Source organism: Sceloporus occidentalis, unplaced genomic scaffold (genome assembly GCF_023333645.1).
Source record: "Sceloporus occidentalis isolate IW3139 unplaced genomic scaffold, rSceOcc1.0.p SCAF_243, whole genome shotgun sequence".
NCBI lineage: Eukaryota > Metazoa > Chordata > Lepidosauria > Squamata > Phrynosomatidae > Sceloporus > Sceloporus occidentalis.
Genome location: NW_028317223.1, coordinates 1,003,149 through 1,061,176, shown reverse-complemented (window position 1 = coordinate 1,061,176; position 58,028 = coordinate 1,003,149). Strand labels below are relative to the sequence as shown.

The 58,028-nt window shown below is 43.3% G+C and overlaps 4 protein-coding genes across 6 annotated transcripts in view; 2 read left to right on the top strand and 2 right to left on the bottom strand.

Moving 5' to 3' along the window:
- Window positions 1-7,633: 7,633 nt before the first annotated feature.
- LOC149276277 (transcription factor PU.1-like) lies at window positions 7,634-12,758 on the bottom strand. Its single transcript, XM_089503830.1, has 5 exons — window positions 12,753-12,758; window positions 9,229-9,319; window positions 8,760-8,953; window positions 8,137-8,293; window positions 7,634-7,950 (listed from the first exon to the last, which is right to left on the bottom strand). Exons 1-5 carry the CDS (start codon window positions 12,756-12,758, stop codon window positions 7,634-7,636), a joined length of 765 nt encoding a protein of 254 aa, XP_089359956.1.
- A 17,229-nt stretch (window positions 12,759-29,987) lies between these two features.
- On the top strand, window positions 29,988-34,192 carry LOC149276276 (zinc transporter ZIP13-like). The gene is made up of 9 exons (XM_089503829.1): window positions 29,988-30,207; window positions 30,840-30,953; window positions 31,456-31,589; window positions 32,466-32,558; window positions 32,715-32,804; window positions 32,884-32,934; window positions 33,022-33,154; window positions 33,754-33,853; window positions 34,117-34,192. Exons 1-9 carry the CDS (start codon window positions 29,988-29,990, stop codon window positions 34,190-34,192), a joined length of 1,011 nt encoding a protein of 336 aa, XP_089359955.1.
- An 11,738-nt stretch (window positions 34,193-45,930) lies between these two features.
- On the top strand, window positions 45,931-54,665 carry LOC149276275 (transmembrane protein 178B-like). Its single transcript, XM_089503828.1, has 4 exons — window positions 45,931-46,363; window positions 52,622-52,735; window positions 52,991-53,128; window positions 54,427-54,665. Exons 1-4 carry the CDS (start codon window positions 45,931-45,933, stop codon window positions 54,663-54,665), a joined length of 924 nt encoding a protein of 307 aa, XP_089359954.1.
- A 3,090-nt stretch (window positions 54,666-57,755) lies between these two features.
- LOC149276274 (26S proteasome regulatory subunit 6A) overlaps window positions 57,756-58,028 on the bottom strand; it is an 11,976-nt gene continuing 11,703 nt past the window's right edge. For all 3 annotated transcript variants that reach the window (XM_089503790.1, XM_089503788.1, XM_089503789.1), the window contains one exon: window positions 57,756-57,929. In XM_089503790.1, coding sequence (XP_089359916.1) covers window positions 57,819-57,929 — 111 coding nt within the window. In that variant the 3' untranslated portion in view covers window positions 57,756-57,818. The remainder of the gene's footprint in view (window positions 57,930-58,028) is intronic.

The following is a 58,028-nucleotide window of genomic DNA, read 5'->3' as shown; positions in this document are numbered from 1 at the left end:
CTTTACTAGAAGAAGAGTTAGGTTTCTATAAACTATTATATTACAATATTTTACACGCACTAACTAGCTTTTAATAATTCTGAGCGCTAGCGATGGCTGAAACATAATCACCCACGAGCCGTTTATCCCTGGAATTTATTGTTATTACATTTTTAATGTTGGCATGTGCTTAAATCCTTAGGCATCCAGAAGATGTGTGCGAGAGAGGGTTGGGTATCAAGGGGACGATTCAAACACCTCCTGGCCATTATTTGGGATATTTTTAATTATAAAGACATATGTTGCAGAGCTAAACATGCTTGGGTTTAAGGTTCTTGGTGTAGGATGTGTGACGGGCGTCTAATGGACTCACCTACATTGGGATAATTGAAGCTGTCGCAGGACGGACCTTTGGACTTTTGATGTCTCCTAAACTCTTGAGTTCCGTCACCTTTATTATGATGTGTCTTGATAACCATTTCATTGTTTATCGGGTGTTAAGGGGGATCTCATGTTCCGTGCAGGACAGGTGAGTTTTGGAAGCAGGTGATCTGTAACTTTGACTTGGATGTGATACTTTGTATATTATTTAGATAGAATTTATTGTACTCAGCTGTTGCTGTAGATGGTGGATGAAGTTGGAAAGCAAGACATAGAATAGGACTTCACCTCAGACCTTAGAACATTTGCTTCTGGTTCTTAAGAGGACAACGTTCTCTCGCACGTAATCATTGGCACTTTTAAGGCAAGATTGTCCAGATGGTGGCCCATGAGTTAGTTGTCCACCTTGAACACGAATATTTTATAGAATTAACTATATGAGGTCATTTTGAGAAAACAGTTTGGTGCCCACTCCATATGTAATTTGGACAGCCACGCTCTAGAAGAAGATCAGGAAAGACGTATATAATAGATACTTTCAAATTCCAAGAAACCAAGAATAGAATGAGGAGTAATTTCAAGAGGGAGTCTGAAACCCTAGAACTCGAGGCAATAAAGTAAGTCTGAAGAAGTTAACTAAAATGTAACTTGGTGATACCGCTATTTATAACCGATGCGTTGAAGTATGGAGAAGACCCCTACATTGGTGATCATGGACTAAATAAAATATTTATTATGCAGTAATTTAATGATGTCCTGGTCCATCAGGCACTTGAACATTCTATGGATATATACCGTCTTTGTTTACCAACCCAGCATGTCTATAGTGCCCGCACCTGTTGACTGAGAAGACGTGTATGTCACAAGGACGGCAGAACTCGGAGATAATAATAGAGCAGATTTATTCTACTCATTGCTATAATTAATAACCCGCAGAATTTCTCGGCTCTTGTGTTCTCTATCTGTGCCCTCGATAGTATGCACGGCCTCCGAAAAAGTTGGCTACATTTAAAAAAAAAATACTTTTTACATTTTTTTTTAATCATTTCGATAATCCGCGGATACTTTGTCGCCGGTCCAATCGCATCTCGGTGCAGAAGACCAGACGCGGCAAAAATATTCCGTCCTCGCTCGCTGGGCTGTGATTGGCAGCAGAGAATGGGTTCTGTCACTTTAATCCTGACAGCAAGACACGTGCCAAGGGGATATTAACCATCGCTTGTCTGGGATGGAGTTTAGACCTGCTGAAAAATTTTTGAATACCGTGGAAACGGCATTAACCTCAGCCATCGGCTGAATAAGGAATCCAACCCAATTTGGCAACATTTTTAAATTCACCCTCATTATGGCTGTAAAGTAATAAATCTTTCAGTTCTTCATCTAAAGGTGTAATAAGTACAAAATTTTTTTTAAAAGGAGACCATTTTAAAAATTAAATACTGCAGCCTCAGGGGCAGCTCTGGGGTTTTTAAATGCCCCATGCTAAAAAAAAATGCTTATTCATATTAATTAATAAAATTAATTAAATTAGGAGATAAATGTATATACAGTATATTACCTTAAAAACAGACAATTACAAATAGAAATATTATATATATATATATATATATAAAATTATATAACATAATAAAATATTATAAAGTTGATATTCAAAGGATAATGAAAGTTGTTGACGAGTGTGATTTATTTTGTTGATTTTAATTTAATTGTTGGTATTTTTAATATATATATATATATTTATATAATTAATATATAATATATACCGGTATATATAATATATTATATATACGGTATATGTATAGAATTGGACCAAGGCTCCCAAGTGTTTACATGATTTACAGTACAGCTGACATTGTTAATTGTTGTATATTGCTCGTTTCCTAACCTTAATGTCCTAACCTAGAACCATTGTTAACCTCCTGAGGGTTGTCACTTTCTCTTCGTGATTCTCATTTTTGTAACTACTAGGTGCGACGCTCTGAATGTTTACGTGGCATAAAGCCCTTTCGTCGAGGCTGGCAAGACATCGGATGCCCGTTGGGCAGATACTCTGGGGACTGGATATGGATTTCAAGTCATTCTTCTCGAAGCGGAAGTAAGAGTTGGAATCCCTCCATGTTGGGATACTTGGAGATGCCAAGATCAGCCTGTAGTTAATGAGTTATGCCTTGGGATTAATCTGCTCTAAGGAGAGAGTCGGAGAACATCTGATCCAAGCATCTGTGCTACGAGTTGCCATCTTTCAGTGGCTGAACACAACTCCCTTAGGATTGAGTTATGGCCTCTATATTTAGACCCGAGCTTCGCAGTCCTAACAGCGCTCTGAAATATTTAGAGACTGCCAAAAACAGAGCGTGCATTCCACCATGCCCTTCCAAAGTTGACAAGATACAGAGGAACAGTGGCTACTTCTGGGCTTTGGTCCCGGCTTCCATCAAATAGATGGAGTTATACATGACGAGGCTCCCGTGTTCTACCTAGAGGTAGTTCTAGAGGTTAGAACTTTCATGACCTCCAAGGTCAGGTAACGACCAATCAGAATAGAAATCTAGTTGCCGACACAGCAGCCTTTACTTGCCACCATACCTGGGAACATCCAGGCTTTGGCTACCTGGTGTCCTTCGTTTTCAGAATGCAGGTAAGCGGTCGCGCTGACGTCGGTAGGCGGGCCCGTTGACCTTGGTGGGCGGTCTGCTGGTGTCGGTGGGTGGCGTCAGTGGGCGGTCTCACTGAAAGCTCCCCATTTTTGGAAGGGAAGTGGGCGGAGATTGAGGCGCCCCCACAACCCGGAGGTGCAGGAAGAGTCTGAATTGTTAAGCACAACAATGCATGTCAATATGTATAATCTGTACTTCTCAAGTGTCCTTCTTCCAGAGAATCAGTCCCTCTTTGTGACCTGAACCACTCTGTCTCTCTTTCCTCCCCTGATGTCCCTCTTCTCTAGGAGCATTCTAATGGAAATGTCATAGCCCAACATTTAATAAATCTCCAAGACTTTTTACACAAATGTAAACTATTGAATTGGTACATTTATCACGCAAGCAGGATCCCAAGTGCAAGACTAAATAACAAATCCTATAGGTTTTCCTAAGACGCGGCTCCTGTCTTCCTGTTATTTTAGAACAGTTTCTTTTGCCGTCAGAATTTCACAGTCGATCATCTAGAAAAAAAAGAGCTAAAAACAAAAAAAATAAAAATATATATAATAAAAATACTGTTTCTTTTTTTCTGATAGACCATCTGCGCTGGAAAGAGGTAAGTTTGATGCAGATCAGACCCATTCGGCTCATCCAGTCCGCCCGCTTTTCCTGCTGTAAAGACTCAAACCTTCATCAGTCGTTGGCCTCGTCTTAGATTGAAACTTGAAATCCCTCAATGTATTGACCTCTGCCACTTCTGCTGAGATGCCCTTCCACTTATCTACCACACTTTCAGCAAAATAAAACTTCCTTACAGTTCTTGAACAGACCCCCCCTTGGATGAAGTGTCCCTTTAACTGAACAAGAAATTTAAAAGAAGAAGAATAATGTAATTTTTTTAAGTAATTTAATATAATTTATATTTTTACTGTTTATCTACATATTATTGTGACTTTTAGGACCGCAGGAGACCTAGCGGTGCAGGAGGTAATAGCCTTGGACAAAATAAGGAGCAGCATTTCTTCACTGAAATTAGGCATGAGCAGGCCTGGACTGGACATTGGCAGGTGGGCCGGGCCGCGGCAGGGCCGGATTGACTTAGGGGCTGATGGAGCTGCAGCTCCAGGCCCCTACCTTAAAATAGGCCCAGTCAGGACCGAACTGACTGGGCTTATGCGGCCTCTACGGACGCATTAACGCAGAGCGTAAGGGGCACCTGCCCCCTTAAGCCCACCCATGTTAAATAAAGTTTTTGTTAACGTTATTTAACATGGAGGATGTTAAATAAAGTTAACCCCCCCCCGATGTTTTAATGTAAGCCCTGTGCGGCCGCAGACCCCTAAGGCCGGCCCTGGTGGGGGCTTCCCGGCCCCTTAGAGTGGCGGGCCCGGCCACAGTTGCTGCTTGCTCCGGCAACAAGGTAAGTAGGGTGAGGGAGGGGGGTGCAGTGAGAAGGGGCAGAGGGGGGTTAGATAGTGAGAAATGGGGAGAGGGGATAGATAGTGAGAGGGGGTACATAGTGAAAAGGGGGAACATAGTGAGAAGGGGCAGAAACGATGGGGAGAGGGGGTAGTGTGAATGCGTATGAGAATGAATGAATGAATAAATGTGTGGATGAATTGTGTGAATGCGTATGACAATTAATGAATTCATGTGTGGATGAATTGCTTGAATGATTTGTGAGACTGCATTAATGAATGTGTTAATGATTTGTGTCAATGAGTAAATGCAAAGATGGTACATGAAGGGTGGGCTTTAACAATAAATAAATAAAAATGGGCTGCTCAGGCTTAAATGCCCGGGCCTATTTTTTGTCCCAGTCCGGGCCTGGGCATGAGTGTCATGTCCAGCAAACATCCTGAGCCCCGAGAAAAAAGGGGCATCCGGGGAGGAAAAAATTACCACAGGGATTGGGGTTTCAAACAGCAGGGGCACTTAAAGAGGTTATACTGTCCCTTTAAGGGGGATAATTTAACGCAGGATAATGGTGAATCACGTTCACAATACCCAGGGCAACACTGGCTGCTGCAAGAGAGAGAAAAATAGCATGTGGGCAGCGGTGAAAATTGCTAAACAAGCAGATGTCTCAAGAAAGATTGTGAAAGATCCTTTACAAGCAAAGCTCCCCGCATGATCCCAACCCCCATCTGCAGCACAGATACGCGCCCCATCAGAGACGTATTAAGAAGTTTTCTTCCAGGTGGGGCAGAGACAAAATCAGCATTAAAAGTATAGACTGGAATTAAATCCTTGGTGTCCAGGAGTGCAAAACTAGCCCCGTACAGACTGTGAATGCCCGGCGTAGCATCGCCACCTATGGGTGCCTGGAGGAACTGAAATACCATTACAGGAGTTATGGTGGGTAAAGGTGATGGAAAACCCTTCCACTTAAAATTAAGGGGGTAGTAGAAGCATTATTAAACACTCATCTACAGACACCAGACAAGCCAGAAGACTTGTTTTTCCCTCAGAAATCTCATGGTGCTGCCACAACCACAAGGCATTCTGGGTAGGCACATGCAAATAAGGTCAACAATAATGGATGAACTGAAACATTGTGTACGATTCCAAAAGTAAGGAAAAGCATACTCAGAAAGATGTAATCCCTAATACAAGTCTAGGCTTTCCCTGCCATTATTCTAATCTCTGATATATAAGGGTTAGGATTGGACGTTTGTTATATAGACCTATAGTCGACCTAGTACTGCAGGACATATACTGCAAAAATAAAACAAAACAGCAACTCAAAAGGAAACCTTTCTAAATTAAAAAAACTTGTTTTAAGAACATAATAATGGCTGTAGAATGCCGGCACGCAATCCTAATCAGCAAAGATTCTGAGCCAGAAAAAAAGGGACATCGAGGAGGAAAGATGTGTGTCCCGTTGAGGGACTCCCCCCCATTAAGAAGAACACTTGGTGATTGTGGAAAGAACGGAAGCGCCTTGCTACAAGTTGAAGAACCTAAAAAAAACATACGGTGAGAATGTTTTATTGCAATTTCCTCATTCAGGATGTCACGCTTATTTCGAGACGGTCTCAAAGTTGCAGCTCTAAGCCGAGCACCAAGCGAAGTATACGATAAAACGGCTGCAGCTGGGCCAGATGTCTCGAGAGCCCCAAAACAATCCCGAGAATGTATCTATTTCAAGTATTCCTTTGAAATAAAAATAGACATAACTGCAATTTTATTTTATTTTTACAATGTGTCGTTTTCAAGGCAAAAAGAATACATCTGTAACTATACTGTAACTGCGCGTAAACCATAATTCTCACGGTCTTTGTTCATCCTACGGAGGACAAACGTCTCGGTAATCGTTGTAATGATCCACTTAAATATATGGCAAAGTATAAATACTTTGAATTCCAAAGGTTGTAGAGAATGACTGAATAGTGAATACCATTTCTATTTTTAAACAGCTTTAGCATTAAATGCCATTTTATTTATTCACTAATATAGGCCGCACTTTTTCCCCCCGCTTTAAGTCTTTAAGTAGACATGCAGTTCCGGGCGCCGGGCGGGTGTTAATCTTTCTCATTTAGCCCGACTGGGGGGTAGCAGCAGGGTTTGGATCCAGATACCCCGCAGCGCTGCAGGGACGTGCGGGCGTCTATGCCATGCGCTTAGACAACCTCCAGTGCTGGCACTTCCGCTAGGGCTTCTATGGTGGAGCACATAGCGTGACATAACTTTCCGGTGCTCCACCATAGAAGCCCCGGCGGGAGTGCCGGCACCGGAGGTTGTCTGCGTGCATCGCACAGACGTCCACCGGCAGGCCCCTCTGTGGGAGTCTGGGGGTGCATTGGTAAATTGGGGGGAATGGCACTTCTAGGAAGCAGAGTGGCATATCAGGGGCAGAGTGGCACTTCTAGGGGGCATAATGCATATCTGGGGGGGCAGGTGTGTGTTACTCGGGGGCATAATGCATATCAGGGGTTATAAAGCATATCTGGGGGGCAGAGTGGCATATCACAGGGGGCAGAGAGGCATATCTATAAGTAAGGTGCATTATGAATTAAGGGGGGGACCTTAAAATGGCTATTGGTTTTCTGTTTGTATATAACATATGCTGACTAACTGTATAATAGATACGAAAAATGTCAAAATACATGTATGCCTGTTCATGAGGTAAAATACTGTTTTACCATTCACTAATGTGTATTTTTTTCTTTAAAAATAATTTTTTCTTTAAAATAGCACCAAACTCTAAGGGTGCGGCCTATATTCGGGTGCAGCCTATATTCGAGCCAATACGGTATATTATAGTTGAAATAATTTTGCTGTGTGTACATTGACGTAAGCATTTTCGCCCTGTTCTTGCCAGAATTTACAAACCCGTTTAACTACCCCTTCCCAAATAAAAATAATTACCATAATATTAATTGTATTTACAACATGACTTTTTCATGTCTTCTTAAGCCACCAACGGAGTCTTTCGTACCTGAGTGTTTTAAGAACTGAAAAGGCGATGGGCGCGCAACTTGCAGAAGTTGCAAACAGTCTTTTTTTTTTAAAAGTTCTTTTAGGAGAACTTACTTATTCCACTGTTTAGTTTTTACTTCAAAGACCTAACTGAAAGGAACCCACGTTAAGCTCTTGATGGTCTTCTGGGATTCTGGGCTCAATTGTCAAACTCAATGATGGAAGAGTTTCCGCCCAGCGTAGGCTTTCACCAACACCTCTCCGCTGAACTGGTAGGTCAACTTCTTCTTCACTTTACGCACTTCACCGGTCTTCCCGTAGTTACGCAGCGCCCTGGCCATCTTCTGATAGGTCATCTTCTTGCGATTGCCCTTTTGGATACCCCAGCGATGGGCCAGCGCCTCTTTGTGCTTGGAAGAGAACTGGAATGTGCCTTTGTCTTTATCTACCCACCAAATGCTGTCCTTCATGTCTCCGCTCTGAAGGAGCTCCAGAAGAAACTGGTAAAGACGAATTTTCTTCTTGCTGCCTGTAATGTAGAAGAAAATAAGAATTCTCAGCAGGTGTTCCTTATGAAAAAGCCCTCTACAGGTAACCTTGAAGCTTTATCTCTTATACTACAGACACCATAGATGTTTTATCATAATAATTCCTTCACGGGATTTATTTTCAATGTGGCCTTTTCCATGACAATCTGATCAAGTGCTTTTTATACCTGGTTCTCCTTGTAATATCCCATAGTTTGGCTCTCGTGAATCCATCTCCCCGTCGGAAACTTCCAATGGGGGGCTACGTCTCCCGTGGTCCTCTTCATCAGAGCTGGGTTGGGTGGTGGCTGGGAATTGCAGACACATCCGGGGCAGATATGATACCTTCAGGTGGGCATAAACAGACACACACTCAAGATGATTTACATGACTTTGTATGCAAGATGTAATAAGTACACAATCTTATGAATGGAAGGGTCGTTCCAGGTTCAATTGGTGTATAGAAAAAGATTGCATCATAATCTTCGTGATGAATAAATATAAATGATGAGTCTAGCTCTAGGGTTTGAGCCGTATAGCCCTGTAAAGGGGTACGTTTGAGGTGCCTGTTGATCTTTTATGAGTCTATGAGAGGTTCTCAGCAGCATTACGTGTGTTAAAGAAGCACATGGATGCTCTGCTAGTGGAGTATAGGAGGAAGGTGGTAGGTTACTATATGCTGTTTAGGATCATTTTAAGCATTATTAAGGGTTCTGTTGGTTTTGTATAGACGTAGATCGCCCATCAGTTTGTACTATTATGTGGAGCTGTGCAATACGTCGTCGCTGAATATATAAAGGATTCTAATAACCTGAGGTCCCAGGGGAAGGTGTGAATGAGGTCCTGGCAGCCCTGGTTCCAGGACATGCAGGTGGTCCAGTTCCATGTGTCGGTACAGCTGCTGTAGCTGTGGACCCTGCACATTCTGCAGTTCCGTGAGCTGAGAATCCGGGAAGCCATCCAGATCTCCGTGCAGGTGAGGGGCCGGGTATTCCCAGTAATGCTCTAACAAGGAAGCTTAAATATTATTAGGCAACATGTTTCCGCAGCATCCAAAATACCTTTTATTTCCTTAACTCCATCTCTAAATCAACCCACAAATGAATCTGGCCATGGCCCCACCTTGCATCTTCATTGCTACATTCTTTTCTACTACAGCATAGTATTCTATTTACTCATATCATTATTATTACTTTTTCTTAATATTCCGCCATTGATAAGAAGATTTTTTATAAATGACCCTCACAATTATATTACGGCTAAAATCCCCATATAGTTACCATGGCTTTCAGTGTCACTGAGATAAGGATAGTATTCTTGGGGTTGGCGATATATCTCAGTCTCGTATGGAACCAGTTCCTCGGGGTGTGCCTAAGACAAGAAGAAACAAAATAATAACAATGGGACTCATTTATTTGAAGGAGTTGAAATCACTGCCACTTATTGAAAGAGTGCCTAATGCAGTGTTGGATAATGTCTATAAAGAAAGTATATTGGATAACTTTGGTGTAACTCAGGGGTGGGCAGCCCAACTCGCTTAACCATTGGGAAACTCATTGTGTATCTCGTTAAATAAACATAACTCAGCGGTGGGCTGTCCAACTCACTAAATCATTGGGAAACTGAACGGTGGGCTGTTCAACTAACTAGATCATTGTGAAACTAAGCGGTGGGCTGTCCAACACACTAAATTATTGTGCAACTCAGCGGTGGGCTGTCCAACTCACTAAATCATTGTGCAACTCAGCGGTGGGCTGTCCAACTAACTAAATAATTGTGAAACTAAGCGATGGGCTGTTCAACTAACTAGATCATTGTGAAACTAAGCGGTGGGCTGTCCAACTCACTAAATCATTGTGCAACTCAGCGGTGGGCTGCTCAACTCACTTAATATTGGATTAACTAAGTGGTGGGCTCTTCAACTAACTAGATCATTGTGAAACTACGCGGTGGGCTGTCCAACTCCCATACCATTGTGAAACTCAGTGGGGGGCTGTCCGACTCACAAAACCAGTATCAAACTCCCCTGTGGACGGATGCTGTATGCAGTAGTATTATGCTCATTGGGTTAAGGTGTGACACACTGGGTCTATAAGACCAATTGCGGAGAAACCAATGGAGAATCCCTGCTGATCGCTCCACATTAACCGTTTGTTCTTTCTACATACGGCCTATGGTATTCTAGCATCTGCTGCTTGCCTTCTGATTCCTGGGGCAGCACATTTTTATTACCTAAAATATCACCAAATTAGCTACTCACGGAAAGGTCCACGTTGAAGAATGGAGAAGCACACAAGAGGCTTCAGCTGCTAATCTGCAGCAGCAAGATGAAGGCATGTATTGAACTAAGCCAAAAATATCATTATATCATTCGAAACCTAAATTTCTGATTCACCGTAATTTCTTTATCTTTAAAATCGCCGCTGATCAGAAGGTTTATAAAGCGTTTGGAGGGATGAATTAACTTATTTTATGTGTATTTACTGCAGAAACAAATTCCCCTAAAGATACAAAGACAATTATTGATAGAAATCCAGGCTGAGCCATACAGACAGAAACCACAAGGTCCGCCATGTGCAGATGATGTATACACATTTCCCCAACATGAGTTAACACGATCGCTGGTCAATGATTCATTCCCTGTCTGTTTCATTCTGTATTCATCTCTTTGCAATTTTAATTTAATCTATCACAGCAGCGAGCTTCTTGAAAATCAAGTCAATGGTATTAGCGCTACCAATGAATTTTATTTTATTTTTATTAATTTTTTTACCTGTTGCGTGACCAGCTTTGACGGTTACCGCTTTCTAAGGTCACAGAATAAGTCCAAGAACATAGGAAAATGCCAGATATTCCCTTAATTCTAGCGATATTTCCCCATTTCATAGAGCATCGTTCTCTTCTATGTATTCAAGTTCAAATTACTTTTATCGGCTTCAAATTATTGACTTAAAAATACAAAAATAAACAACTCGTTCTTATGGAATAAAACATAGGTGTTAAACAGAATTTTTAGGGTTTCTTTAATTGCCATGTAGCAAATCAGTTAGGTGGCAGAATGCGCAAAGAAGTCCCAAACGTTGTACATAATGGAAAGTTAATTGAGAAGCAGAAATTACATTTTGATATTATCTGCATAAAGCTTATTGTTTATAAGAGGAAGTATATAAATGAACTCAAATTATTTAAACAAAAATGAAATAGAACAAAAACTATTTAGTATTTTCCAGAGTGGAGTTGAGTTACCGGATTTCAGAATAGCTTGGCGGTATATATATTAATATGCAATAATAGTTTTAACCAAAGGTTTGGAGTCTTCTTATCAATCGACCTTGCCATTTCTGTCCCTTAAAAATTGTTTTGTGATGCATTCCACTGAAGCATTAGTTTATCATTAGCACGGGTACTATAAGACCAAGGACTAATCAAGGTCGGACTCTTTAAAGCAAGAAACAGTCAGACTAGACGGGGGCCGAATGGCTCTGACCTACTGTCGAATTCTATGTCTCTATGTCAGATCTCTCATCTATATCAGTTTCCCCCACTGGTCCATGGAAGAGGACAACAAGGAGATAAATTACCTATATGCTATCACGGCTTTTTGTACACCGCTAAGGTAGAAAAGCCAAATTTACCATTTCTTCTTCAAAGAAAGTACAATATATCTAAGTATATGCTAGAATTAATTAAGCATACCCGCAGAATATGTCAGCTCTTCATAATCAAATTAATAAGAAAGAAAGTATTGGATCTAAGGTTTTATCTGACATGCAAAAGGTGATATAGTTACCCAAATACCTATTAATTTCGAGTCAATTAAATTTTTTAACCAATATGTATGGTCACAGTTATAGGAAAATATCTTACAATGCCTTGTGAAATGTCTTGGTAGTATTCCGCTACTGATCTGTTTAATTGTGTCTTAACTGTTTAAATCTTTTAGATCACATCCAAACACTTTTCCTTGGTTTAGGGATGAGGAGTTTATATTTTATTAAAAAAAGACACAGAACATTTATGTCGCCTCCCAATTACTTGCAAACATTTTGTTCAGGCATTTGGTATTTTTCATAAAAACAATTATACCATTTTTTCAAAGAATAATATCCATAGGAGAGGATTTTAAATAGAAACGAGTGCAAGAAATACAGTCTATTGATGCATGAACTTAAAATTAAACAAATTATTATTCTATCAATGATCGCCAAACTGAGCCAAGAAGTACACTTTTCAAGTTTCGCTGTACTTTTCTTGGCTTCTTATTTTTTAAACGCCCCGTCCAAGCAGCTTGGAGTGATCTGGTCTTCTGCCGTCAGCAGCTAACTTTAGACCTTAAAGGATACGGGGAACGTTAACTAAATCCCCCCCTACTGTTTGAGGACCCAAAAAAGAACATTTCTCAGAACAACGTCCAATCAGCCCCACGCTTTGGCTGATTGGCTGAGACATGTGCTGACATCATCAGTGCTCCCCCGCAGCCCACCAGCCGCCAACTGGACAGCTACAAAAAATTAGATGTGCCTCAGTAGATACATGATGTTTTCAGAAGATTCCATCAGGGAATATATATAATATTATTAAAGATAAGTACTTCGATAAGGATTTAATATATTGCTGTTAATATATTCAATGTATGAAATAAATACCAGTATAATAACTTGTATGCAACAGGACATCTGCGGGACAGGTGAGACCTTCTTAGTACCTTGTATGGTCTTCATCCTGCCTAAAAGTCTCCCTAAATTATATTCTATGACACCATAAATTAATGGGATCAGTAAAGCAGTGCTATGTCACTGGCTACCGCCATATTTTTCCAGGTTTATATCATATTTAGCTCTGAGTGCTTGTTTTGCCCCAAAGTCATAGACACTAATGAACTACTGAATGTGATGATGGAGCAGCACGTGGTGGGACTCTTCTTCTTTGAGCGGCTGCCACTCATGGACCCCCAGCTCCAAACGTACACGTACCAGACGCACGGTTTGTATTTTAAACATAGAGAAATACACAGGGAAGCGAGCATTGATTTCATACCCTAAAGGACACTGCCCGCAAGGGTCTCTTCTCACTCTCTTACTAAACCTGGTGTTGTAGATGTTTACTTAAAGAGGTCCTTCTTTTAATAATAATTCCGTTGGTCTTAGTATGCTGGGTTCTAGTTTTGTCAGACCCTTTGAATGTACGGACTGTAAGAAGACCTGCGGAATATGTTGGCGCTATATATAAAAAAAAATAATAATAATTTATCACCTTCATTATAGTAACCCAATCACAAACCCATCAGCCATATCCAGATATTTAATAATATGTTCTCTTTGGGGTTAATGCAGTCATGCCCACTAGTTACTGTTGCACAAATAGGTTATTGCCGAGTTCTTGAGTATTTACATGTTCTGTAAAAATATAGATTATCGGGCAGATAAAAATCAGTTGGGCCACACAGTCTGTTTATAAGCATTTCCCTGTCTACCTAAATACATATATTTGTATTGATGACATCACTGCGTATGATCGAAACGCCATTCGGACACCTTAATCATGTTTGTTATTCTAGATGCCATTTTCTTTTCGAGTGATATTTCTTACTCAGTGTGTCCGTGTTCGGGGTAACCTGACTAAGCTTAAAAAAAATAAGGAGATATCTAAAAACATTTAACGTGTCATTTTTTTCTGACATACTGTATCAATAATATATTACTTACGAACAATATTTCTTAAAATGTTTGGGCTGATGTGAATTATAATGTCAAAATCAGGTATTTTAAGCAAATCATAATGCATTTTAAAAAATCAACTTTGCCTTTACGTTTAGAGAGAGAAATTATTTCAGATGTTTCAATGCAGAGACAGAAAAACATATTTTCTCTCTTACTCCAAGCAAAAAGATCCCAATTTCTTTGGAAGACGAACACAATGGTTACATTTACATATTTCGGGAAAATTCCCATAGTAAAATTTACATATTACGGGGAACACCCCAATCCCCGTGACTTGTTTCTAGTGAATTGGTTGTGCGCACATATGTCTAGCGTGCTTGGGCATTGCGTACGTGACTATTGTGACCTAAAAGTGGGAGACTGGAGGTTGGTACACCCACATTTCCCTCCTCATCCTTTGCTCTAATGTGTGTGACCTCAATCCTCTTTCAAACGACATAAATCAATCTGTTTTTCTAGGGTAGGAAATTGTGGTTGATCTTACCAGGGGTAGATGTTATGCGCACACACACACACCATATTCCAAATCCCCCGGGGGCTTCCATACAGAAGAAAACTTGGGGCTTCTTCCACATTGTCCCTTTCTAACAAACATCTCTGACCCACATCTCCTTGCCTGTGTACATATAGCATGTTTGGAACACGAGAACGTCTACGTCCAGGTCTAAATTGTCAGTAGACATAGACAATGCATGTGCAACTCATGTATAAAAAGAACATGACAACGTGACCGTCACATACAATCAATTCATTCTGTCACATCACAGTGGTGGATCTTGCCATGTTGGTCCCAGAGAAGATAGTCCAAATGACTTTTTGTGGATCGACTTTCAAAGGATGAGACGTATCTAAAAAAGGGACCTATGAGGACCTGAGGTCATTGTTCAAGACCCCTATCAGCTCTGAGTTTCAGGTCATCCACAAACAGCCATTGGGTATAATAATCTCTAGAATTTTGCCGTGTCCCGTTGTGATCACTAAGAGGAGATCTGAGAAATCCTGCACCGTTGGGTGTGTCAGATCTACAAAGGACCTCCATAATGACCGTGTCATCAACGACAAGCAAAGACATATATTTTATACATAGCACCAAAGCTTATAGTCGGATTCTATACATTAATAACCTAAACAGTTGGCTTATCTTCCCAAAGTAGAACTTGAAGCAGAATAATAATTCACATTAAATACGGTTTACTTGAGAATCGAACCGATCCCCCTTATGTGCTTATTGGAAAGTTAAATGAGGATTATGAGCTAAAAATAAAAAATTAATTATAAATCGCACTTTTTTAGTGGGTTCTGCTATTGGGTTGCTGGCTTGTTAGCGAAAGGTATCGGTTCTTTTAGGAATATTTCCATTCAGTGTCTCAAACACTAGCGAGGTAAGACAGGGATAATTATTTTCATTTAGTACCTCTTTCTTTTCCAGAAGTTGCCACATAAATAAAACAGGAACCTTGTAACCCCTTGTATGCTAGCAGGGCGCAGCATTCTGGAGGTCAAAAGGTTAAAGGAACATAACCCTTCCTAAATGATCACAAAGCTATTTTTTTTTCAAATTTGTCGCAATATAGTGTTATATTTCATTCTCATACCCGGGGTGACTTACCCAAATACTGGTATCTAATGTACCACTCCATGAATGCCACCCAGTACTCCATTTTCCTATAGAAAACCCCATTGCCATCATGTTCTTCATCTGGTCGTTGGGTATTGACCCACCATGCTTGGTGGAAAACCCAGTCTCAATTATTACTCACCGAGGCGATAAGAGTAAATCCATCCATTCTGCCAACTGGTAACATTCACAGTCCTACCGGGCTGGTCCTCTTTGTGACTTCACCGTACCGTTTACTGGACCCCCAACTCCTCACGGAGTAGAAGGGTGGGCAAAGTTGGAGAAAATCGAGTTGTCCGGTGGCCCTTGTCTGTGATTGACCGTGGGGGGGGGGATGGTGCTTACAGCCTGTCACTACTTCTGGCACTGAAATATTTTCCTCTTTCTTAAGTTCCTGATTTTCTAAAACTGTTTGTTGAGCTGAACATTTAGTAGCAACGTGACATCACGCACCCCCCCCTTGCATAAATCTCTCCCGTTGGCCCTTCACAGGAAGCCTGTCCCTTCAACTAAAGAGTTGTGGGCAACATATTCCACTTTCCCCCTCCCCTCTAGACAATGGGCAAATTGCATCAAGACCCTTTAAGTCAATCTCTTCGCTATCTTTTAACCTTTTTTGAACCCAAAATGTTACTATTAATTTTTAGCAAGTGGACTACTAGATATTGAAATATATTTCACACCAACAACAAGGGGTTATTATTAGTAGAACCTCCAATGGCACGATCACCACATTGAAAATGGATAGCGGTTGGGTACGAGGTAAGAAACAAATTACAAAAACCATCTAAAGTCAAGGAAAATACAAAATGTACTACTCACATAGACAATCAAAAGTCATATTAAGTTGTCAATATTTAGATATCAATCATAAACATTGGGACCCCAATACATGGCCTGGGTGCTACTGATACCCTATATAATATATTATAGGTTTTTGGGGCGACTACATTGGCTTTTTTTCCCAGGAGGAAACATGCCAATTGCTCCCCCAGAGGTAGTAGAGTCACTGTCACCAGGGATGTTGCGGAGTGTACATCGTCCCGTAATGTCTCATGACCCCGTGCAAGCACAGGTGTCCCAACCAAAATGGGGCTCTGCATGGGCTGGTGCCTTTCTGTCATACATCCTACAAACAGAAATGTATATGTGTCCTGGAAATGATGACTAATGTGGCCAAAACACTTGTCACGTGTGTAACATATCATTCCGTGTATAGATTTCCCCACTAAATGTACCACAAAGCGCCCAAGTCTCTCTAGAATGCTTGTGGGTCATGGCTTTTCTTTATAAAGACCTACGATGTTCATAGTTATAATGTACACCAGATAGATGCCTTGCGTCCCTAGTTATTTCTTACTCTTTAAGTCTTGGCATATGCCTGATACCTAGAGACATACAATGGTGCTCCTTACTCATTATCTCCAGTAATGGTGCTCCTTACTCATTATCTCCAGTAATGGTGCTCCTTACTCATTATCTCCAGTAATGGTGCTCCTTACTCATTATCTCCAGTAATGGTGCTCCTTACTCCTTATATCCACAGTAATATGATGTTACCCCATCTCTGTATGAGAACCCCCCAAAATGCATGGATCATTTCCTATGTGTGACATCTGTTGCTATCTGAATGCAGAGCTACACAATACAATGGTGGATATCAACTTGTCTTCAGTTCCTCCTTTTTAGCTCAGTACAATGGCCACAACTTCTCATATTTCCCACTCTCACCTTTTGGGGAATCAGAACAAGGAACACAGGTAACGCCCCAAACTTTCAAATCACTTCCCCTTTGACAGAAAACAAGAGCAGTTTTGGGAACAGATCTTGAGTGTATGGAACCACAGTCTCCTCCAAATGTTAACCCTTGATTGTTATTGATATGTGATAATGCAGATTGACAGTATATGTTGATGAACGAAATTGTTGAACATTGATGTAATGATAATAATAGCTGGAATGAATGTAAATGAATGGAATGACTTTTTTTAAAGGTCATTAAATTAAATTAAATCTACGCGTATATACATTAAAAACCCACATTTTTCTTATCATACAATTTCAGACTTGGCTTTACCTTCTTAATACCTTTGTGTAGGTCAAATGCATCAAAAACGCATACAAACACTAACATTTTGGAAAGGCGGAGGACAGGGGGCATTAAATGGGCAAAAATGTCATGTGGGGAGAGTATGACATGTCATCACACCACCACCCACTTGCATAGGACATATTTCTATATAGGCATTGTGGACAGCATGGGGATCTAGACAAAAAAATCTTCCAAATGTCTTCTCTTTAAAGCCCCCTTTTGTTTACCAGACCTCCTTGGCTGCAGAGAGGGTGACGTTTCTGAGCAAATGTACCATATTTAAATCATGGTAATACGTTAACAGCCTCTTAAGGGAAATAGCCTTACCTGATTAGACACCATACTCCATTTGCCAGGCAGCCATAGGCCACCCTCCATAGGTGACTCTTCTAGTAGCGTCAGATGCCTCTTTACCTCCAGAAGGACAAGGGGTCCAACTCGACTCCCCAGTGCCCATGCTGGGGATACACTAATACATTTTGTGTTTGAATTAGAACAGGGAAGTGAGCTGACTTCCCTAACTGTGCTACAAAGTAACTTCTACCTTACATTAACTTCTCCATAATCATGCATCTCCATACAGCTAAATGATTTGTCCCAGTGATTTTATATCTGACAGTTAAGTGGAAAGGACAGAAGTGCGCACAAGAAAAATAGACAATTATTGAGGTACAAGACATCACAGTAATGGCCTGAAAAAAAAGATACAAAATATAAAGCAATCTCTACATACATGTATTAAAAACGCTATTATTTTAATTGACAAAAATTCTCCACTAGTCCAGAGTTGCAACCATGACACAGTTACAGGTATTCAGGGCCATCATTGGGGGGGGGGGGGGTTACAACTATTTCAGTTGTATGGGGCCCAGCTGTCCTAGGGGACATGAGTATCCTGAGGGCCCACTCACGGAGGCCATGTTTCCCTACGTTTTTTATAAAAGAAAAAAAAAAGCTTGGCGGCAGCCTTGATGAGGTCAGTGCGCTGGGACTTGAAGTGATCCCAGAACGGCAGATGGTCAGCGCCACGTTATTCCCCAAACAGCTTATCTGTGCCATCTTTGCCTCCAAACAGCTTTTCTGTGCCATCTTTGTTACTAAACAGCTTGTCTGTACCATTTGTGTCCTCAAGTGGCTTGTAAGTGCACCCAAGCAGCTTGTCTGTGCCATCTTTATCGTGAAACAGCTTGTCAGTACCCCCAAACACCCTGTATATGCCATATTTTTCCCCAAACAGCTTGTGTGTGCCATCTTTGTCCTCAAACAGGTTATCAGTGCCCCCAGATTGTCTGTATCCACCTTTAGCATGAAACAATTTGTCAGTACCGCCAAACAGCCTGCCTGTGCCATATTTATCTCCAAACAGCTTGTCTGTGCCACCTTTTTCTCCAAACAGCTTGTGTTTGTCCCCAGAGTGTATGTGCCATCTTTGCCACAAAACAGCATGTCAGTACCTCAAACAGCCTGCCTGTGCCAAATTTATCTCCAAACAGCTTGTCTGTGCCACCTTTTTCTCCAAACAGCTTGTGTTTGTCCCCAGATTGTATGTGCCATCTTTGCCACAAAACAGCATGTCAGTACCTCAAACAGCCTGCCTGTGCCAAATTTGCTGCCTGATAGCCTGTCCGTGCAATCTTTGCCACCAAAAAAGAGTAGGAGGGAAAACCCTGGTGCTGTGTGTGGGGGTCATCTGTGGAGGGGGCCCAGACTATTTGTTCTGATGGTGGCCATGTAGGTATTCATCAGGGAATGGCTAACAAAGAAAAACAACCATGTCATCATGATAATTCTTAGACTGTTTTTGCAAATATCATTATTGCTTGCTGATATATACCTCTAGGCAGCACAAAATCCTAGACACATAGTGTGACAGTAATTGTGATACAGACAGTGCGTGACAAATTATCCTCTCCAGATATCACATATCATGATACTGTATCCTGTATTCATTGTGCTGTGATAGGTAATTTCCAGCCTCTGTGGTTCTGATGGTTTCTTTACACAGACACAGAAGTTGGAGCAGATCCCTGAAAGTTTTATCTCACTCAGGCAGCTTCCTTCCGTGACCACAGGAACCACCATTACAAACATATGTGACACCTTGGGGCAGCAACAGAATGTTAGCACAGGGACAGGACTGGGCAGGGCAGATTGGAGATGGGACCAGTATAACAGAATGCAAGGAGAAGCACAAAGATGGCAATATACACAGAAAGGGGCATAGGGAAATCAAAACCCACAGAAAAAGGGCACAAGGGAACAAAACCCACAGAGTAGTGATACAGAGGGGTCCAAGGTCACAGGACATGGGCAAAGGGGCATTAAAAACCTACAGAACAAGTTCACAGAGGGAGTCACATAATGAAACCCAGTGGGTTTTAAACACAGAAACAAGGCAACGGGAGATACAGAGTAAAATAGAAGAGCCTTGGATGATTGAGATACACAGCAAGGGGGCAGCTGAGATAGAAAGCACACAGGACCTATTGTAAATATACGCTGCATGACAAAAAGTGGACACCTGACCATCACACCCATATGAGCTTGGACATCCCATTCTAAAACCACGGGAAGGCTTTCCACAAGATTTCGGAGTGTGTCTATGGGAATTTGTGCCCATTCAGCCAAAAGAGCATTTGTGAGGTCAGCCATTTATGTTGGACGAGAAGACCTGGCTGGTCATCAGTGGTCCAATTCATCCAGAAGGTGTTCAATTTTTGGTCATAAAATCTATATACCAAAACTTGGCTTATGGGGGGAACTTACAGAATCTGTCTGATGTCCTTAGAAGCCAGTGTACACAGGGTTCCAGATTACTCATGAGAGACAGTAGGTGACCACCTAAATCCAAAGGCTTTTGGGATATTTGTTAAATGTCTAGTGCCGGGTTGTAGAATTGCCAGATTAAATATTATGCAGATAAACCCTTCTTGACGAGATGAAACACATTTTAGATTTATTTTATTGAGCTGCATAAGCAATGAGCACTCATATCTACCAATGCTTAAAGTTCAACAAAGGAAGACATTTATGAGGTCATCCTCACCTCTTAATTCATCTCAATGCCCATTGTATTACTATTATTTTATTCATATAGTATGCAGAAGAGTTGAGTTTCGGCTTCTATATATTGTGAAGGTTCACACCAAATAAGCTTCTGCTGCAGGAAGAGCTTGGTTGGACCTGGACGTATAATTCAATCAGTTCTTCAAAGTCTTATCCCCCATTGCATTATGCATTGTACAGAGCCAGCTTTGTCATTCTATCTGGAGAAATCTGACAATGTTGGCCCTTCATAATGAATAGTGAAGTCAAGCTAAAACCACAACCTTCCTGAAAAGTCTCTCTTTGAGTGAATAGACCCCACGGAGTTACGCAGAGCAGAACAAACTGATAGAGACGCATAGCATAGAGGAGTAATGAAGAAGAGACATTTTCTCCCCTAGCCAGTGATCCAGCCTGCCTTTTAAGTGTCCAAGAGCTTCATTGCAGAGTTGCCCTAGGTAAGGCGGTAAGGAAAGGGGTGTATGTTGTAGACAGGGCAATAAAACTCATACATAAGAGTTCATCCATTATAGATGCAACACTCAACCTGCCTGGCATGGAGCCCAGGTGGATAAAGTGCATACATATTTAGATATTTTCTTCTTGTCTCCTGAGCTAATTATGAAACAAATTACTTGCCACAGTAATATTTAAAATGTTTTAAAAACTGGATGAAAAAAAAGATCCACAATAAGCAATAGATTCATTAGAATTGTTACGACGGATGTTGAGAATGAACTAATATAATAAAGAGTAATTTTTTCAAAAGTTGTGCAACTGTTGTCACATCATTGACAAATTAGTCTGGCCTTCAACATTTCCTCAACACCCACATGTACACCCAGCACAACCTGATGTTGCAAACCACATATCTTGGTAAATGCACCACTCGCTGCTCCGGAATAAGCCTAATTCATATGAGACACCAGTGGTAACCATTAGAGTGTGACTGTGTATAGTACTTTTATACAACCGTTCATGTACAATTTGACAGCAGATCCAACCCATTGGCCCATTTTCCTTCTACAAAGACTCAGTAATCAGTCGTTGGTCTTGTGTTAGATTCAGCAGCCAAATGCCTATCCCATGTATGTTTAAACCCCATCACTGTATTACTGTCCTTTCTTAAATCCCTTTATGTATTTAAATGTTTCTATCGCATCCCCTCTTCCTTCCTCCAAGCCATACATATGTGTTTTTGTCGATTACCATATCTACCGGCAATGCTAAGGAATAGCAATTTTAATGTGACTTAAAATATGTTATGCACGAATCAAACTAATTATTAAATATTCAGTTTCATACCTGAAAAGTGTCACTGGTTAGAAGGCATAGTACCGTACTGGGATCCAAATCCCTCTGACCCTACCCCGGTGTCTCTCTTCTCTAGGAGTCACAATAATGTGTATATAAACAGTAGAAAATATGTTTAAACTGTACAAATGAAACACAATATTCTTCCTTTAAATACATTACAGGGAGACAAGGGTAACAAGTCTCACATAAATTTGGTAAAGCCCCACCCCTAAACACACCCCCTTAAACATGCCCAAATTACCAAAAGTGCCCACATTTGGTCATTCGAAAAGTCAGGAGATTTTTATTTTTTTTATTTCTTTACATAAGAAACGTGATGGATACGTTGTTTAGTTTTTGTTTTGTTTTCATTTAAATTAAATGTTTATTATTATTTAGTTGTCTTTAATGGCAATGAGAAAATCATATAAAAATGTCTAATTATTTGGTTCCAATATACAGTCAGTGAACTGACAGCCCCTTTAACAGTAAGAATGTGATTCATATAACCAAAAGAAAACAATATGTATATAAATATGTGATGACTAAGAGTAAAATTCCATGTTTAAATCCTTCCAGCCGCTTTGTGCTATGACCGGACACCACTTCTCCTTTTTCTCCCTGTTGTTGCATAACAAGGTATCAAGATTAGTCAGAAAGTCCCATCCCGCCACCCCCTCTGACAGCTCCACCAATTCAAAGAATTCTTTTTTTGGATACACAGTTAAAGAGAAAGAGAGAGATGGAGAAATATAGTGGGTTCGGTATAAAACATACACACAAAATCACACAGCTCTAACTCTACTTTTACAGCTCTTTCCCATACAGAGCTCTCATCCAAATCATTATATCCCTTCCTCGCAGACCAAGCCAGCTCTCTACATGTCTTCCCCACAGCTCTCTATATCCTTTATGCAGGCAGTGCTCCATCCCAGCTCTCTATGTCTCTTACTCACGCAGTGCTCCAACCCAGCTCTCTATATCTCTTCCCCATGCAGTGCTCTAACCCAGCTCTCTATATCTCTTCCCCATGCAGTGCTCTAACCCAGCTCTCTATATCTCTTCCTCGCAGACCAACCCAGCTCTCTATATCTCTTCCTCGCAGACCAACCCAGCTCTCTATATCTCTTCCCCATGCAGTGCTCCAACCCAGCTCTCTATGTCTCTTCCTCACACAGTGCTCTAACCCAGCTCTCTATGTCTCTTCCTCACACAGTGCTCTAACCCAGCTCTCTATGTCTCTTCCTCACACAGTGCTCTAACCCAGCTCTCTATATCTCTTCCTCGCAGACCAACCCAGCTCTCTATATCTCTTCCCCATGCAGTGCTCCAACCCAGCTCTCTATGTCTCTTCCTCACACAGTGCTCTAACCCAGCTCTCTATATCTCTTCCCCATGCAGTGCTCCAACCCAGCTCTCTATGTCTCTTCCTCACACAGTGCTCTAACCCAGCTCTCTATATCTCTTCCTCACGCAGTGCTCCAACCCAGCTCTCTATATCTCTTCCTCACGCAGTGCTCCAACCCAGCTCTCTATATCTCTTCCTCACGCAGTGCTCCAACCCAGCTCTCTATATCTCTTCCTCACGCAGTGCTCTAACCCAGCTCTCTATGTCTCTTCCTCGCAGACCAACCCAGCTCTCTATATCTCTTCCTCACGCAGCACTCTGATTTGCATTATTAGATATATTGTTTCTAAAACTACTGAATTATTACAGTGCTGAGGAGGTGGATCAAAGGAAGACGTTGGTCACCGTGACATTTAGGGACATTGTCCAAGATATATAAGCGATAACATGGGAACAATGCGTTGTTCCAGATGACACAACCCATTTGGTACCCGTGCTAAAGCACCGCTGTAATATCCAGTGCCCCATCTGTTTTTAGAAGAAAAAAATAGAAAGGGGCATTTAGTACTCTTGGTTTATAATATACTTTTAACAGAAGACATATACATGTTAATTCTCTGTTCACAGAATTCTATGTTTATTATGAAGTATACAGGATTTTTTACAAGATTGTATACTTATAGAAAACCTTTTTTAAAAAAACAATATTGGAAATTAACAAAGAGGTCATTTTAATTTTTTTTTAGGGAAAAGATGTGGATCCGCTTTAACAAAAAAACAACATATTTGTTAGAAGGAGGCAATGAACCCGCAGGCTTCTTTTCGCTACCGTTACATTCTGTTTCCAAATATAAATACTCTGAAAGTTTGAGTTGAGTGTTAGGTAAGAGCCAACCAAGCATCGGCTTACTGACAAAGCTTAATAAATGGAGACTGTTTCAAAAACAGATCATGACTTCGGCTTCGGCTCCTCTCGTGTGTTGAGAACAGGCCGTTAAGTAATTGCCAAACAGGAAGCAGATTTTCGTCGTGAGTCCGTTTCACAAGCTGGCTTTTGCTCAAGCAGTGGGTTAGATTGCAAAGCGAGCAGATCTCCGAGCTGACGCTCTCAGGAAAAGATGCTGACCTAAGATCGCGACCATCCAGGGGTGAAAAGACGGGAGGCTAAGAGATTCACCCCTATTTATTAACCATTCCATTCCAATCACAAAATCAATTTGTGGGTTCACGGGGAGCTCTATTACAAAAAAAACAAGCATTGCTTTGCTGTGAGAATTTGGAACAGTGTGTGACATGTAATAATATGTCCACGTTTGTAATTATTAATATTAACTCTTTCCATACTTGTGAAAAATGCACTTTACAGGAAAATGGCCGGCTATCGCAGAGGAGTCCTTGAGTCACTAGTACGCGTCAAATACATTATTTGAAAAATATAATTAATCTCTATAACACCAGTTTTTTTTATCAAAATGATTGATGGCTGAAATTATCTATTAATTAGAATTATACCTGGGAACACCAAGGGAGTGGCTTTGTGAAGGGGCAGGGCTGGCATGCATGGGGTGTGGCTAGCCATATATTAGGGCAGGGCTATCTCCAGGAAACCTTTAATGAGAGGGGAACCGGGCAGCGAGTAGGAGTGAAGTGGGCAGAGCCAAGTGGCTCCTGTGCCTGAAGAAAGAAGAAACTGACCCAGACAACCAGGGAAGTGGGCTTCCCCCTGAGGCTCCAGGTCAAATCTGGAGAGTTGTCAGCTATGATTATAAATGGCTAATGATTGTAAGGTTGGTGACCCGTTCTCTGGATAAAGCCACGTGTGTTTTCACTATGACTCAAATGTTTAGCTCCTGCTAAGATTACAGTAACAGCCAGCTGTGATAAATGGCTGGATGGACAAACTAAGGGTTAAGTACAAAAAGTAATTCCATGGCGAAGTTTGAAAGGTGGTGTTATTGCCAATGCAACCAACAAAATCGGCCAATCAGCGGGGACTTTCAAGTGGCCATTTTTGATTTAAAAAAACCTCTCATTGCCTTTGCACTGGGACATTGCCGTCAAACTGGTAAACCGCAGCTCGGCAGACACTTGGTGTATTCACTGAACAGGGAGTTTGCACATGGCCTGAATATTTCAAGCTCACCAATGACAATGGGTAAAAAACGCACGTTTTTACAGCAAGAACAACTGTGTTTGTCCCATTATCCCTGGGCAATCCCTGCAATGTTTCACCGTGAGAAATAATTCAGTTACCTACCCGGCACCTTCCTAGTGCCAAGCTTCTGGAATTAAATGTTACTGTTCCTTTAACCTTCAAAATCTGAACCACTCTTTACAGGAAACATAAAACTGTCGTGAGCTCACAACCCTTTACACATATGTAAGACTTACACGTGGGAATTTGTCCAAAAACTCTGACAGTATCACAAAATGTAACAATCTTGGATTAAGAAGTAATACATTGCGGGGAATTTTCAACAAAAAGAGTGTTTAGTGGTCAGCTCATTTGTGAAATCTACCATGGGATACTTATATTCAATTGAGCACTGAGGAACAGAAACTAAACCATTATGTTAAAAACATATCATCTAAAAGGAAGTGTAAATGTAAGTTTGAAAATGAAAAAGTAGAGGTACTTTTTTTAGTGCTTTAAATACCACCTCTGGTGTCTTCTAAACTGCAATGTGGAGCACAGAACATTTTGGGGGATGAGAGCTGGTTTTAGGAATTCATATCTATTTACAGCTGTAGAAGGAAAGAAAATTATTTAGCTGTTGGGAGCCTCCTAGTGGATATGTGTGGTTACTACCAAACTTGGTCGCTGCCTAGGAATGAGATTATTATATATATATATATTTATCGCAACCCTTCTTACAGTCCATACATTCAAAGGGTCTGACAAAACTAGGACCGACAGACTAAGACGAACCCATACATTAGGTAGGAGTGACCCTGTTCCCAAGTTTACACTAACCCTATAAAACCCTATTGAAACGCTTAGGAATATAGTTTACACTGGCTGTTGATTATATGCCGCCCCCCAAGAAACAAAAAGAAGACCAGTGAGCCTAAAACCTGAAGGGATCAACGTGCGCCACTTCCTATCCTCATAGAGGAAGAGCGATGTGCCATGGTTTCTAAATAGCGTGCCCAATATTGACATCAATATCTCCCTATAGGAAGATCAATAAAAAAGAGGATGAATCGCAAGAGCAAACATTGCACCAAACGCATGTTTCACCGTCCCAAGCATTGGCTTCGTCAGGGGTGATGCCCAGGTTGGTGAAATGCGCGTCGGGTGCGATTCCACCGCTTTTTTTTAAATAGATCTTGCCATAGGGAGATATTAATGTCCGTTTTGGGGAGTGCTTGTTCCTCTATGAGGATAAGAAGGGGTACACATTGGTCCCTTTAGATTTTAGGCTGATTGGCCCTTGATTTTCTCTTCGTTCAGACTCTTATGAATATAGCATATTACAGGGTTACCACCAGATCCCATACTCCATTTCCTCTGTCGCTAGTTATTTATTCAGTTTTATTGAATAGGTGATAATGTCATTTATTTGATGCCTGTCATTGAGTGATTGTGTTTATATTGGATCGGCATAGAAGCCTTTTAATTAATTGATTTATTAAAAGTTAAGTTTTATCATCACTGTTTATCTTTAAAAATCACTCCTGTTGTTTCCGAAACCTGAAAAACTGGACACCATTCCGCCTTCGGTAATCTGTAACATTTCTAAAGTTAGTTTAGTGTGGTGCCCAGGCCCGGACTGGCCATCGGGCAAACCGGGCCACGGCAGGGCCGGATTGACTTAGGGGCTGATGGAGCTGCAGCTCCAGGCCCCTACCTTAAATAGGCCCAGTCAGGACCGAACTTTACGGCCGCATTAACGCAGGGCATAAGCCGTAGACGGGATATAGACGGGAAGCCCCACCAGGGCCGGCTTTACGGGTGTGCGGCCACACAGGGTTTAAATTAAAACATCGGGGGGGGGGTTAACTTTATTCAACATCCTCCATGTTAAATAAAGTTTTTGTTAACTTTATTTAACATTGAGGATGTTAAATAAAGTTAAAAAAAACCCCCGATGTTTTAATGTAAGCCCTGTGCGGCCGCAGACCCCTAAGGCCGGCCCTGGTGGGGGCTTCCCGGCCCCTTAGAGTGGCGGACCCGGTCGCAGTTGCGGCGGGCTTAAGGGGCAGATGCCCCTTATGCCCTGCGTTAATGCGGCCGTAGAGGCCGCATAGGCCCAGTCAGTCCGGTCCTGCCGCGGGCCCGGCCGCAGTTGCTGCTTGCTCCGGCAACAAGGTAAGTAGGGTGAGGGAGGGGGGTGCAGTGAGAAGGGGCAGAGGGGGGTTAGATAGTGAGAAATGGGGAGAGGGGATAGATAGTGAGAGGGGGTACATAGTGAAAAGGGGGAACATAGTGAGAAGGGGCAGATAAGATGGGGAGAGGGGGTAGTGTGAATGCGTATGAGAATGAATAGATGTGTGGATGAATTGTGTGAATGCGTATGACAATTAAGGAATTCATGTGTGGATGAATTGTTTGAATGATTTGCGAGACTGCATTAATGAATGTGTTAATGATTTGTGTGAATGAGTAAATGCAAAGATGGTACATGAAGGGTGGGCTTTAACAATAAGTAAATAAAAATGGGCTGCTCAGGCTTAAATGCCCGGGCCTATTTTTTGTCCCAGTCCGGGCCTGGTCGTGCCCTTAAACCACACATTGATAGTTATGTATACGTTGATTTTCTGTTCTTACACATTTTTGTGGCTTTTAGGGCTGTAGAAGCCTGTGATACCCAGGAAACATTGTGTGCTCCTAAAAAGAGGGACACGGGAATTTGTGGCTTAAACAGGGATACTTGGAAGGTATACAAATGTATTTACCCATAGAACAAGTAAAATAGCTTATGCACTTTTGGTAACGTTAGTTTAAGCTCCCGGAAGTGTTTCCTGTCATTTACAATCCCCCATGGCTGTGTAGCCGGAAATGTCCCCATGAAGCCGTCCCTTGGACGCAGCGGTCTTGATGTATTGGTTCCGGGGAAGGGTGACACGTGGCTATTGGAGCTGGGCGGGGACAGGGGTGGAGGCACCCGATGATGGCAGGGACCGAGAGGAGAACTGACAGCGGTAAGGCAGTCCGGGATTGCCGGTAATTAGTACTGAGGGGGGAGCTTGGCATGCACTGGCACCGGGAGGTGGCAAATTGACGTGGGTATCGAGGGCTGTGTGTGAAACGGTGGGGGGGAGGGCATGGTAAAGCGAGCATGCAGGTGTCAGGGGCAATGTGGAGGGGTATGTTTTTTTAGGTGAGTGTGAGTGACTGGTAGAAGCTGTGGCGTGGAGCGGACACGGTGGACAGGAGATAACAGTGAGTGTTAATCGTGTTAGTTGATGCTTTATTGCTCGAGAGAAAAGACACACTGAGTTGGAATGTGAGCTGAAAGTTTTTGAGTGGGCAGGAGATAATCATGAGTGGGGAAGGGTAAACTGGTTCTTTATTAGTGGGTATGGGGTGGTCCCACGATGGGTGGGCTGGGAACATTCCATCCCTGAGTGGTGTTAACTTGGGGGGGTTATTTATATAAAAAAATGGGATTCTGGTGGAAAGTTTGAAAAGTGGTCTTATCACCATAGCAACCAGTAGAGCATTGCTGATGATTTGGCAATTCCCTTAGTTGTTGTGGTGATAAGACTGCTTTTGCAGCACAGTTGTGGAGGGTGGGAGCGCGTAGTAGCACTGGGGAGGTGTGAAGGGATAGGATGGTGTGAGATGCGGGGAGTGGATGTGTAGAGGAGCTGGGATAGGTTTAGGGATTTAGTAGATAGATTAAGATAAAGGTTTTTAAGTGAATAAGATTAAAGGGGTCGTGGAGAACACAGGCCACATGATTTGTCCCTTTAAACCCTTGATAACCCTTTTACGTTACTGAGAGGGTGGTGGATAAGGGAATCAGCCTCACAGCAGGAGTGGTAGAGATTAATACAGTGATGGTATTTAAACATGCATGGGATAGGTATGTGGCGTCTGATTGTAAGGAGGCCAACGATTCTTTATTTCAGGAAAATGGTTTTTTTTATCAATTTCTATGTTTCTAAAGTGTCATTTAGTGCCTAGTGTTATTCTGTGTTATACTAAAGCGTCCGAAAGGGACATTGGGGGGCAGATGAGGTCAGAGGGGGAGGTATTGGAGGTTGGGCTGAGTAGTATCGGGTGTTGGTGGAGGATTGGGTTAGTCGTGGGCTGCCAAGCTGGCATCAATCGTTACGCTGCTGGTTGTAAAACCCGTGTGTAACAGGTGGCACGAGCGGTTGGGGCAGGATCTTGTAAGTGGGCGTTGGGGGGGTGCAGGAAAGTGAGAACATTAAAAAAAGGCAAATCTGAGAATGAATCTTAACGTTCTGGGATTTGCGATCCCTCCACTTACAACTGTAGCCAAGAAAGAGAATTCCAAGGAAAGCGTGGATGTGGCTGGCTGAGAGTCATGGGACCCGCTTCTTTTAGTGTTTACTGTAACAAGTGGGGGAAAGGGGTCATTTTTCAGTTCCGTCTGCTAATGTGTATTGTGGTGATGTTGTGGGGTGTCACTGTGACATAAGTAGTGGAACTACCGGTACAGAGGTATTTGTTTTGTGTGGAATTGTTATTGTTACAGACAGAAGAAAAAACAACACAATACTGCAGCTTTTACCCCCAGAACTGTGACGCTCCTTAATATTTAGGAATTTAGCTGCATTCCATGCATGTTTGATTTCACGTTTCTAACACAGGTTAGACCTCGCGCGTACAACCAAGCAAAGAGGTAAAAAGGCACTAGTGGGGGGCAGTTATCCCGCGTGTGACTTAATTCCCCCGCAGCTTTGCAGTCGGGGTAATCGGACCGTTTGCTGTCTCTCTGCGCAGGATGATGTGGGGCAGAATCGTTCCTTGGCTGTGGTCGGTGAGTCTGAGCCTCGGGCTCAGTGAGGCTTGTACCCCTGGCAGCCGCGCATGTGAACATGCCAGCCTTTCCTCCGTCGACGCGTGGATCTGCTCCATGATTGGCTCTTTGCTTGTGGGTTTCAGCGGCGTCTTCCCGCTCCTGGTCGTTCCTATCGAGGCCGGTGCAGCTCTCAAGTCTGACGGTAAGTGAACCCACGTGCGCAAAGCATCCTCGAGCGTGCTCATCGAATAAATCTTAGCAGATCTGTCATGTTTTTCTTTCATCTGAAGGTTTAAACAAACTTTTGGAAGGCGCTTTTTAAGAGTATGTGGCAACAGCCTATCAGTGCTTGCTTTGGTGTCACATGTCAGTTATGAATGAGGCAAACTTTTGGGCTTTATCAGTACCAGCAATGATGCTTCTAAGGCTGCGTGTAGCTGTAGGGTTGTAAGTGGAACAGCAGCTTTAAAGGACCCGGTCATTCTGAGTATATAGGTTCCTTTTGATCAATGCCTGGTTATAGCCGATATTCACACCCCATGCAGTGAGCTTCTGTAATTCTCAAGGTGCTAAACGACCCGCTGCCCTGACAAACCAACCCCAATGGGTTAATTAACCCACCACAGCTTAATAACCGCAGGGTTAGGGGCAGTTCTCAAGCTAGCGGGGCTGTCTCCCAGCAAGTATTGCTTTCGGAGGAGGACAGTTTTGGGCATGTATGCAGCGCAAGCTCAATGTACACATCCAAACGTATAGCTTTATTTGGTGCGTAGGTATATACTCCAGGTGTGATTCCATTAACACCCCCCCCCCCCACCTTTATTTCTCTTTCAGGGGGATCCAAAAGACTTAATCAGCTGTTGAGCTTTGCCATCGGTGGATTGCTGGGGGACGTGTTTGTGCACCTTCTCCCGGAGGCCTGGGCTTATACCTGCAGCGCTACCACAGGTGATCATATACTCGCTAGCTCCAGACCGCCGCGTTAGAATTACACGTTGCCAAAATCCCACAATGCCCTCTTGTTGCCATAGGGATAAGCAACATCATTTTGGTAATTAAAGGGCAAAGTTATTATTATTGTTGTTATTATTTAATAATAATGCTACTAATAATCAACATCTGGGTGCTAGTTTCATAGTTTGACCAAAGTATTCATCCATTAACACTTTAGATGCCAGGAGCCGGCTTATTCCTTGGTATGTACATTGTAAGCCATTGTTGCGTACCCTGCGGTTACTTGCCGCACCCTGCACACGTCTCTAAATTTATTTGCTCGCTTCTTATTCATTTCATTGGGCACTCGGTAGAGTCTGGACGTGCACATACGTGTCTGTGAATCATGTCAGAATGCGCACACCCGCGCGTTATGTGTGCCGGTGCACATCGTTCAGTAGTGCCTCCGGGGCATGTGTTCTGCGCACAGCTGAGCGAACGTATCCCTTCCCTGCAGGGAGCTCCCAGTCGCTGCAGCAGCAGAGGCTTCTAGGACTCTGGGTCATCATCGGCTTCTTCACCTTCCTGATCCTGGAGAAAACCTTTTCCGATGAAACCAAGGAGGAGCGAGCGGATGCCGATCCCGCACCGGTGAGTGAACGCTCCAGATTCACGCCTATGTTATTACACACGCTCGCTCTAGGCCAGTCTGTGACAGGTGCTGCCCGGCAGCGGGCAAAATCCATACAGTGAATTAATGTCATCGCACCGCGAAAGACCGGCGTGCAGCATGTAGAATAAATATGGCCGGTTCGGAAGGGGCGGTCGGCCAACCTGATGAAGTACAGAGGATGTTGGTATAAAGCAAAGTGCTTACGCAGGGAAGAATGTCCTCGCATAACGCAGGGCTCTGTGTGGCTGCGCATGGTCTGTTTGTACAGAGGGCCCTACCTCCTCTTTCACTAACCCCTTCAGACTGAGTTTTAACAGGCCCTGTCTGTCTCGCCTCCCCCGACTCGGGTCCTGCGTTACTCAAGGAAAAACTGAATCATTTTGGCTGCTCGCGTGAATCCGTCGGCTCTCTGCGGCACTGGCAAGTTAACCCTTTGACTGCCAGCTCACTGCTATAAGGGCATCTTTACAAATAGATTAACCTTATGGCTGCCAGTACTGGCACGCCGGTGTACATGTATTAATAGGTGGCTTTGTTGGCGCTGTCCCTTTATATTAACCCTCTAACTGCCACGTTTCGAAACCATCCAGCTTACTGCATTTTGAGGGCTGGCGAAAAAGGGAATCAAGCCCTCTGCGGTAACCATTATTTAACCCTCTAACCGCCAAATCACATTTGTAAGCATTGTCTGTTAATGGAGTATTAACCCCATGGCTGCCAAATCACTGCTTCATGAGTATGTTCACCGGTGTATTGCTGGTTTGACCTACTGTTGCACTAGCCGGGGAGATGGGTGTAAAGGCCGTCAGTAGCTCGATGGATTAATTTAAAGCAAACAAAAAAAACATTTGCAGAGCAAGTCTCCGGTCAGTCTGTCGAATGGAAATCACGGCCCGGTAAAGAAACGGGAAGACTCGAAAGAGAAAGCACAAGGCAGCCACATCAAAGTAAGTGTGTTCTGCTTTAATGAGGAGTTTGCCTGTTGGTCCAGGTTCTGCTAATTGAGTGGGGGTTATAAGGACACTACAGGACCTTGTATAAAGTATATCTGGAGAATGGAATGACATACTTGGAAAATGAAATATAAATATATGTTGTTGCAGGTCAGTGGGTATCTCAACCTATTGGCTAACACCATTGATAACTTCACCCATGGCATGGCCGTGGCAGGCAGTTTCCTGGTCAGTAAAAAGGTAAGCGAGACACAACGTTTAAAGCGTCGCTCCCTAATTGTGTGATGCTCACCTGCTAATGTTTGCCCCGCTTCTGCAGGTTGGAATCCTCACTACGGTGGCCATCCTGTTACACGAGATTCCTCACGAGGTGAGTGTGAGTCTCTAACCTGCGTTCAGCGCTGATACTCATAGTGTAGTCGCTTGGTACATGCTGTCCGGTCTGCCTTTGTTTCAGGTTGGGGATTTTGCCATCCTGCTCCGGGCTGGGTTTGACCGCTGGAGCGCTGCCAAGATGCAGTTAACAACGGCGATGGGAGGTATCCTTGGAGCTGGGTTCGCCGTCTGCACTCAGTCACCCAAGGGAGCAGGTAAAACGTGTGATATTAACCAGGAGGTGTGCACTGAGCAAGAAATAGAGAGGAGATATATATTGCTAAATAAAATCACGTTGGCCCATCTGACAAATTTTATTGATCTACCTTGCGGTCTTGGATAACCTTCTAGGTTGAGCCCAACCTGAGCTTTAAAGGTTAATCTGTGACCTCGGCCACAATTGCCATCATAGTGAGCACTTCAATGACTCCAGTTCCCTTACCTTTCAACTTATAGCCGTTCTCCAGTTATAGGGGGTTCAATATGGACTCCGATTTTTAGCTATTGCGTTAGAAAGCAAACGTAGAAGCTGACTTTGGGTAATAAGGCTCAGCAGATTCAAAGGCCCTGTCAATACTTCTTTGGGGTTGTAGGAACTCAAGAGCAAACTCAAGTGGCTTCTGATTCCTTATTTAACCTGGCAGACATAGAACGACTCCGAGCTCAAACCCTGGCTTTGTCATGGAGACCTCTTGATCTGTGTTGAATCCATGATATACTTCTAGGATTGACTGATACTCCTCTGCACTCAAGGTGCACATAATAAGGTTATCTTTTATTTTCACTATTAACCATTTGTTGCTTATTCTCACAGGCGAAGCAGTGGCCTGGATTCTTCCGTTTACATCTGGTGGATTCCTGTACATCGCATTGGTTACTGTCCTTCCGGATCTATTGGAGGAGAAGAATGTACGGTAAGCGTCACTACCGCACGTGTCCTACTCTTCTCCGTACAACACAATAATATGCAACTGCTCTCGGAAAACACGCAAACTTCCGTCTATAGGTTGTGCTGCTAACTTTGGTTTATGGTTGGGCTTTCGTGAATGGAGGCGATTGTGGTCATACGCGCCAAACTCCGTCCGGTATTCTCATTAGGAGTAGGAAAGTATTTGCAGGTATATATAGAGTTCCTATCCATAATGTACACCAACCTTCTCTCTTTGCTCTCTTCCAGGAACTCTGTGGTCCAAGTGATCCTGATAAGCTGCGGCATTGCTGTAATGACCATCTTGTCATTAATTGTGGAATGACAGGAAGATCCAAACCGCCCGCTACAGGCTGAAACTCCCCGAGAACGTTCACATGGAGTCGGATAACGTTATAACGGGCGGTAACACTCAGGCGGTGTCAATTCTTCCCATACATTTTTGGTGCACTGTCCCTCATGGTGCGGCCGGTTTTAAACAGGGACTTTATATTACACACTCCGGGAACCGTCACATGGGGCAGGGAAGGAAGGAAACCTTTATGGTTATACTCACTCCTCTTCTCCAGCACTGTCGTGTCGATGTGTCCATTCCTCCTGTGTTCTACCCAGAAGCAAACGTTGTAGAGGAATTTGATTTACCCTGACTTTGCTCTCTAAAAAATGGTACTTCTTTCTGTCTGCAACTTTGTAGAACTGTATTCTTTTTTTTTTAATGTGTCTACCTCGTGTTTGTGTCTCCGTCTCTCTTCTCCATTGTCTCTGTCCACGCGCGGTTCGTCTGTCCCCTGGCCATGGACATACATTTATTTAAAAATAAGCGCACAAACGACTTGTTTGCCAAGTAGAGAGAGGAGCGTGAGTGCAAACGTTTAAAGGGGAAGAAATCTTTCTTTTATCTGATATTTATTTTAATACTAAAGCCCCAAACATCGCACAAACTTGGCTAACCGCGTTAATGTTAACGTGTTTGATCCTACACATTTCAGAACCACTGTTCTTTTTATAAAGTGGAGTTCACTGAAGGGAACGTGAACACCCAGTACGATCTCCCCACCTGCCATACATATACCAGTATACTCTAATATACCTGTAACTATGCCGAGCGCTGAAAGAAAGCCCTGGAGGGGGCTATTTTTGTTTCTTCTGGCCACCTGTCTGGTGCTACAACCATGGTTTATTTTAAATTAGAAATACATCAGTGTTAAATCTTTTACAAGTTAGTTTTTTTTTTAACTGTAGGTCAGAAAATGGTTATATTTTTCTTAAAGAGCAATAAGAACTGAGGTTATCTGCACGCGGGGAGCCTTCTTCCTATATCCAAGCTGGCAGATCACTGAAAGACACTACATTGCATCTGATCTGTTTTATTCCCACACTGACCATTTGGGTACAATGCTAGAACCTTTAATCCCCACGCAAAGCATCGATTCCCTTTGGCTGCCAAAGCTTGGTGTAATAGAAGGGTGGTCTCCCCCCGCAGCAGATAACGAGGGTCTGCACGGCTCTCTTTGCATTGGATACTAATACGGATGCGGTTTATAGAACAGAATAGATGTTATTTTGCATACCTCTTTATGAACACTATGTTGAGAGAGAGATTTTATTATATTCTTTATCTTTTGCATGAAGTCTAAATAAACATTTCTATTTATTTCATAAAAAAAATGTCTTGCGTGTCCTTTTTACGATACAATGAACCCTCACAAAAGTGTAGATGTAGTTCGGAATAGAAACTCGTCCTCGGTGCCTGCGTCCGGTCCTAGGAACGCCTAGAGCATCGATACAGCAAATACAGAAATAATAAACGTCTCAAATATATAGAGTTATTACTTGTGCATGATACAGGGCCAGTTCTGCCCTTCTTGTAGCCGAAGCTCATTTAGGTTTTGCCCCCCTTCATAATATATAGTAATACCACTGAGCCGAAATGTTCAACTCATCTGCGAACTCCATCTTTAGTAAATAGACCCTAATACGGGACTAAATCAGCCTGGAAAAGAAAGGCACAGTTTAGAATGATATCCATTTCTACCTCTAGGGGGCGCAATACATCTAATAGACCAGGGGTGGGCAATTAATTTTCCCATGGGGCCACATGAGAAATTGGAATGGTTTTAGAGGGCCAGACCTCTACAAACTACAAACTCCGAAGCCTTGTCCATTTTGTTAACTTATGTGCTGTTTAATAAAGTTATTCAAGCCTACGTCATTGGTAGAGGTGCTTGAATAAGTAAGGCCTGAATAACTATTAGCACAGCACAGAAGTGAACAAAATGAACAAGGCTTCGGAGTGCATACCGTATTTTTCGCTCTATAAGACGCACCTGCTGATAAGACGCACCTAGATTTTAGAGGAGAAAAAAAAGGAAAAAATATTTTGAGCTAAAAAATGGGCTAAAATATTTATTACAATAACTGAATAAGCTATGAACACAGTAAGACACACACAGACACAGTAAGACACACACAGACACAGTAAGACACACACAGACACAGTAAGACACACACAGACACAGTGAGACACACACAGACACAGTAAGACACACACAGACACAGTGAGCCACACACAGACACAGTAAGATACACACAGACACAGTGAGACACACACAGACACAGTAAGACACACACAGACACAGTAAGACACACACAGACACAGTGAGACACACACAGACACAGTGAGACACACACAGACACAGTAAGACACACACAGACACAGTGAGACAGACACAGTGAGACACACACAGACACAGTAAGATACACACACACACAAACACAGTAAGACACACACACACAGTAAGACCTCCCTCCCTAACCCCCCTTCTCAGTATCTCCCCTCTAACTCCCTAACCCCCCCTTCTCAGTATCTCCCCTCTAACTCCCTAACCCCCCCTTCTCAGGATCTCCCCCCCCCCGCCCCGGTCACTTACCTTAAACTCCTGTGTTGGAAGCGTGAGGCGTTTGTCTCGGGTGCCGGCGCTTCACTGCTGATCGCCGGCGTCTGACGTCATATGCCGGCGCCCAGCGTAAAGCGCCGGCACCCGAGACAAACGCTTCCAACACAGGAGTTTAAGGTAAGTGACCGGGGCGGGGGGGGGACACCGGACTCATTGGTGAGTCACCAGGACACTCTTTGCGGGCCGGTCCGAGCTATTCAGCGGGCCGGATGTGGCCCGCGGGCCGTGCTTTGCCCAGGTCTGTAATAGACTAATGTTAAAAAACCCACATCTTCTGTTTCTCTTCCAACTCCGTTGGATCTGGCAGAGTTAAAAAATCTGGAAATAACCACATTTCTGGTATTATGATTCGTTATCTCCGTTTAAGAATGAACTCCCAATACAGAATGTAATAACCCTGGATATTCCCCGTAAGGACATTGGCAAAAACATAAGTAGGGTGACACATCGACTGATCAAATACACTGCCGTTCAAAAGTTTTGGGTCACTTAGGAATTTCCTTGTTTTTGAAAGAAAAGGCAGTTTTGTCCATTAAAATAACATGAAATGGATCAGAAATCCAGCGCAGACGGGGTTAATGTAAATTACTATTATAGCACAAAATCAGCTAGTTTTTAATGGAATCTCTTCATAGGCGTACAGAGGCCCTTTATCACTCCCATCACTCCTGGGTTCCAATGGCCCTCTATCACTCCATCACTCCTGGGTTCCAATGGCCCTTTATCACTCCCATCACTCCTGGGTTCCAATGGCCCTTTGTCACTCCCATCACTCCTGGGTTCCAATGGCCCTTTATCACTCCCATCACTCCTGGGTTCCAATGGCCCTTTATCACTCCCATCACTCCTGGGTTTCAACGGCCCTTTATCACTCCCATCACTCCTGTGTTCCAATAGCCCTTTATCACTCCCATCACTCCTGTGTTCCAATAGCACGTTGTGTTCGCTAATCCAAGTTTAAGTTTAAACAGCTAATTGATGGTTAGAAAACCCTTTTGCAATTTTGTTACAGCCAGAAATGTTCTTGTTTTCCGTGAGAACAGCTCAGTGACCCCAAACTTTTGAATGGTAGCGAACATTGTTCTAATTAATTATCTTTATCTAAAGGAGCCCTTCGTGTGCTGTGGCACATCTAGAAACGAACCTAATAATTTAAGGACAAATTAGTAATGTAATTGCTATGGGAACAAAGTTTGGATAGATATTCTTACAATCGCTACCTGCTAATTATTTAATTCCGGTTGTGATCTTAGATTAACGGTAATCTCTCTGTCTCTCTAAATGTTGTCTGCGTTTTTACAGCGTTTTCCTTCCTCGCTGGAAACGTCTTTCAGCGAATCCCAAGGGATCTCCACAATCCCAAAACTGCTACTTTAAACCATGGATTTAAATAAGAAATTATTTCCAATAGGAACTATTTCTGCCGTATCCTGCAGGGATATTTCCACGTTAATGATGGGGATCGCTATGTTTTCTTCGGGCGAAATTCCCTGGACCCTTCTTCTTAATCAAATGTCTTCTTTTTTTGCCAAAATGTCTTTATCTCGAATACTGTAGGTGGCTGTGTGATTCCTCAGGAGGGCAGAATAGCTTAGAGACGAATGTACTTAACGGCGTTAAAGATCTGGCTGAAATAACCAATATATTTGTACTATTTAAACCCTGCGGATATGGCGGTGGGGGTGGCTATCTTAATGTGACTCAAAAACCCTGGCATCTTAAAAGTTCCCATTTTGTTGTTTTTTTGTGCTCAGATCTTCAAAGGAAAGAATAGAATGCCAGACCTGCTAAAGTTCAGACTCGAGCAGTCGTCTGGCACGCCGGGCAAATGGAGGACATCTCCTCTTGGTCACCCGATCAGCGCACGCTACGCAAGCACAAAAAAGTAGCACGTGGCTGCGCATATCCAACTATCGGCCCCGCTGGCACATCACTTAACCAGTGCCGAGGCTGCCGGACCAGCAACAGACCGGTCCTGCTAAAGTTTTAGTTGAATGTGCCATACGTGGTACAATATGGATGATAATGGTAGGGGATGGAAATGATGGTAGAGGGGAATGGTGATGACAGTGTGTTGAGGATAATGAATGTGGTGGAGGTGGGAATGAACTATGATATGGGCAGCTCTACACACACACACACACACACATAAATACGTACAGACAATCTGACCCCATACACTTACACATATATACACACACACAGCCACTCTGACGCCATACACTTACACATACACACACACAGCCGATCTACCATTCACTTACACATACACACACAGCCACTCTGACACCATACACTTACAAACACACACACACAGCCACTCTGACCCCATACACTTACACATAGATACACACACAAACAGCCAGTCTAACACCATTCACTTACACATACACACACAGCCACTTTGACGCCATACACTTACACATACACACAGCTGATCTAACATACAATTACACACACACTGTCACTCTGACACCATACACTTACACACAACTGATCTAACACCATCCACTTACACACACACAGTCACTCTTAACACCATACACTTACACATATACACACACACACAGTCACTCTGACACCATACACTTAAACATACAGACACACAGTCACTCTGACACCATACACTTACACATACATACACACAGTCACTCTGACACCATACACTTACACATACACACAGCTGATCTAACAACATACAATTACACACACACACAGTCACTCTGACACCATACACTTACACATACACACACAGTCACTCTGACACCATACTTACACACAGCTGATCTAACACCATACACTTACACACACACACACACTCACACAGTCACTCTTAACACCATTCACTTACACATATACACACACACACAGCCACTCTGACACCATACACTTACACATACATACACACAGTCATTCTGACACCATACTTACACACAGCTGATCTAACATCATACAATTACACACACACACACACTCACACAGTCACTCTGACACCATACACTTACACATACATACACACAGTCATTCTGACACCATACTTACACACAGCTGATCTAACATCATACAATTACACACACACACACAGCCACTCTGACACCATACACTTACACATACATACACACACACATACTCACTCACACTCACAGCTCTAAATTGTTTATTTGCTCTGTTTATAATCTAGTGTGATCATAATTTCCCTTTTTTTTTTTTTTTTTTTTCCCAACGACCCTTCTTCTGCCAAATCCTGGAGATACCCAAGTAATGGTGACCATTTCAGCCGTTTCCTCCAGGTCATAAATACTTGTCACGCGTTGATGACCGCCTGTCACTTGACATGCGCCGGCCGGTAACATGAAATGCGTACATGCCTTAGGAAAAGAAAAAAAATTGACCCAAGTTGTTACCCTGTGAGGGGGGCCAACGTTACCGCTCTTTAAATAAAAGGGGTGCCATGGGCTCTACGTATTAATGCACTGAAATCCCACCAACAGCAGGGCGGCTGAGCTTTTTCTTTATGACGTTTTACCGAACTATCCTATTAGGATCAGCGGAGGCCTAATTAACCCCTTAAATCCCCGGATTAATATGCGTTCCCAGCTGGTCGTAAACATAACAGATTTGATTTGTTGATCTCTGTATTTAAATTCAGGCGCTCCTGGCGCGGCCGCTTCCCAGCGTGAATAATGCCCCCTGTCTGCGTCTCCCGGGAGAGATTCCCTGTGATTACCTTGTAATGAAGGCCAGGAAATCCCATCTGCTCCCCGGGATGCCTCCCTCGCCAAATATACTTCCATCTGTCCAGAAGCAGGGGGCATAACACACATTGTGATTAAATTGCACCGTCCCAACCCCCCCGCTTCCAGACAATGAGAGACAAATAAACAAGCCGTTTGTAACCCCCATGTCGTCACCTTAGACTTATTATGGCTTCCGATCTTCATTGTACAAATGAACACAAATAATGCGATAATGAGAAAAAAATATACATCTAATTTTGTGTGGATTTTTTTTCAGCGGCCTGAAATTGTAGGATTTGCTGGGGAATTCTATCGCAGATCCCCCAAAAAGGCGATATCATTATGCGAACGTTTTATGGTGTGCTGGCCATGTGTTTTATATGTATTTATTTTTTCATACTATCTGGGGGGGAAAAATCGTCCCGCTAACCAATTTCCCCCCAAAACATGTGCCTGCCAAAAATCCATCTTACCCGACCGACCCGGATCACTGTATTCTGTATCTTGGAGAATCTGTGTTGCTTTAAAGGGAAAGTCCTATGAAAACCAATGACTGTAGTAGCCTCGACTCCCGGGCTAGGCCCCCTGCAAGAACCAACCAACCATCCCCCCAATAAAGACACGACAACCATAGATTTTGGGTGTAAAAAAGGCCACAGCCGAAATTTATTTAAATGCAGGCCATTGCCACGCAGACCTAAAACCAAAAATAGGTGCGTTAACAGGACAATGACCAACACACAGAACAATAAATAACATAAATTAACATAATTCAACATTAACCATTTAATGTAAACCATCCCAAGCTTACCAGGTTATCCAGGAACCACACAGGGAAGGACATACCGAGATGCCCAAACCCAAACCTGAGGTTCCCAGTTCCACCTACCAGGAAACCTCCCAAAACCAATGCTCTCCCATCAGCATTAACCCCCTAGATACCTGGTAAGCTAACGCACGACCGTGACAACAAACACACACCAGAAGAACACACACACAAAAGGAATAGGGAGGGAGGGTGGGACAAAGAGTGAGTGTCAGGTGAGCCAAAATGGAGACTGCTCCATTGGCGCCAAACCCCTAAATAGCCCACCGTTAACCCCTCCCCCCACATTCAAAAAATGCCGTCAGGACCTATCCCTGCTCGGCACACAGTCAACGGCCCACTAAGGCCCATTCTGAGCACGTGGGCTTCAATATTTTTCTCCTTGTTTACAGTAATAACCCCCAGCACTGTATACAGTAATAACCCCCAGCGCTGTATACAGTAATAACCCCAGCACTGTATACAGTAATAACCTCCCAGCATGGTATACAGTTATAACCCCCAGCACTGTATACAGTAATATAACCCCCCAGCACTGTATACAGTAATATAACCCCCAGCGCTGTATACAGTAATAACCACCAGCGCTGTATACAGTAATATAACCCCCAGCACTGTATACAGTAATAACCTCCAGCACTGTATACAGTAATAACCTCCAGCACTGTATACAGTAATAACCCCCAGCGCTGTATACAGTAATACCCCCCCAGCACTGTATATAGTAGTAGTAACCCCCCAGTGCTGTATACAGTAATAACCCCCAGCACTGTATATAGTAATAACCCCCCCAGCGCTGTATACAGTAATAACCCCTGAGTGGAGTATATAAATAACCTCCAGCGATGTATGCAGTAATAATCATACCTGGGAGCCTTCCCTTGCGCGACGGGGCCAGGACTGCCCTCTGACGTCAGCGGGCGGTCCCGTGACGTTGGTGGGCGTTCCTGCTGATGTCACTGGGAGGTCCCCCTGACGGTGTGGGAGGTCCCCCTGACGTCGGGGCCGTTCCCGCTGACGGCAGCGGGAAACACATCCACTTAAAGGGAAAATGGACGGGGAGCGGGACGTGTGAAGACCCCACTCCCATGTCAATCTCCGTGTCAAACCCGGAGAGTTCCCAGGTATGGTAATACTAATAACCCCCAGCGCTGTATACAGTAATGCTGATCGCAAGTGACCAAAACCCGCCTGAAAACATTATATTATGAAATAATTACAAATGTTTCAGAGAAGACAGCACAATATTTTTGAAAATGTATTTTTAATTCGATATTAATAATAAATATATTTTGTGGGAGTTCAAACACATACAGAATTCATACACGACTGAGACGTCTGTCCCGTTTCTGTTTTTTTCCCGGATTTGTTACCTGTATTTTAAGGATAAATTGTTACTTAAATGCCATCAGGACCCCCATTAGAAACGTTGGGGCCCGGTACAAAACGAAAGACATGAGCCCTCTCATCCCACCTTATGCATCTCCCATCGCTGCCCCCCCCCCCATCCTCGCAATGGGACCACTAGGACTCAATCTCTATAAACGGACCACCTCAGCCCCAATACCCAGAAAGGGGCCACCTAGGCCCCAAGGGCTCAGTCCCAGCGAGTGGACCACAGGGGCCAATGACCGGCCAGGCCTTACACACAGGTACGGGGTGTAAATGTATTTGCCATAGCCAGGGGCTTCTACAAATCCTCAGTGGCCATTTCATTTCATGGCACGTCAGTGATACCGAATGATAAAAATTGTCATTGCTATCTCATTTTTAATGGATGTTCCTTAATTAATGGCTACATTTCTTTACATTCTACCAAACAGAAGGGATTAAATGTTCACCTTAAAGATCTGATTAGCTCACTCTGGGAGCACCCTACATATTATTGGTTAATATGTTATTGGTTAAAAAAACTGTACTTTTTTTTGGCTAAAAATGAAATTGTGTTTGTGCCCGGTCTACATTTGATCACTTTATATTTGATTATATATATATATATATACCGATCAGCCATAACATTGTGACCACCTGCCTGATATTGTGTAGGTCCCTCTTTTGCCACAAAAACAGCCCTGACCCGCCGAGGCATGGACTCCACCAGACCTCTGAAGGTGCGCTGTGGGATCCGGCACCAGGACGTCAGCAGCAGATCCTTTAAGTCCTGTAAGTTGCGAGGTGCGGCCCCCATGGATGCATCCGGATGCCGCGTGTTCTCCAGGTAAGAGACGTACCCGGCCATCCACCTTCTTCCATCGCTCCGCGGTCCAGTTCTGGTGCTCACATGCCCATTGTAGGCAATGCTGGCAGTGGACAGAGGTCAGCATGGGCTCCCTGACTGGTCTGTGGCTACTTGGCCCCCTACGCAACAAACTGCGATTCTCTGTGTGTTCTGACTCCTTTCTATCAGAACTGGCATTTGAGCTCCAGCCGCTCGTCTGTTGGATTGGATCACACAGGCAGCATTGGCTCCTCACGTGCATGGGGTTGAGATCTGGTGACTGTGGAGGCCGTTGGAGTTCAGTGAACTCATTGTCATGTTCAAGAAAATAGTTGGGAGATGATGTGAGATTTGTGACACGGTGCATTATCCAACCAGTCTGCCCATTCTCCTCTGACCTCTGACCTCAACGAGGCATTTCCGTCACACAGCTGCAGTTTCTGAAATACTCTGACCAGCCCGTCTGGCACCAACAACCAACATGCCGCGTTCAAAGTCACTGAAATCCCCTTTCTTCCCCATTCTGATGCTCGTTTGAACTTCAGCAAGTTGTCTTGACCGCGTCTACATGCCTTAACGCATTGAGTTGCTGCCATGTGATTGGCTGATTAGCTATTTGTGTTAACAAACAATGGAACAGGTGTACCTAATAAGGTGCCCAGTGAGTTTATATACAGTATATAGATATATATATATATGTACATGCAGCACACACACCCCAAGGAACCATGTCAGGTGACCCTAAATCAGCACCCCGCCGCTGTACCCTGAATGGTAAACCAGACCTCAATGCCCAGTTTCAGTATTTGATCTTTACATTCTACACATATATCCGTGCATCGTTATATGATAATATGACATACATTCTGCATTCTAATACTCGAAATGCCCCAAATTCCTGCATTCCGGATTCTTAAATATTCCTGATCTACAACTCATGTTTCACTAAGGCAGTGATGGTTACCACGGCGACCGAATTATATTTTAGCAAAGCGTCCTCTATTCCCGGCGCCGAGCGTGTATGTAATAATACCTCCGCAGGTATGTACCTACGGTCTCCATATATATCTCCGAGGAGGAAGGAAGCCAATTAAATGCGAAACCTTCTATTGCCTTTCTACATCAAAACACACGCGTGTGTATCTGGCTGCGTTTATGTCATCCATGATCATGACGTCACGCAGGATCCCGCTAAGATTTTAACCAGCGATTTGCCAGTTCGGACTTGGCAATGGGTTAAAGTCTCGCGGCAGGCGATGGGTTAAGGAATGGAAGCCTCTTCTAGCTCGGGGCTTGTCACAATGTGACAGTTCAGAGACACAACAGTCTGAAGACATCTCTGGAGCTGTCACTATGTGACAGTTTAAAAACCCGACAGCTGAGACAGGCTGGTAGCAGAGCCAGTGTGACAAACCCCAGAATACATCACCAACAACCCCCTCCCAATCCATTTCTGCCCCCCTACCCCTCCCACTCCGGACAGATGGCATTCTCAGATCTTTACTCCGCCTCCCAGTGGAGACAAATACACCAGTGGGGGGTGGATTGTATTTTTTTTTTAAAGAAAATATCCCCCACCCCACTTCTGCCTCAGATCCTTGTTACATCATGGGGGTGGGGGGTATGATGAGGGGGCAATAAGGCACAGATGGGAAACTGGGTTATATGGAGAGGTGGCAGAGGGGGGGTGCAAGGGGTAGATCTAACACAGCAGAGGGTAAAATCTAGATTATGGGGTATCCAAGGCAGAAAGGGGTATCAGATGTGTTTGGTACCCTGACTCTGTAAATATATACATATATAGATGTAGCTGACTATATGGATAGACAAATACCTAAATGTGGGGTAACTAGAACTTGGATAAACCGGTATTGGATGGAGCTGCATGGGATCTGCGGAGCGAACCCCAGTATGGGGGGTGATCGGGGTATTCGGGTACTGGGGGGTTGGGCTGTCACCTGACGTGTATATAGGTTGCATGTATGTTACACATGTCATGTGCAGAGAGGGCAGGTGCACTATATATATATATATATATATATATATATATATATATATATATATATATATATATATATATATATATAAAAAGTCTGCTTAACCCAGGTCACCTGGGGGGTAAATGTTGGTGGGGCTGGACGGACAGACCCCCTCCTGGGGGTATAGCGCATGCATGTGCCGGGGCTCCTGCCAGGCTCCTCCCCTCGGCCTCTCATTTCTATCCGCCCGGAGAAGACAGCGGATCTGCGGCTGATGCTGAGCCCGGTGCCCGGGGTGTAACCTGCTCCCCCGGTGTTCCCGGTTCTGCACCTTCTCCCCCCCGCTATGAGGCTGCTGGCCGGTGCCGGTCTGTGCCTGGCCATGGTCGCCCTTGCCCTGCTGGCGGTGGCTCTGTGCACCGATCACTGGTACGAGACTGACGCCCGGAGGTACCGGGACCGCTGTAGGAAACCCATGGGCAAAAAGAACGACCCCGGGCAGATGTATACCCCGGGGCAGAACCTGCCTCTGAGAGGCAGCCGGACCCGGGAGCCCCGAGCTGGGGATCTGCCCCCGATGGGGGTCCGACTCATCAACAGAGCGGGTGACCTACGGGTGGCAGGTAGAGAGGAGCGGGGCACCGGGGCCAGGGAAATACACCCTCCCCGCCCCTACCGGGCACCCGATTCCCCCTGCTTCAATTCAACGGTCACCGGGCTCTGGAGAAAATGCCACCGGGAGGGGTACGACAAGGACACGGAGGAGTTAATAGCGAAAGGTAGGGGCTCTTACCTGTACATTGGGGTATTTATTTATCAGCTATAATGATACCCTGTGATGTGCATCTGTCTGCTTATCAATCAATTAAATATCGATCTATCCATCTATTTATCGATCTATCTGTCTATCCATCCATCCATCCATCCATCCATCTGTGATCTGTCTATCCATCTATTGCCCCAGCCCAGGTAATATTATCCATCCCATGCGATGTGATGCTGTGCTGGGGCAGTAGGTATGGATCACATGCTGTTTTGTGTATGGGGCAGATACCCCTGGATAATGCCCCTGCTGTGAGTGATGTAATGTTATGGAGAGGAATGTTCTTTTTATGGCTCTGCTTCTGTATTAAGCTTCCATTATATGGAGGGAGGTGTTTAAAGGGAAGGGTGGGTAAGTCACTTAAGGCAGATCACTTCCAGTCTGGGCTAATGGCCCTTGGTGGGGGTTCATTATGTTGGAGATATTGCAGTGATTGCTCCATAGTGGGAGGGTTACCAGTCCCAGGCCTGGGGGGGGGGGTGTAGGATGTGTTTTTATGGGCCCCAAAGGCTTTAAAGGGTTAAGGGGAGTCTTGGCTCCAGTCCTGATCTCTTATTTTTAAAATAAATCTTTACCCGCTCCCCCCATTTTGGCTTGATTACTATTAATACTAATACTGATACTGATACAGATACAAATGCATGCAGAGGCTGTCATCCCAGCCACTATGGACAACAACTCCCATCAGGATTGTAAACACAGTGGGAGCTGCAATCCACATACATTGGATAACAGAGATTGCTAATTCTTTAAAATTAAAAAGAATGAATTGCCCTTAATTTAAGAGATATAAAACTGCCAACATATAAAAAAAGTGCATTAATATATATTAAGTATATCCCAATATATCCCTATAGCTACCTATACATACATATATATATATATATATATATATATACCCACATTTTATCCATCTGTCAGGCCTCAGAATTTCTTAAAATGTTATTATTCTGCGATTTGTGTCCGAAAGGGTAATTCTAATGATGTTTAAAGGGAAATATAATATTAATAATAATATATAATATAGGAGTCTATGGGTTTCTCGCACCCGGAGGAGAAATGCTGCATTGTGGCGAGGGGTCATCGCTGAGCACTTTAATGCAGAAGAGACAGATTATTCTGGTCTCATTTTGGTGGCAGAAATGTGAGTTTTGGGGACTTTTAGATCTAAAAGGGTTTAACATTTTTTGACATTAAATATATTTTAATATACTGGGATGGAAAAATATTATAGTGCATTTGTAAAGAAGTAATGTCTGGAGGACTTTAGTGCATCCCGCGTTAAATAAGGGATAGGATCTGTTAGAAGGAGGTTTGGCTGGGCTGCTGTCCATGGTGCTGAAACACGCGGCTACAGATGTCCAGGTTTGTGAATGCTGAAGCCCATCATCCCCATCCAGCCATAATATCTTACCTAAAACAGAGCAAGAATTCAGCGAATACCGTCCAGAAAAATCCCCGAGACATAAATATTGGGGATTCCGTCACACTATACGGCCCCTACTATGTCAAAGAACCCCAAGTTTGGCGAGTCCTGTCTATTTTTTCATGGCTGTTTTGCTCAGTGGAGCTGAATGAGTGGGACTGCACCGCAATTTAACCCAAAAGAGACTCTCAAGCAACTAAAAGCCCTCTCTGGACACCATTAATGAGGCTCCTGTGTGGCCGGAGGGGCCGCTCATCCCTAAGGTTTGGTCAGAACCTGCAAATATAACACAAAAATATACAGAAAGGGGAGTGCACAACCTATAAAGCCTAAAAGGCATAAATATTCAGATTCCCCGGTTGCTGCTACAATAATAATGACGAATAAATACACAAAACAGAGCAAGAATTCAGCGCATGCCCAGCGGATACCATTCAAAAATGCCTTAGGTTGCTATTCGCTGGACATGCGCTGCATTCTTGCTTTGTTTTATGCATTTATTGGTGATTTTTATTCTAGCAGCAACCCGGGAATCTGAATGTTTGTGCCTTTTATGCTTTTTAGGTTGCGCGCTCCACTTTTTGTATGGTTTAGTATTTTACTTCACAGAGGGTGCTAGATAAGTGGAACAGCCTCCCAGCAGATAGGGTAGAGGTTTATACAGTGAGGGTATTAAACATGCATGGGATAGACATACGGCTCCTGAATCTAAGACGAGACCAACGACTGATTAAGGTTGTCTTTGCAGCAGGAGAAACGGGCGACTAGACGGGGGCCGAATGGGGCCGATCTGCGGTCAGATTCTGTTTGTGAGTGTGGGATGAGAGTGATAGGGGTTGAAAACCTCCACTGGTTGGAAGAGATCCCAGATCCATCTCCCGGGGAGAAGGTGAACATGATCCCAGCGCTGGCATTGAGTAAAAGCTTCATTGAAAGGAGGATGCTTCCTCAGAGTTACGCAGATTTACCCCGGGGACCGGCGAATCCCATTCACATCCAATCCCCCCCTCCCCCACAGGGTCCCATCCATCCCGACGAGTACTCGGAGAGTGAACTGTACCCAAAGACAAGAAAATCACGTCCGGAATGTATTTGTTATGCAAAAAAAACATTATTGGGTTTCTTATTTCATTCAAATTCATTATTGGGTTATAGGAGAGGAGCCGGCGCATGCAAAGCATCTCAGAGCCGTATCAAACATACAGGTTCTCCTAAGGACACGCGCCTACCTGTGTGCATGCAGGCAGTACATAGATATATAGATGATCTGGCTATATGTAGAGATACATAGGGTTCTGCTTACTAATAAACAACTAGTTTGTTTTGGGTTCATAAAGGTATGAATACAGATGTCCTGTATAGAGGATACAATGAAACAAAATCATCACTTTCTGTGAATTCTAAAGATTTTGGAATTAAAAGAAAAGCTATTTATTGCATCGTTCTGTAATTACGGCCCTGAATATGGAGAATTAACCCCTTCATGGCAAATGTACATGTGCAGGCTCACAATACATTGTCCTTAAGGGGTTAAGAGAATGTTAAATTGTACGAGGTATTCTAGAACCCCCCGTGGAATGTTTCTTATTCTCGGAATGGTTCAGGTTTCAGGGGTCTTGATAGTGACATCATGGTTGATATCCCTGCTTGAATACAGGTGGTTCAATTGATTGTATTTTTAAATAATGACAAGTCAAGGTTTCCCCGAGGGCCGACATTAGGGCCATTTGGGTAACACATTTGTTGAGTCGCTACATAAAATCTTCATGATGGGCTATTACAGGATTAAATATTTAACCCTCTAAAGAACCTTTATCACTTTTAATAATTTCAGGTACCTGCGTCCTGCTTTAACTACCTGCTTCTAAATTTGTAGAACCAAACTGGGAATTTTGGTTAATTTATTATATTAATCTGATCGCTTTATGCTTTTGCTGAGAATTATTAAAACATCCACCTCTGCCCGTATTTTTTATTTATTTTTTAATTTTTTTAATTATTAATTGCTTTTATAAAAGGTCTATACAGCTTCCTATTTAACTCAACTGCTCAAATTCAACGGCGTCCATATCCTAGCAATGGACGGATCCTGTTAATCCCCCATAATCCACTAAACTTTATCCCCCCACCATCGTCCCAGGATAAACGTAACTCGTAAACATGCCAACCCCCCCCCGACTCATCCATAACCTATAATTTTTTTTCTGTAAAATATAAATAATCAAATAAAACTTTTTGAGTGATTCCAGTGTTAATTATGGCCAACATTATGAAGTCTGGTTTAATCATGCTTAATATATAGAAACCCTTAAACATATAAGAATACAAAGGAAGAGCGGGGTTGATCATGGAACGATTTTTTTATTATTTTTTTATTATTTTTTTATTTATTTATTTTTTAATCAATATTTTTTATGAATATTACACAGTTCATGATTATGGAATATAATGCGGAAAACAAGATAAATATTAAAATAGACGAAAATACATCCACAGTGTTTTCTTACGTGTTTTCCAATCAGCCATGTTTGTAAATATATGGCTTACGAGCAATAATTAACCCCTTAAGGACAATGGGCGGTCCCGAAACCCATTGAAAACAATGCATTTTGTCATTAAGAGGTTAATTACGGTAATAGATATCTAATAAAAAGTTTGCCCCGATTTACAGCACTGTTCCTACACACCCTCTCTCATAGGTGACTTACGTGGTCCCTGGACCACGATGGTGGTCGTAGATCACCAGCCCTACGGCCACGTTGGGTTCACTATAGAAAGCATGATAGTATACATACAACATATATAACTGCATTCTTATTGACCTTTTAAAATATAAATAAAGCAATTTCAGGGCAATCCAGAAGAAGATATTTATACAGGACCACGCAGATGACATCATCTTGCATAAAATTAGACAGTGTTATACGGCTTGATATTGGTTACTAGGAGATGAAAGCGTTGAGAAACTAATGTGGTTTTATGGGATCTCGATTAAATATTTAAAAGTCTCCTAGTGGATGAAGTCAGCAAGCTGCGAGATAACACTTGGTAGGCTTTCGGGCCGTTGTGTCTCCACGTTTAAGTATAGCCATGAGGAGTAGCGGAAGGGAATAAAGAAGGGCGTCCTGCGTTGGGTTATGAAGAGGTTAAATGTTCTGTAGATTTCCCACTAAATGGAAAGTATATGATCTGAGAAATGACTCCGCTTTTGGGTTCAATTATGTTTGGATGGGGTCCAGGCGTTCAAGAAATGTGTGGGACGGGCACAAGGCTATCCTAAAAAATTATTAATATATTAGGAGATTCGAGAAGGGCGGAAGAGATACTTTTCTACGAACGACGGAAGAGCGCAGGTTTCAATTTTCCGTATTAGCAGCTCCTCTATTATTTATGCATCTAATAAAACTGACCTCACCTTCTTAAAGATGGATAGTTCTGCAACGGAGAAGATCAACCTCAAACATTCATAGTTATCTACACGGTTGATAATCTTCTCCAAGCCTCCAGAATGGAGTATAAGACTCCAGGGTGAGTAGAAGGCCCTAGGATGGAGTATAAGACTCCAGGGTGAGTAGAAGGCCCTAGGATGGAGTTTAAGACTCCAGGGTGAGTAGAAGGCCCTAGGATGGAGTATAAGACTCCAGGGTGAGTAGAAGACTCCAGGGTGAGTAGAAGACTCCAGAATGGAGTAGAAGACTCCATGGTGAGTAGAAGGCTCCAAAATGGAGTAGAAGACTCCAACGTGAGTAGAAGATTCCAGGATGAGTAGAAGACCCTAGGATTGAGTGTATGACTCCAGGATGGAGTATATTCATCACGTTCATTGGTGCATGTGTGTAAAAGAAGAGAATAACAAACTTTGTGCGCAGTGACCTTATTCATAGGCAAAAAATAAGTAGAATGTCCACTTTGGGTCAAAGCATAAAATGCATAATGCATGCGCTCTCGTGTCCACCTTGAGGAACCTATAGGTGTCCAGCGCATTTCGCCCCTTTTGCTCTATCAGGATTTTTGGAAGTAATTGTTTTGAGAAGGCTTGGAGGAACTGGGGTGTGAAATGTGTTAGGCTGCTGAAGACCTTGTGCATACATTTATTGCACCATATGACACACATACAGCTCTGAACACAATGAACATACACATCCCGGGGGGGGGCGGGGGGGGCACTTGCTGGAGGCACGTAGAGAAGAATCAACCCTCATCCAGGAAAGAAAAGAGTGCTGGAATCCAGCGGTAGGAAGTGAGGGTAACGGAGAGAACGTGGACCCAATCAAGGCGCCTGCAGGAAAGAATATATATATCTTGGATGACAGAAAGAATTACCTATTGTATATCCTGGATTGGTGTAGATGACTATGAATGTTAGTTGAGTTTGGTCTTCCTTATCGAAGGACTGAACGAGTAGAAGAGATTTTATACAACTCACAAAGGGAGCACAGAACAGATACAGTCAGTGTGTAAAAACTCACAAAACAAAGCGAGAATTCAGCCCATACCCAACGAATACCATCAAAAAACCCCTATCTGGGGCATAAATATTGGGGACTCCGTCACACTATATGGCAAATATCACTACGTCAAAGTACCCCAAGTTTAGCAAGTCCTATCTAATTGTTCATAGCTACATTGCTTACCAAGGAGCTGAATCAGTGGGGTCAAGGGGCCGATGGGGCCACATGACTTTTGCCGCCACTCAGCCCTCCCCTGCCTAGACCTCGCTATTATGTCGTCCGTTGTTTGCATGTGAATATAAAATGATATCATATTAACGCTTCCTATCTTTTCCAGGGATTGTAGAACGCTGCTCTCCGATACGGTACCATTACACGTCACCCTCTCTGCCCCCCAACTCATCCAGTAACGAAATCAAGACCATACGCCAAGATGAGTGGCACTCTCTCCGTGAGTAATCTCCTCGTATGCAAACACATCCCTTACTTACTTATTAATGGACGGGAATGGAGGATTTATCCAGTGTTTGGACCCTCATTAGTACCTCTGCTCGTGAGTTACTTACCAAGTTAGTCCAATACTATGACTATCTCCCGCCATAATAGCTCTCTTCATAGGACAAAGGCGGGCAGCAGTCCCACTTGTAATTCAACTCGGCAAATGCACCATTAGTAATACAAATTTCCAATGATTCCCCTCCCCCAGATCTGCGCAGGATGACAGCTGGCTTCATTGGGATGGCCGTCTCTATCATACTTTTCGGGTGGATAATAGGCGTTCTGGGCTGTTGTAAGCAACACGATCTGATGCTGTATGTGGCCGGATTGCTATTCCTCATGGGAGGTAAGAAGACTCCTTGTTCCGCTTTGGGTCGTCTGAGTGTCCTCATTGTCAGCTGCCTTCCAACAAAGAGATCGCACCCTGATGTCACCTCTCCAGAGGAGGCCAGTGGGGGAGAAAGGAGACCTCCCGGTCTAATAAATAATTAACTTCATGGATCGGTGTCACACATTTCATCCACCATTTATGAACCAGGTTATTTAGTTAATTTTGCAAATGGAATTTGTACCATAGCAAGACTTTCCAGATTTCTGGTATCATATTATTACATATAATTCTAAATGCTGAGGTCCGTAGAGATGTCGTTGACCAGGTCATCTTGTGTCCAACGGCAGTCCTTTTTCTCTCTTTAAATTAATGGTTATAATACGGTAGACAACAGGGAGACAGAATGTAGTCGGTAATCAGATGGGAGTCAGTAAGTAAATTAGACAGGCCTACAAGCGGAGTTAAAGTGAGTTTTTTTTTATATTGGCCGTTATAAAGATCCACCTAGAGCAGGGCCGTCCAACCTGCGGCCCTCCGGCTGCTGCAGGACCATGCTCATCAGCCAGGCCCTTCGCTGAAAAGCATTATGGGAGATGTAGTCCTGCAGCAGCTGAAGGGCCGCAGGTTGGACGCCCCTGACCTAGAATTTCTGCAAAAATGGTAGTCTATACTTAAAAAGTATCCAGATTACTACACCTCTTGGTGGCCAGTGGCCAGTGGCACACCACGGGGCAACTTTTTTTCACCCTACTTATCTTCAAATTGCTCCCCAAACTTCCCCCCGAGTGCACTCACATACAGATCACTACATTTAATCGTTATGTATGGCTCATACGTTACAGGAGGTGCTATAACCCAGAAGCGATTGTGGTTTAGATGATTGCTTTGTTTGGTTGCGAGGGTCCAGAAGTATCGCCACACTGTCAATCATTTTATTATTTGGTAGCCAATATCCAAAGAGCGGACCGTAACAAGTCATTGGTGTGCAATGTACAGATTAGCAATGCAAGCTGGGGGGCTGTACGGAAACTATAGGGGTCATAAGTTGAGCAACCTCACCTGGCGCGAAGGTAAGCAGTTTTTTTTCAAAGGCGTTACCTTTCACACGCAATTTAATTTCAACAATTTTCAAAAATTGTTATTTCGTACGATGGAACCCATGTATTTTCACGGCATGGGACTGTTTGAAAGCCCTCATCTAGGGTGGGTCAATGGGACAGCTAAAAGACCCTTACTTACCCGATTACTCAACGATAAAACAAGATTAAGAAGCATTCAGGCTTTGTTTGTTGACCATCTCTTCTTTCCCGCAGGAACCTGCTGCATTATCTCGCTCTGCACTTGTGTAGCGGGCATCAATTTTGAGCTGTCTCGCTACCCCCTGCGTGGTTTACCCGAGGGCATCAGCCACGGCTATGGATGGTCAATGTTTTGTGCCTGGGGAGGGCTTGGACTCACCCTCCTTTCTGGGTTCCTCTGTACTCTGGCCCCATCTCTCAGTGCTTCACAATCTGCGGTACACAAACCCCGGCAGGAGAACGGGGCAGTGTGACCCCCCCCCCCAAGGAGGACATGAGCGTACGACCCCATCAAGTCCAAGGGGGGACAAACAAAAATAAAACGCACACACACACCAGACTGAGGCACGTGTGTCCTGTTAAGGAAGTTGTTCTGTTCAGCCTGTTTGTTTGGTCTTGTGAAATATTGCAGAAGCTCCAACCTCCTGTTAGCAGAGGGACTTGTGTGACAGCGCAGAGCCAACATGTTGCATGGAACGAGGGATCGATGAACTTCGGCACCAACGCAGGCAAGATGAAGAAGCCGAGCCGAGTTACGTCCAAGCCTGATGTTGCGCGTTCCGCAGGCAATAAACCGTATTTCATGATCTCGGAAAGCTGCCCCATCAAAGCCTGCCCGTCGAGCTTCTGTGCTTATTGTACAAAAAAATGACTTTTATGAGTGTGAAGTCAACTATTGGCCAAGGGTTCAGTATTTGGGGATTTTGTATAGACACATGCATACATATAGAATGGCAGGTAACCGATTTTTACTTGTTTTAATACAGTGTACAGAACCGCCTTACACGCTAATATTTATTTCCCTCTAGAATAAAAGTCAGTATCTCTCCCTCCTCCTCCACCCCACCTTGACTTCAGTGCCTTGGCACAGACGAAGGGTATCATCAAAACCCGTTCCACTTGCTGCAGTGCCTTCAGGTAGGCGGTGGAAGCCTACGTAATCTGAAACTCAGGCTTGAAGGTCTTCATGGGTGAACAAGGCACTCCGATGGACACGTCGCGAGAGAGGGTTCCACCCGACGGCCTGAAATCCATTAGGGGTCGGGAGTTTTGAGCGCTATAGGGTGGGAGGAGGGAATCGTAGTTAGAACGCGCCTCTCGGTGGTGATCTACTGTACATGTGTCACATCACAACGTATAAAAGCACATGATAAAATGTGGTTGGCGTGTAAATTGTCTTTTTTTTGTTTTGCTTTCGGGTCTTATGATGCCACATGTAGGTCTTCCCCGCAGGATGGCATTTTGTTGTGATATGAAGAATGCTTTCTTCCGCTTCAGTAACAAGCTCCAAAACAGGAAGGCCTCTTGGCAAGCAGAAGTATCAATCAAAACTATAGATCCATGAAGACTTAAAAGCAAACAAAACAAAACACCGTCGTGATTGACACCTCACCAGCAGAAGAGTTCATTCAGCATCACGAGCTGTTATGGACGAGCGGATTGCTAAAGACCAACAAGAGCGCGAGAGAGCGGCAGATGGTTTGAAACGTGGGCCAAAAAGTCTCCTCTTCCATCATTTCTATACATGCTGGATCAAAATTAAATTATAACCCTCGAGGGCTGCTGGTTCCCTGGGTTTTCAGTAGAGCTCATAATCTTCGGTGATCCAGGAAGGTAATTAGTTACATTATACAGAATTCTAACACCTTGGCAGAATGGCCGAGGTAAAGGAATGAGCCTCTTTTTCATCGATGGCGACAGAATTAGAAAACGATATTAAGCTTGACTCATTTCTGTAAGAAGAAGCTGATGGCCAGGTGGCAGAGGAGCTGATTTAAGCAGTTTGCCCATAAAAATTATTTCTTCTGGGGTGGGGGTTGCTCTAAAAAGGGACCAGCTCCAAATAAGCACATCATTCATTGTAACAATACTAGAATCTTTAACGATCCAGGCACAAAGAGCAGCTAACATGAGCAAAGCGGTGTTCGCTTACAATCACGTTATGGTTTTTTGTTTTTTATTTCGACCACAATAATATCTTTTAGGAGGGAGAAGCAGGGAGGGCTCGCGTGATTACAACTTATTTCAATGCCCATCACAAATCCTGCGCTTGAGAATTTCAGGTTTATAATCCATTGTAAATCTGCATGCGAGATTTAGAACACGGGTTATTATGCCCCAGATACAGATCTAGAAAGCGGACAAATATTTAAAGCCCACTCTCTGATGATGCTATGAATTGGGGTCAGGACTCAACATAGTCTATTTCTACAGTCCATCCATAGAATAATTTTAAGAAAAAACCCACAAATGTATAAAATTAAACACTTAGTGTGTTAAATGTCAAGTCTGTGATACAGTTAAATTCCAGCAAGATGACATTAAAGAGCCTGGTTTTTTGTTTTTTTTTTCGGGGGGGGGGGTTCGGGGACACCCATTTTTTTTAGCAACAAAAAACGGAATTATTAGATGGACCTCACAGAACGGGCATCATATAATAGTTTACTCCATCTCCACTATTTTAAGATTTTGTTGGGTTTATCAATGATTTAATGAATTAAAGAAAAAAAGTATTTAAAAGGAGCCCCCTTATCACATAAGTGATGCGGAATCACCTGTGGATGTATCAGTAAGTTTTAGACGCTGATCTCTCTCATTGAGTACATTGCAAAACCATAGGCCGAGAAACTGGTAAAGTAGTTCAGATTTTTTGAGATTGAGAGCAAATTATGTTAAAATTAAGCAGGAATGGTGAATTTCAGATTTTTTCCCTGTATTTTCTGCAGATCAAAATATTTTAGTGTTACACAATTATTATGAGACTTCCAACAGAGCCAAAGCTTCTAAATATTACCAGCTTGGAAATGTTCCCAGGAGATCCCAGTTTATAAGAACACGAGTGTCAAGGGGACAAACAACTGATCTGATCAGATATTATTATTAAAATTTTAGAACACGTGTGAGTAAACGTAAACACAAATAAACTCATTTTCATTTCAATTAAACTATTTCTTCCTCTGGGATTGTAATTATCTAGACCAAGGGCAAGCATCCAGAGGTCCATGATTCCTTTGGGTAGATTTAGGGGCTTGTCATTTGTGTATAGGTGTAGAGTCATTGTTATTAAAATATAGGAAGACTTGTGTGAAAGCAAACGCATTATGGTTGCAGCGTGAAGCTGGTGACACGAGATTAAATTTAATTTCCCACAAAGGTATGGCTTCCTGACACCAGGCGCCTCTCGAGCGCCGTGACCCCGGCCCTGGAATACAGACTCATAACATGTACCAGGTGCTGATCCGAAAGGCAAGAGGCTAACGAAGGACACTAACGAAACCACCAAATAGTAGAAATAAGGACTTGGGTTTGAGAGTGGATTGTACAATTAAAGAGGTCTGGTTTATTTCATGTAACATAAACTGAGCAGTCCAAGTACAACAAGCAGATATCCCACGCCACCCGTATGCCTATGCATAGTATTGCAAATTGGCTTTTTTCTTGGCCTGGACTTCTAAGATTCCCTCCATGTAATCCTCATGTGTTAGCTCCGTGGCTCCTCTGCGAAGAGCAATCATTCCCTAGGACGAGGAAATAAAAAAATAAATAAAAATAAAGGATAATAAATGAGTCAAATGTAACGGGTATAAGGTGCTGTTCCACATAGAGAATACACCGAG

Excerpts from the sequence above, each read along its gene's own strand:
- LOC149276277 (XM_089503830.1), bottom strand. Across the intron at positions 8,954-9,228 it reads CAGTGACACTGAAAGCCATG|AGCATTACTGGGAATACCCG; the intron begins GTAACTATATGG and ends CTTCCTTGTTAG. Across the intron at positions 7,951-8,136 it reads GATATTACAAGGAGAACCAG|GCAGCAAGAAGAAAATTCGT; the intron begins GTATAAAAAGCA and ends TCTACATTACAG.
- LOC149276276 (XM_089503829.1), top strand. The coding sequence starts at position 29,988 with ATGATGTGGGGCAGAATCGTTCCTTGGCTGTGGTCGGTGAGTCTGAGC. Across the intron at positions 32,935-33,021 it reads TACACGAGATTCCTCACGAG|GTTGGGGATTTTGCCATCCT; the intron begins GTGAGTGTGAGT and ends CCTTTGTTTCAG. Across the intron at positions 33,155-33,753 it reads TCAGTCACCCAAGGGAGCAG|GCGAAGCAGTGGCCTGGATT; the intron begins GTAAAACGTGTG and ends TTATTCTCACAG.
- LOC149276275 (XM_089503828.1), top strand. The coding sequence starts at position 45,931 with ATGAGGCTGCTGGCCGGTGCCGGTCTGTGCCTGGCCATGGTCGCCCTT. Across the intron at positions 46,364-52,621 it reads GGAGGAGTTAATAGCGAAAG|GGATTGTAGAACGCTGCTCT; the intron begins GTAGGGGCTCTT and ends TATCTTTTCCAG. Across the intron at positions 53,129-54,426 it reads ATTGCTATTCCTCATGGGAG|GAACCTGCTGCATTATCTCG; the intron begins GTAAGAAGACTC and ends TCTTTCCCGCAG.